At 39.3% G+C, this 72,089-nt stretch overlaps 5 protein-coding genes across 9 annotated transcripts in view; 3 read left to right on the forward strand and 2 right to left on the reverse strand.

Annotated features, from left to right (window-relative positions):
• Nucleotides 1-6,136: 6,136 nt before the first annotated feature.
• GSTo3 (glutathione S-transferase omega 3) lies at nt 6,137-24,845 on the reverse strand. The gene is given in 6 exon segments (NM_001046970.1): nt 6,137-6,835; nt 7,861-7,994; nt 9,372-9,474; nt 10,850-11,016; nt 11,679-11,849; nt 24,730-24,845. Coding segments are annotated over 6 exon segments (723 nt in total). The 5' UTR covers nt 24,758-24,845; the 3' UTR covers nt 6,137-6,715.
• On the forward strand, nt 24,311-34,516 carry LOC101735789 (gastrula zinc finger protein XlCGF49.1). Of its 2 annotated transcripts, none has more exons than XM_021348108.3 (3): nt 24,311-24,389; nt 28,712-28,799; nt 29,220-34,516. In XM_021348108.3, exons 1-3 carry the CDS (start codon nt 24,326-24,328, stop codon nt 29,704-29,706), a joined length of 639 nt encoding a protein of 212 aa, XP_021203783.2. In that variant the 5' UTR covers nt 24,311-24,325; the 3' UTR covers nt 29,707-34,516. The 2 variants fall into 2 exon arrangements, with proteins under 2 accessions (XP_021203783.2, XP_037875656.1); XM_038019728.2 differs by lacking the exon at nt 24,311-24,389 and adding an exon at nt 27,445-27,675.
• Nucleotides 34,517-41,272: 6,756 nt separating this feature from the next.
• LOC101745081 (uncharacterized) lies at nt 41,273-45,068 on the forward strand. 2 transcript variants are annotated; one of them, XM_012690489.4, is made up of 4 exons: nt 41,276-41,384; nt 42,711-42,779; nt 44,042-44,175; nt 44,585-45,068. In XM_012690489.4, exons 1-4 carry the CDS (start codon nt 41,345-41,347, stop codon nt 44,744-44,746), a joined length of 405 nt encoding a protein of 134 aa, XP_012545943.1. In that variant the 5' UTR covers nt 41,276-41,344; the 3' UTR covers nt 44,747-45,068. The 2 variants fall into 2 exon arrangements, with proteins under 2 accessions (XP_004926342.1, XP_012545943.1); XM_004926285.4 differs by lacking the exon at nt 42,711-42,779 and having other exon boundaries at nt 41,273-41,384.
• A 907-nt stretch (nt 45,069-45,975) lies between these two features.
• CCAP (crustacean cardioactive peptide) lies at nt 45,976-56,964 on the reverse strand (the record flags this gene model as incomplete). Its single annotated transcript, NM_001130897.1, is given in 5 exon segments — nt 45,976-46,317; nt 47,235-47,302; nt 47,966-48,047; nt 48,790-48,925; nt 56,940-56,964. Coding segments are annotated over 4 exon segments (381 nt in total). The 3' UTR covers nt 45,976-46,155.
• Nucleotides 56,965-65,736: 8,772 nt separating this feature from the next.
• LOC101744840 (uncharacterized) overlaps nt 65,737-72,089 on the forward strand; it is a 6,390-nt gene continuing 37 nt past the window's right edge. The window contains exons 1-5 of one of the 3 annotated variants that reach the window (XM_021348109.2): nt 65,737-65,874; nt 66,902-67,216; nt 70,402-70,578; nt 71,348-71,506; nt 71,931-72,089. The exon at nt 71,931-72,089 is cut by the window's right edge and continues 37 nt beyond it. In XM_021348109.2, coding sequence (XP_021203784.1) covers nt 67,159-67,216; nt 70,402-70,578; nt 71,348-71,506; nt 71,931-72,079 — 543 coding nt within the window. In that variant the 5' untranslated portion in view covers nt 65,737-65,874; nt 66,902-67,158 and the 3' untranslated portion in view covers nt 72,080-72,089. Of the gene's footprint in view, nt 66,015-66,638; nt 66,816-66,901; nt 67,217-70,401; nt 70,579-71,347; nt 71,507-71,930 lie in introns of those variants that run through there. The other 2 variants (XM_004926284.5, XM_021348110.3) reach the window with 2 other exon arrangements.

Here is a 72,089-nt window from a genome sequence, read left to right on the forward strand (position 1 = left end):
TCAGGACTCTACTCTCACTGGCGTGACGTGTTTGAACATGTTCGATGTACAGCAAAAAAAACATGATGCAGATCAGAATACTAGTAGTGGTACGCCACAAGAGCGTGAATGCAGCATACGTAAGTCGTGTAATAACGTCTCTGTTACCTCGATGGAAGATCTGAGCCACGAAGAAATCGTCACATCTTACGTTCTGGCTCATGTTTCCCAGTTTGACTGTCGACTTCATCACATGGCATTTACTAGCGGAAATACAACACGTAACAAGCTATTGCAAGAAATTAAGGCAAGTGCAAATCTCAAGTGAAACTTCGATCGCAATAATGGATCTGTCATGACGAGTGGGTAGTTCCGACAAGAATTATTTTAAGCGGCTGACTTCTGCTAGTTACATGGCACTAGTGCAGTAAAACCAGGACATGAGACTGTGAATTGTCGCTGAAATTTTAGAATCTACTAGATTCAATACCAATAACATTACACGTTCGATGACTTCGGGCTCCAGCAAGCAGGCAAACAAGAAAGCAAGTTTCCGTGGGGAAGAAAAATTGACACATCTGAAGTCGTCGTGACCTGTAAGATAAGACGTCCGGTGCGTTCGTGTCTGGCGATGCGGCGGTGTTCGGGTTCCGCTGGCGGATGCAGGTTTTTCCGGTGAAGTGCGTGCTTGTGCGTGCTTGACAAGTGTTCGCGGTTGGCTTCCTCAGTGTGGGAGTAACATCGTGTAGGAGAGGTGGAACCCGTAAAATTGTAGTTTGCGTGGTGGCTGGTAAGATTTGTTGCGGTAAGAAGTTTGCATGGTGGTAAAATGTCTTGTGAGTCTGCACAGGTAGCCGGAGGTGAGACATCCGCGGTCGCGGCCCACCCAGTCCGCGAGAACCGGGCAGATCGCCTCGACGGTACGGAGGCCGGCCGACGGGTCCGCCAAACGACGAGACCACGCCTCCAGCACGGACTGCCGAGATTGGAGCCCCCGCGCTCCGGCTGCACTTGCGCTAGGGCGCGCCGCCTCGTAAGAGACTGTGAGGTATCCTTGAATAACTCTGACTGCGATCGCGCACTGCCGGCGTCGCAGCGCGGCGACGTTCTCGTGGGTAAGGACGTGGCACCAGACGTGCTCCGTATAGTGCCATCGACCGCACGGGTACCATCACCCTGCCTATTTCTGCCGTGAAGCAGTGGTGTATTTCGGTTTGAAGGGTGGGGCAGCGGTTGTAACTATACTGAGACCTTAGAACTTCTATCTCAAGGTGTGTGGTGAGTTTGCGCTGTGGATGTCTATGGGTTCCAGTAACCACTTAACACAAGGTGGGCTGTGAGCTCGTCCACACATTAAATCGAAGAGCGTAATCAAACGAAATTAGATACGAAGTTTAAAGGGCCGTTTAAAGTAGTTGAAGTATTGGATGGTGACCGTTACACATTGAAAGCTTTAAATTCAAAACGTACTTTCAAATACCCACATAATAGGCTAAGAAAAATGCCAGCATGACACATACCAGTCGAGGTTGATGTAAATGATGATGATGAAGAGCAAGCTTAAATTGTGGTGAAAACTCGAGTAAGGATAGTCTATCGGCCGTATTGTGTTCGACCGTACCAGTAGCTATTACGTAGTCGTAGCCCGGTAGAAATCGGTGTCTCTTGAGGCAACTCAAGTAGTCCGTGGGTGCGCGGTGCGCGTTTGGCTCTGGCGGAGGTCGGGGTCTGTAAAGACCATCGTGTGTAGTCAGCGGGTGATGCACACGGGCGATCCACGCTGTGGATGCGCATCATGAGGGCAATTGCGATTGCTGGTCGGCTGGAGAGCCGTGGCGTTAGATATTTTTACTCGGAAGTTTTCTTTGATCTGAGTTCCTGTAAGCTATGCCTGATTTGTACAGAGTAAATTTTAAGTTTGATGAACGACTGTGGTACGTGCTCTGGCTGCTGAATAGTGAACTTTGTATACCCTATTGTTTGGTTTGGTTAAAATGGTATTAAAAAAAGTTTAAAGCTTTGATGACTTTAAATTTTCCGATAAGTCGTAAAGTGTAGTAAGGAGTGATCGAGCGGAACAAGTGTTCTCGTGGATGTTTTTGATTGTAGGTTAACCATCACACGAGGACATGTACAGCCAGGAAGGCCGTGTCGCAATCGACACGTGATTGCTGCAGCCAATACGAGATATGGAACGCAAGCGCCGTCTGTCGGCGCTCGATGGGTCAACTATTCACCGGCCGAGCGGAGCGACGTGCCGGTAGCTGCGTAATATCGGAAAATTTTGGTAAATAAGAACAATTTGGTGAGTCGTATTATTTTTATTTGGAATCTGGTGCCGAATGTTCTCTTGTCGAGAAATCTATTAGTAGTAGCTTCATAATTCAGGAATTTTATGCGAAGGTTCTCATAAAGAGTCTGTTGTTTTGACCAAAACTGTACGGAACAAATCCTATGCGATGGTTTATTACTTACTCATTTTTATGTCATGTACTACCCGATAGTTGTTTTAATCGGTTCAGTGAGATTGAGCATTCAACGAAATAAGCACTTAAATCTAGTGTGTCCTTATTCGAAGCCCACACTTGCGTTATTGATGACCAAACTCGCGATGAGCTCATGGAATTGTTCTTGACAAGAAGTGCTAGAAGCCGTACATCTTTTTAAAATTGTTCTACCATAAGAATAACAGAGGAGAGCCCCTTCGAATTCTTAATAGTTCGCGTGCCATATCCCTAAAGGTTTTTACTTAAAATGATACTGAAAGTAAGAGATTAACTTTGACGAGACCAGAACATTGGAAAGTTAGTAAAATTTGATGTTGAATTTTGTTGAAATGAAGATAGATGGCTTTAACTGGTAATAGAACCTATGATTACATAAGATTGCCTCTAAGTAGTGCTACTGACGAGACTAATCAGTGAGGTGAGAGTATCTCCATCGATTGGTACAGCGGAGACCTGGGTCTCAATGGAGACTATTGTTGTGTTGGTCTACTAATGACCTTGACTCTATATTGTGAAGTGATGTGTATTGGTTTTATCATTTGTTTTAATGATAATGTGGGTGGCAATGTCACTAGCTGCACCGGCAGCCAGGCCAGGAGCGTTCTATATGATTTTGTTGACACTAGTGATGTAGAAGATGTAGGATCAAATGACCACGATACAACTGACTGATTAAAGTAAAGATTTTGTTGTCCTATTTTGTGTGATTAGTAAAGAACAGTATTCAGTGTTATTTATGACTGGTAATTGAACACCTCGCTCGATTTAGGTGATGTGTTCGTTTTATTGCCGGATGGAGGCATTGCGATGTGTTTTATGGTTGAAGTGGGTACTGGATGGAAGTTCCACTTGCGTGCCGGATGGAGGCATTAGTGTTTTGTGTTGAAGTTGGGTACCGGATGGAGGTCCCACTTATTTGCCGGATGGAGGCAATAAGTAGTCAAGAGCTACTCGATGGAGGTGGCACTTGAATTGGGTTATCGTCACTCGATGTAGGTGGCATGAGTTACTCTCACTAGATGGAAGTAATTGTAACGATAGTTTGTGGTTGATACATAATACTGATGAAATACTGCTCAGATTGAGTTGTTTTGTAATAACTCGGGTTTCTAATGCTTATTGAGCATTAATGAAATTTTTCAGTTGTATAGTGTGTCACTAATAGTTGGGTAATTAAGTTATCTACTCACACAGGTTAACATAGTCTGTTAAAGATCTTGTTGAAAGCTAACGTTATGGTTTGTAATGAAACGAATCCCAATCCTCAATCGTGAATGTATCAGGAGTGGCCGAGACGAAACCTGTTAGATATTGCAGAAGGTTCTTTTCCTTGCAGGAGCGTCACACAGGGACGTGTGACATGTCAGAATGGCCGTGTCGTGGATAACGACTTTTAGCTGTCGTGATTTTGATTATTATTTTAAATGATGAAATGTTGTTTTGATAAATATCACAAAATGAAGGGTAGACTCCGTAACGCCACAGTATAAAATGGCGGTACGTGGACAGAGTCGTGGCATTCCGTGTCAGACAGTAATTCCGTCCGTCTCAGTCAGTGAGTCTCTGTCAGTCAGTCAGTCAGTCAGTCAGTCGGTCAGTCGGTCTGTCGGTATGTGCAACGAAACTGTCGGTTTACCCTGTCATTGTGAAAGTTGTGTGTGTTGAGTTTCAATAATTATTATTCAAAAGGTTTTATTGACTTTTTATAAACTGTGTTCAATCAAATACGAGTGATGACGGAACCTACCGCTCAGCCATCCCTGACGTGTGCCGACATATATATATATGGTACATACACCAAAATAACATTTTTTACAATTTTTTACTGTCTGTCTGTCTGTCTGTTTGTTCCGGCTAATCTCTGGAACGGCTGGACCGATTTTGACGAGACTCACTGATAGGTAGCTGATGATATAAGGAGTAACTTAGGCTACTTTTTTCTAGACTAGCTTCGCCCCGCGGCGTCACTCGCGGTACGACAATAACCGCGGGTAACATCGCGGGACTCAACTATCAATAATAAAATTTAATGTTTCCGAAGCGAAGCGAGGGCGGGTCACTAGTATTCTATAAGTATGTAGGGGCTATTCAAACTTCGCGCGGACTTCGCGAGGCGAACTCACGGGCTCAATCTGAGAATTTGCTAACACTAGCCCATAGCAAGAGCAGCGCTTCACAGAATCTATCACCGGATCGGAATCGCGACTCACTAAGAAGATCCGGCGAGAAACTCAGAGGGTCGGTTCCTCACCAATGTCTATTAACTTTATTTATCCACTAGCTGAGTCCCGCGATGCTACCTGCGGTTATTGTCATACCGCGAGTGACACCACGGGGCGAAGCTGGTCTAAAAAGTAGCCTACGTTACTCCTTATATCACCAGCTACCTATCAGTGAGTCTCGTCAAAATCGGTCTAGCCCTTCCAGAGATTAGCCGGAACAAACAGACAGACAGACAAAAATAAAAAAAATATATATTTTGGTATATGTACTGTGGTATACATACTAACGCATTTAGTAAAAAGTGATTATTTTATTATTACAAACAGACACTCCAATTTTATTTATTTGTATAGATCATATTTTATAACAAAGAAAAACAACAACAACAATATGTAGTAAATATCAAGATTTTTTATTTTACAAATAAATCTTAAGTACAACGGTAACGAATCGAAAAACAATACGTAAATGCATAAAAATGCTTTTCTAAAATTTACATTTTACAAAAATAAAAGAAAACGAAAATAAATGGAATTAAAAAAAAGGTATGATCGAAAAAATATAAATATGAAAAAACAACTCTTAGACTTCACAGTCTACATATAAAATAAGCAGCAAGTGGAATTAACCATTTAAAAAAAGTAGAATTTTTATTATGAGCGTAAAAAAAAAAACTTACTTAAAAAAAAAACTTACTTAAAAAAAATACTCACTATAAATTGTTTAATGTATATTAATATGAATAGATACATCTTAAATATCAGTTAGGTAACTAAATAGTTTAGATCATGCGTTATTTAAAAGATCATTTGAATATTATAAAAATTGAGTGTGCTTTGGACCACACGACTGAGATTAAAACTTCTTTAGCTCCGTCTATATATACGTATTTAAACTTAAGTATATAATATAATATGTAGTATGTATATATATGTACATATTATGTTAATTTTCTACAAATATTTAGTTTTAATTGTGGCTTTCCATTATAAAATTTATATTTTTGAATGAGAAATGAATTTGAATAAATTTGAAAAGGAAGAGAGATAGAACATGTGTGCTCACATCTCTCTCTCTCTCTCTCTCTTGCTCCCACAACAATATAAGAAAGGTAACTCTCTCTCTTCGTTATATCTCCCTCTTAACTTCCGTTCGTCTCACCCGATCACACTTTTCGTAACGGTCTTGTGACGCTCTCTCCAGCTTAATTACCCAAGTCTAACGTGCTTAAAGAAGTTTTACTTCAAAATAGACAATAAAAATTTTCTATGAAACATATTATCATTATGTATATTGGCGAGTCTTCATAGTAAAATGTAATTATGTATCAGACGGCGAACTAAAAGACGCTCACATCTCAATATTATCTTTTAATCCGTTCAACTCTGCGTTCATGGTCTTTTAATCTTTACAAATATAATTTAATATTGACTTTGACATTGACAACAGTCTCTAAATGTTCTGCTGCCTTTTCCACCATCAAGTGGGCCGTATGCTCGTCCGCTTACAATGGCAATAAAAAAAGAAACTTGAAGATGGCGCTACTGTAGCAAAATTGAAAAAAATATTAAAAGTTGGAATTTTAATGCAAATAGTTCGCGCCCTTATTAATTTTTTTTAATCAGAATTAAAACTTGAAGGTTTAAACTGAATTTTTGGAAAATCATATTTTTTTTTCAATTTCTCTTCATACAGATAATTTAAAATTTTACAATCATCGCAATAAGAACTATTATTTAATTCATTTAGGCTGACGTTTTTCTATAAGATATTACAGATTCCATTGCACCCTCCGTAATATAGATTATAATAGATTCAGATAACAACTCTCCGTAATCCCTTAAGGAAAACAAAATGGCGGCCAGATTTTTTTTTTAATAAGTCTCTTCTCAGGCTCAAGAGCCATACAGCCACACAATAACAAGTCCAGTTTCGACATTCATATTCTAAGTAAACGTTTCCGTGGCCAGGACGAGAGAGGACCCCACCGGATTAATGGTTCGAATCTACAAATAATAGCCCATAGAATGCGCTCTAGCGTTTTTGTAGTAATCGAAATACTCTTGAGGCGAATGCGCGTGCTTCTTAACGATATCATCTAGTTGCATTTGATCACCCCAGTCCGCCTGTAATTAAATAAATGGAAATTTAGTGTTAGTAAAAAAAAAGTATTGTGTGGCCAAAACACAATGCGGCAGGGCGCAGGGCGGTTAAGACTTTTGGCGGCAACGACATGATAAACTTATACAGATAATATATCGTCGTTGTCAAAGCAAAGTCTACTATGTGCACTTTTTGAGATTATTACTTTTTGACAGTTTCGTATAGTTCACAGCCCTATCTACCGTATAAAAAAAAACTGTTATGTGTCTATAGCTTTAATATTTATCTATAGCTTTCATTTGATATATTTCTCAAAAATTCACCTTCATATATAATAAAATTTTATACGAAAATGTTTTTACTCGTTAATTCAAAATACGAGTTTTTCACAACGTAAATGCGCCACACACCTTGAGATATAAGTTCTCAGGTCTCAAGTACAGTTACAACGGCTGCCCCACCCTTCAAACCGAAATGCGTTACTGCTTCACGGCAGAAATAGGCACGGCGGGGGTACCTACCCGCGCGGACTCACAAGACGTCCTACCACCAGTTTGTCGATTCTATTCGAAAGACGCCGCATCAAGTGTGGTCCCATTTTAATTGCATCAAATTTTAAAATAAATTTATTTTCTTTGTTCTTAGTTGGATCTTCTATAGAACCCTTTTCTTATATATTTTTTAAACAATATATCTATATATATAAAAATGATTGCTGTTCGTTAGTCTCGCTAAAACTCAAGAACGGCTGGACCGATTTGGCTAATTTTAGTCTTTAAGTATTTGTGGAAGTCCAGAGAAGATTTAAAAGACGTCCTACCACCAGTAATTACGCAAATTATAATTTTGCGGGTTTTGATTTTTATTACACGATGTTATTCCTTCACCGAGGAAGTCAATCGTGAGCATTTGTTGAGTCCGTATTTCATTAGATAAATTACAGAAATTCGCATCTGCCGTAGGATTCGAAGCTTATTCCACATCAATTAAGTCCACCAAGAGTCTTATACCCTGAACCCCTCAATTAATAAAACTGGATTTTACTTACGAAATTAGGGAAAAGCGATTTCTTCTCCACGAATTTTCTATCGTTGACACACCTCAGGAGGTACAGCCTCTCGACCCAAGGCCAGACCATGTAGTCCAGCATTCCAGGCCGGTTACCGCCGAAGTAATTTGTACCTATATAAAAGATCTGGTTGTAGACAATTGGCGAAGTCCAAGAATGACCCAGATCATGATATGAGGTCTAAGTGTCCTTATACAGCGGCTTTTCTTATTGCTTAGATAGGTGTTAAGTCGTTACTGGAGCCCATAGACATCTACAGCGTAAATGCGCCATCTATTTTGAGATATAAGTTCTAAGGTCTCAGTATAGTTACAACGGCTGCCCCACCCTTCAAACCGAAACACATTACTGCTTCACGGCAGAAATAGGTAGGGTGGTGGTACCTACCCGCGCACTCACAAGAGGTCCTACCACCAATAATAAATGCCACATCCTTCAAGAGGTATTACTGCTTCACAGCAGAGATAGGCAACATATGGGCTCTTAAGGCGCTCCAGCTCAGCACTAGTAACGTACAGAGCAGGTCTTTATCTCTACTCTAAGTAGGCGAAGGTATCTCTGTTAGACTTTTTGGCGGGAACGCGAGGAGTGAAGTTGTGTGATTTGTTTTATTTTGTCTATTAAGTGTTTCTTCAGGTTTAAATGTGTAATAATATTAGTGGTTTATTAACTGTTTAGTATCTGTGAAAGTGCACAAATTAAAATAAAGCCGCTGGACGTAATTTCTCGGGATCCTCCAAAAGGTTCACTGAAAGAGTATCAGTAAATGAGCAATCACCATCGATCACCATTTACTGAGATTATATTTCATCCCATATCATCTCATCTCATTTCATTTAATTTCATTTCACTCCATAATATCATTTTTCATAAAAATAACAATATAAATTAAAATAAGATTTGACCTGAAGGTCTTAGTTACCAGGTCATAAAATCCCTTAAAAGTAAATAATAGTTTAAAAAAACTAACAAAATACGCTTTTATAAAAAATCCAACTAAAACATAGAAAATATATATTAATTAAAAATAGTGTAAAAAAAAAAAAGATTTTATTGTAAAATAAAGCGTGGTGTGCTTTTCAGGACATTATCAAAATAACCCTTCTATTCATATCTGTTCATAAAATATTTATAACTACTGATATCATGCACCCCACGCTTCTTTTACAATTTTTTTTTTTTTTCTTACACTATTTTTAATTCAAATTTATTAAAATTTATTTTCTATTTTTTAGTTGGATTTTCTATAAAAGCGTATTTTGTTTAGTTTTTTTAGACTATTATTTATTTTTCATTTTTTAGATGAATTTAATTTTTTTCAAATTTTTTTTTAATATCGAATTGTTATCGGTCCTGAATAAGTATACTAAATTTCGAGTTAATCCGACGTTTTGAAGGGGGTCAAAATCATGTTCAAAGATTCCGTTACATACTAACATACATACGTCTGAAGCTAATAAAAGCGTATTCAAAAAAAAGAGGGTAGATACCTCTGTTAGTCAATTCCTTCTCGAAGATCTCCAGCGTCTGGATGATCTGCTCACTTCCGAAAGCGAAGTTCGTGTCGAAGCATTCTAGGCTGCCTTTTATGAGCTGTGAATGAAACAAGTTACTGGTGGTAGGACCTCTTGTGAGTCCGCGCGGGTAGGCACCACCGCCCTGCCTATTTCTGCCGTGAAGCAGTAATGCGTTTCGGTTTGAAGGGTGGGGCAGCCGTTGCAACTCTACTGAGACCTTAGAACTGATATCTCAAGGTGGGTGGCGCATTTACGTTGTAGATGTCTATGGGCTCCAGTAACCACTTAACACCAGGTGGGCTGTGAGCTCGTCCACCCATCTAACCAATAAAAAAAAGTGGACGGTTTTATTCGCTTTGTGAGCGGCTGTTTACCGTCGCCCGTGGACATCAGCAATGACAGTGGCGGAGCCAAGCCGCTGCCTACAATTGAGTACTCTCCGCATATCTCGTATGAATATCTGTATGGTTAACGTTCTGAGGATTTTTTCGTTGATAGACATAAGGACCTTTTGTGACCTCACACCATACGGGCTTGGATGACGTGTGCTTCTTTAGACGAGGTTTGAGGAGTCTCAATAGAAAGCAGTAGCTTAGTTGTGTCCCTGATATTACTGAAGTGGTTTGACTCGGGTGTAATGAAATCTGCGTAATTACTGGTGGTAGGGCGTTTTGTAAGCCCGCAAGGGTAGGTACCACCACCCTGCCTATTTCTGCCGTGAAGCAGTAATGCGTTTCGGTTTGAAGGGCGGGGCAGCCGTTGTACTGTTAAAACTGAGTCCTTACAACTCATGTATCGAGGTGGGTGGCGGCATTAACGTTGTTGTCTATGGGCTCCGGTAACTACTTAACACATGAGCTGGTCCCCCTATCTCAGGAAAAAGGGGGTCTAATGCTAGACTGTCCTGTTAAAGGCACTAATAAATTTGTTGTGATTTTTAAATTTCGTCTTTAAGTCCTTCGGGATAAGACCTACATTTATAACTTAATTTTACAGAAAACATCGCATCGATATTGAACCGTTAAACTATTGTTTTTACATGTTCATTTAAGCTAATGACGTCATTACGGGTCCTCCCGATCCACTAACTGTGCTTTTAGGTACTTCAAGCACCGGTCATCGTTCTCGTCGAACCCGTCGCTTGCGACGAAGGGCTCGGCGTGTGAATTAACCCATAGACACAGCCCAGTGAGTTTCTCGCCGGATCTTCTCAGTGGGTCGCGTTTCCGATCCGGTGGTAGATTCTGCGAAGCACTGCTCTTGCTAGGGCCAATGTTAGCAACACTCCGGTTTGAGCCCCGTGAGCTCACCTACTTGTTAGGTTACGCTGATATAGCCTCTCAACGTAACGTAACGTAACGCTGCGTAACTTTTTTTTCGTTACGTGACGTCTCCTATCAAGCAGCCATACGCGGCTTCGTTCTAAATTATCGCCAGATCTGTTTCCTGACCTCGTTGAATCTTTCGATCAGCAACCGGTCCTGGGCCTTGACGTAAGGGTCGTGGGAGTGGAGCGTGTGCCTCGTGTACTTCTCATCCAGGTAATCGCAGATCACGACGCTTTCGAAGAGGAACCTGTCCCCCTGGTCCGTAGGAATCTCCAGCACCGGAATCTTCACTGCAGAAAGAGAACCAATTTTGATGCCGTTTTTAGTGAGCTTTTGTATTGTAAGGTTAATGGTGACGTCATTTGGGGGCATGAGCTAAACGTGGATGTGGTAAATTGTAAAGATTTAACGTATAGCACGACGGCTTCGCGGTAGAAATATGGGGGATGGTAGTACATGTCAAAATGGGTTCAAAATACCACCAGTAATTAAGATTTTTTTCTTAATTAATGGTTTTTATTATTGTTTAGTTTTACGTTTTTTATTTTTTTTATTGCCCTTGTAGGCAGACGAGCATACGGCCCACCTGATGGTAAGCGGTTACCGTCGCCCATGAACTTCAGCAATGCCAGAAGCAGAGCCAAGCCGCTGCCTACCGTTAAGTACTCTTAAACACCGTGGAGAGGAGCTCATTCCAAAGCCAGATGGTACGTGGCAAAAAAGATCTCATTCGGTTTGAAGGGTGGGGCAACCGTCGTAACTTTACTGAGACCTTAGAACTTATATCTCAAGGTGGGTGGCGCATTTGCGTTGTAAATGTCTATGGGCTCCAGTAACCATTCAACACCAGGTGGGCTGTGAGCTCGTCCATCCATCTAAGTAATAAAAAAATTAAAAAAAAAAAACCAGTACACCGGGCGTCTTTGGAGCATAGACGCTATCACAGACTCACATCTGGGGTTCTTCGCACGGAACCACTCCGGCAGCCTCAGCGGGTCGAGCCTGTAGACCTCATACTTGATCCTCTTGGCTTCGAGGACGAGGAGCACCCTGTGACCGTACGGGTTCATGTCGACATGGTACAGACGAAGCTTGTCCGTCAGAGCCGGTGGCGGAATCACACCTGGAAATTGAATTTTTCTTCAGCTCAATAGCTTTATTTATTTTATTTATTTATTTATTTATGTACACACAGAAAACAAGACACAGTACAGAGTAATAGGAAAATTATGTACAAAGGCACTGCTTATTTCTTTGAGAAATCTCTTCCAGCAGACCTGCGAGAGGATAATGAGAATAATAATAAAAAGTGATAAGTGTGTGTAGAACACATAACTAAAATAACAAATACAACATGAGAATTATAGCACATACACATAGCAAATATTATAAGTAACACAGTAACACTCGTATATGCGAAGAGTATAGAACCATGATCATTCGGTTGATGATAGATAAAATTGTTTGACCTTGTATTTAAAAACGGAAACAGACTTGCAAACTCGGATGTCAGCCGGCAACGAATTCCACAGTCTGACCGCGTGCACAGTAAAGGAGTGAGAATAGAAATTGGTTTTGTGGGAAGGGAATAACAAAACAGAACGTTGGTTGGACCTGCAGGGAGCATCAGGAGAACGAATGAAAGAGAATCGCTCACGTAAATATAAGGGAGAAGTGGGCTTATGTAGGATATTGAATAGGAGACATAATATTCGAGTATTCCTACGAAGGCGTATAGGGAGCCATTTAAGTTCTTTGCGAAAATGAGAAACATGATCGAATTTTCTGAGATTGTATATAAAACGGATACATAGATTTTGCATCCTCTCAAGCTTGTTTGAGAGCTCCTCAGTGGCATCCAAGTAGCAGGCATCGGCGTAATCAATTATGGGTAGAATGAGAGCTTGGACGAGAGATATTTTTGTATGCTGAGGTAAGAAGCCCTGCAGACATCTCAACGAGTGCAAGGCAAAGTGCACCTTCCTACTAATCTCAGCAACGTGAGAACTCCACGAAAGATGTCGATCTACAATAACACCCAGGTTTTTAACTGAATCGGTTAGAGTTATTTGAGTCCCATCCAAATAAATTGGGGGGAGTATAGGATCGCTGAGTCTACTGCGCAATTGTTTACCCCCTATAATGATAGCCTGTGATTTTCTCGGATTAATGTGCAGACCGTAGGCTTTTGCCCATTCACTGATAGACTTCAGATCACTGTTCATCGCAGCAATAGCCGATTCAACTTCAGGCTCCGAGAAGTGGCGATATAGCTGGAGATCGTCTGCGTAGAGGTGGAATTTAGAAGATATAAGCCTAGTGACAGAGTTTATAAACACAGAAAACAGAAGAGGAGAAAGAACACCACCTTGGGGAACGCCCGCACTGACGTTCTGCCAATCCGAGAAAGTCTCGTCAAGACGGACACATTGCGAGCGCCCCCGAAGGTAACTATCAAACCAGTTAATAGCAGATGAGGAGATATTGTTTGATTTGAGTATTTCGAGCAGAACATCGAAGTCAACAGAGTTAAAAGCGCTGCTGAAATCTAACAACACTAATAAAGTTAGTTGTTTGTTTTCCATGGCCCAGCGAATGTCATCGGTCACTTTTAGAAGAGCTGTAACCGTGCTGTGGCCCTTGCGAAAACCAGATTGGAAGGAGCTAAGAAGATTGTGGGAGAGGAGAAAAGACGACAGCTGACGGTGGACAATGTGCTCAAGGACTTTGGAAAGAAAAGGAAGTATAGATATAGGCCGGAACTGAGATGGCAAAATAGGATTGGGGCTTTTTGGGATAGGAACAACGTAGGCTTGTTTCCAAGAATCAGGAAAGTTGCTAGAGGTAAAGGAAAAATTGAAAATATGGGTAAGTATAGGTGCTACCGTTGCTTTCCATTTTTAACCTTTAAAAGAGAGGAGAAGGTTCTCAATTCGACGGTTTTTTGTGTATTCATTGCTTAGATGGATGGTGAACTCACGGCCCACATGGTGTTAAGTGGTTACTGGAGCCCATAGACATGTACAATGTAAATGCGCCATCCACCTTGAGGTTATGAGTTCTAAGGTCTCAGTATAGTTACAACGGCTGCCATACCCTTTAAACTGAAACGCACTACTGCTTCACGGCAGATAACTCGAAATTTGGCTTACTCATCAAGGACCAATGACAATTCAATATTTTAAACAGTTAGACCCGTTATCCTTGCTAGAATAATCAGGATTAGCGATGTTTTGTTGGAACCATTTGACAATTTTAACAACTCTTCCACAATACAAACAAAGCCCAATTCAACCACTGTATAGATTAATAGCTTATTATTGACATGCTCATGTTTAATTGTAACACCATATTTAATGATTAACTAGCTGACCCGACAGATGTTCAAAGTTTCCGTTTCATACATACATACATACTTATGAAGCTAATAAAAGCGTGTTAATGAGATAGGTGTTTGTTTATTTTCTTTTAGGAACGATGACTGGATGACACGAAGGCGTTTCCAGTTTCACCAAGACTGGTGGGTGAGCAAAGGCTCAGCCAGGAGGGGTGAGATTTGCTAACAACTGCCCGAGCGCCTCCAAAAGACCTAACAACTCAAGAGCAGCTGCTTCGCCGAGTGAATCTACTACCGGATCGGTAGCGCCGATTCTATTGTGCAACAAACGGGAATTTCTAACCGGAAAATCTATCAGGACATTTACGATAGAAATTGTGGTTAAAACGTCGAGACGTTGCGAAACGCGACCATTAGCTGCAACCATTGTGTGGTAATGCATCGTGAACCTTGACACACATTACGAATGAGCATGAAGGCGAATAAGAGTGCTGTGTCAACGGCACGTACTTAACTACACGTGGAGAACGAACACGCCGAAATTCTCGATGTTATTAGTACCTATTAACGAAAAACCAACCCAATTTATATAAGGCAAGAAAGACGAGAACTGCATAAAATAATGGATATTTGTTTATTTGTGATCAAAGTTTAAAGTTTCGCGGACGATGAAATAAATAAAGGAAAAACCAATGATATATATTTAAAATATAGACTCCTTATTCGCGCTTCCCTCATTCGACTTTTTAACTGGTGGTAGGACTTCTTGTGAGTCTGCACGGGTAGGTACCACTGCTCTGCCTATTTCTGCCGTGAAGCAGTAATGCGTTTCGGTTTGAAAGATAAGAGCAGCCGTTGTAACTATACTGAGACCTTAGAAGTTATATCTCAAGATGAGTGGCGCATTTACGTTTTAGATGTCTACGGGCTCCAGTAACCACTTAACACCAGGTGGGCTGTGAGCTCGTCCACCCATCTAAGCAATAAAGAAAAACATTCGAGATTTCAATAATCGCGAATTAAAAAAAAAATGCGACCCAATACGCGGCTAAAGATTTCTTTATTCACCGATCTAATCAGTACATCGGTACATGCACATTGATAGAAAGGATTCTAATATTCACATATCCAACCGAATATCCTTTGTAAGCGCGTCGTCAAATGCACTAATAGAATAGTAAAATATACCTTATTACAACATAGCCTAATGCCGAGTTTACATTACGAAATTAGTGTCATGCATGTTGAGCTCAGTTTCACGAAAGTAGTTTCGATATATGCGAAAGTAATTTCGTTAAAAAATTAGTGTCGCGAAATCAACAGTATCGCAGTAACCATGGCGCCAACAGCATCAAAGCTATAATTTGCTATATTCAATGTAGCTAAAGAAATGCTTATATACCTATAAACTTAAAAAAAGACTATCAAGAAAAAAAAAGTTGGTAGATTCGAGGATGGTCAACAAGAAGGCATTTAGGTGCAATGAAGTTAGTCTCTGAATTAGCAGATGAAGATCCTGAGAGTTATAAAAACTATTTTCGAATGAGTGAAGATAATTTTGATTTTTTACTATATGTGTTTCGGGACCCTTGTCATTGATATTCATTAATAAGATCTATATTTTTATCTGTACTCCATCGTTGGTTTGCCATTTTCAACGTTTGTAGCGCGTCCGAACTAACAATACACACGTCCGCACAGCGCAGGCCCTTTCGCGACATTAGTTTCACGTCGCGTTTACACTATGAAATTAGTTGCATGACATTAATTTCACCAAAAAATCGCGCAGGGCATGAAACTAATTTCCATGCATGAAATTAATGCATGCATTACGAAAGTATTAAATTACACGTGAAACTGTTAGTAAAACTAATGTCACGAAATTAATTTCACGCCACTAATTTCGTAATGTAAATCCGCCTTAAAGTATGTTAAGCTATTGCATAGCTTTTATCGTGGGCTTTGAGCGCGACGACTGAATCAAGAAATGCCGTAACGAAAATAAAACCTAACACCCCCCACTCCACCTAACATGCTCGCGTCCAACACATTCACACGTTGCGCTTGTGTAGTGTTTGTAAATAAGCGCGCGGCGTGATGTCGCACTGCATACGCATCATGAAAAGTCTGCCCATCTTTCTCTCGAGCGGTCTAGCTTATGAGTGTGAAGGGGACAGTTATTATTTTGTTTTTCTTATTTTATTATTGTTTTAATATTAAATTATTATTGTCTAATTATAATTGCATAAGTTGATAAAAAAAAAACTATGCAATATATAGCTTTACCGCGGCAGTCCCCAAATGCCACGTGTGTTTTTTTTGTGACTTCGGAACGTCCTGTAATCCGATATATGTAAATAACTATTCCACATTCACTTGTTTCTGTATACGCGGCGTATTTACGAAACATATACAACGCGCGAATAAAGAGCTTTTATAGTTATACCCACGTGGTATTTTTGCGTTGTTATTTATTACGCTTGTACCCCAAGTATTGCTGTTGTCAATGAGCGACGGTGACTACTCACCATCCAGGCGCCGTATTGCTTTGCCTTGAACAGCAGTCATCAAAATTGTACGAATCATGAGACTTATAAAATAACTATTTATCTACACCCTGTAGATTAGCGTACCGTTTATACAGGATGTCCCAAAACTCAAAGAGGTCAAGTTATATCGGAAAATTTCAAAGAAGATTCCTTTTTTTTTTACTGTGATCAAAAATTTCACAATCTCGCAGTTCCGGTCCGGTGGTAGATTCTGCGAAGCACTGGTGACCCATTACACATGGAATCCTATTTTGGAGTCGGATGACCGTGCGTGATTTGTTCCCGATTATTATTTATAATACTACAAGCTAACCGAGCAGACTTCGTAGTGCCTCGATCGATAAATAAAAGACCTAAACTTTTGTATAAAATAAACATAAAACAAACAAAAGGAATCCGTCCGAAGGGAGACACATCAAAGGGAAAACAAAATTGTTATTTTTATTTAATTCCGAGCATTTTCATATTTATCTACCTTTTAAACCTTCTCTGGACTTCCACAAATAATTCAAGACCAAAATTGGCCAAAACGGTCCTGCCGTTCTCGAGTTTTAGCGAGACTAACGAACAGCAATTCGTTTTTATATGTAAAGATTATTAGTTACTAGTGGTCCCTCAATAGTTGAAATTCGAATATAATTAATTTGAATGATAAGTTTGAACATTATTCGGGGTATATGGTCAAAGACTATCGTAGCCCTCTATAATAACAAATTTCGCCATAGCTACACTATAGATAAGTAATATTGAAGACAAACAATATCAATCAATTCTGAATTTGACGACAGACTTCACTATCACTACATAGTACAGGGTGGCCCATAAGTCCTTTGATATGAAAAATTTTTTATTAAAATAAAACTAATTACATTATGAATTAAATTTTTATTTACATAAAAAGCTTAAAAAACGGGAATTATTTTTTGAAAATAACATCTCCTAAATGTAATCCGTTGCGATCACGGCACTCTTGCAAACGACGTCTAAAATTGTCGATGACTGCGCGGCACATCACTGCTGAAATGCTTGTCATTTCTCTGCGGATGTTTTCTTTTAGGGCCTCAATTGACCGCGGGTTTGTGTCCTATACTTTAGCCTTAAGGTAGCCCCACAAAAAAAAATCCATCGGGGTCAGATCTGGACTACGTGGAGGCCAGGAAATGTCTCCTCTCTTAGAGATAACTTTGCCAGGAAAAAGTTGACGGATAACGGGCATAGCAGTGTTAGAGGTGTGAGAAGTGGCCCCATCCTGTTGAAACCACGTCCTGGCATTAAAGCCTGAAAAGTTTTGCAATTCTGGTATGAAAAACTCTTCGATCATAGCCACATATCGCTCCGACGTAACAGTAACTGCGCGCCCTCTGCCATCCTCAAAGAAGTAAGGCCCTAGGATACCATGGGCTGACATAGCGGCCCAAACAGTCACTTTCGGACTATGTAAGGGCTTCTGATGCTTAAGTTTTGGATTGATGGGGCTCCAATAGCGGCAATTTTGTTTACTAACATGCCCGTTAAGATGGAAATGAGCCTCGTCAGAGAACATTATGTTATTGAAGGAAGTAAACCGATTCAACATTTCATTCGCATAATTTTGTCTTTGAATACCGTCAGTTTCCTTTAATTCTTGAACCAACTGAATTTTGTAAGGGTGCATATGTAAATCTTTCTTCAAAATCCGTTGTAACGATGTCCTGGATACGTTTAATGCTCTGGCGCGCTTACGAGTTGACTGTGTCGGATTTTCGCGAATAGACTGTGTTACTGTGTCTATGTTTTGTTCCGTACGTGACGTCCTTGGGCGACCCAACCGCGGTTTATCTAACGTCGAACCGGTCTCCTCGAACTTAGCAACCCAGTTCTTAATCGTTTGAAGAGTTGGAGTGTCGTCAAAGTTGTGTAAACCTTTGTGTTCTCGAAATTTACGCCGCGCAACGGTTGCCGAATTGTCGTTTTTATAAAACTCGCGCACACAAAACGCACGGTCCGCTCCGGTAAAACGCTCCATCGCAAATAAATTCCCAGAAACCGAAGTTACTCCCCCCGCTTCCCCTGCACCGCTCACGCGCGCCCTGTTCGTTTTATTCAAATTTTACTTTTCAAAGGACTTATGGGCCACCCTGTATAAAACAAAGTCGCTTTTTCTGTCCCTATATCTATATGTATGCTTAAATCTTTAAAACTACGCAACGGATTTTGATACGGTTTTTTTTAACAGATAAAGTGATTGAAGAGGAAGTTTTATATTTATAAAAACATCCATAGAGTAGTGGAGAAATCAATAATAAATCACAGTTTCCGAAGCGAAGCGAGGGCGGGTTGCTAGTTAACAATAAACAAAAGAGTATATATGCGTGTGTATGTCAAATACATGGTAGTGTGTGTAATGTTTTTTTTATTGATTTCATTTATTTTTATGTACAATTTTTAAAAAATATTAGCATTCTGCACTCCTTCCCTATATTCTCTAAAGTGAAGGTAATTGCAAAGTACCCCCCCCCCCCCCCCCCCGTCCGCCCAATTTTCGTAAGAACAGGGTACAATATTTTTTCTTCACGCATTAAGATTACTAGCGGCCCTTTAACAAAAATTTCAACGATATTTGACGTTGTTTTATTTTTTTAAATAAAAGAAAACTTATTGAGGCATAACTATAATAGTTAAGAAATATACTGTCGCGACACTTTTTATAAATAATAATGTGTTCTACAAAGTCGTAGTACATTATTAATCGATGCCTCCAATGAACACTAACTCTAACTCCAAATTCGTAAGTTTACAGGAGGAGAGTTTAAACGAAAAAAGTTGATAAATATATTTGCAATAATAAAGATTTTATGTTTTTTTCTTGTGTAACTAGCTGATTTACTCTTGCTTCGAACCCCATTAATAATTAATTTGTAATACTTTTAAAATAGTGAAGCGATTTGCGTGAAAAACGAAAATTTCAAAATTTTGAGTTAGAGTAGTGTTCATTGGAGGCATCGATTTTATTCTATCATCAATAGTTTTCGCAGGGCACGTGATGTAAAAAATATTTTACGTAATTTTTTAACACCGTGGGTTACATTATTGGAAATTTAGTAAGGATCCCTAGTTTTTTTCAACAAAGATTATATCCTATATCACTCGGGAATAGTGTAGCTCCCAAACAGTGAAATAATTTTTCAAATCAGTTTAGTAGTTTCGGAGCCTATTCAATACAAACAAACAAATCTTTCCTCTTTATAATATTTTATAGTATAGAAGTATAGATAGTATAGATAGTATTGATTAACCGTCTTATTTATATTAATCATTTTATTTTCCTTCACTTTCCTTCATAGTAAACGCTATCGGTTAAATTCTCGAATGCAAATAACATTATCGGTCAAAATAATTGGGTTGAACGCGCACAGATCTGCATGAATCTCTCGAAATAAAACTGGGTCACTGAACTCGACGTTGCGATGACCGACATTTTGTTTACACTCTACTTGTTAGATAGAATAACAAAAATATACGTAGGTTTTTTTTTTACCTCACTCACGGACTCAACCTCAAAGAGTTTGCTAACACTAGCCCTTTTCTTTTCTTCCTACCTATGCTGATAGCCTTGAGAGACTATTTCAGCTTTACCTTAGCGTGTAGGTGAGCTCACGGGGCTCAAACCGGAGGTGTTGCTAACACTGGCCGTAGCAAGAGTCGTGCTTCGCAGAATCTACCACCGGATCGGGAACGCGACCCACTGAGAAGATCCGGCGAGAAACCCATGGGCTGTGTCTGGGTTAATTCACTCGCCGAGCCCTTCGTCGCAAGCGACGGGTTCGACGAGGACGGTGACCAGTGCTTGTGGTGCCTAAAAGCACCGTTAATGGATCAGGAGGATCGGTAATGACGTGCTTTGGGCGACGTCGACGGTTTACTATTCGGTCTACATTATCCACAACGACCCTCCTCAGTAGTGAGAGATTTTTTGGCGACACCTAAATAGGTAGTGTATATTAGGAGCTGCTAAATCGACTGAAAAATTAAAAAAATGGCGAACTTACCTAATTGGCATACCCGTAATATACAGCCGTGTGGACACACTACTGTGCTTGGTGCGAGTTTTTTAACGTTCTCGATAGCGTAAAAGTTAGCTCATATTTGTATTGAATGCGATTGTTTGCGTACGTTTGCCGCTAGGGGCGCTGTTCCAACTGAACAGAACAGAATCTACCACCGGATCGGAAACGCGACCCGCGTAGAGAATCCGGCGAGAAACTCAGCGGGCTGTGTCTGTGGGTTAATTTACTGGTAGAGCCCTTCGTCGCAAGCGTTCGACGAGAACGGTGACCGGTGCTTGGGGTACCTAAAAGCACCGTTAGTGGATCGGGAGGATCCGTAATGTGTTTAGGGTAACGTTGACTGTTTAACATTCGATCCACAGGATCGGGTATGCATTAGCCCTAGCAAGAGCACTGCTTCGTTAAATCTACCATTGGATCATAATCGCGACCCACCGAGAAGATCGAGAAGGGAAAAAAGAAATTAGGCAGCGGTTTGGCTCTGCCCCCCGGCATTGCTGAAGTCCACGGGCGAAGGTAACCACTCACCATCAGGTGAGCCGTACGCTCGTCTGCCTATAAGGGCAATAAAAAAAATGCTAGTTTAAAACAATACAAAAATATCATATTCGGCAATTTCCCACATGCATCGTGTTCTGGTGTTTTTCATCAAATCAGCATCATCATCATCATCACAGTCGGCTACTCTTGGCAGAGCTGTCGTGGTCATGTGGACGCCTTGTTTATTAAAGCCTTGACATGTGGTCCTCCATAGTTCGCGAACTGAGGCTTGACGCACGCACTCGTTAAGTGGGGTTTTGGTAAGGATTTGATCAGTCCAACGCATAGGACTGGTATAGTTTTTAATCGATTTCAAATAAGGAGGAGATTCTAAATTGAGCCGTATTTTCCTGTGTGTGTTACGTCAGTAAAGAGATGAACCCATTTCTATGTTTCTTTAAAAGGTTTTGCTTTTCATTTACATTGTATCAAGACCTGACCTGTTTCTGAGTTATCCTTAACAATGCATGTTTCGCAGGCATCTTTAATGTATTTCGACTATATAAATACTAAATGAATAATAAATCATGCACGGGCATCCGGTCCCAAATTACGATTCCCTGTGTTATGGGTACCAGAGACTGAGATTAGTATTCCCTGTGTTATAGGTACCAGAGACTGATAAACATACTTATATACGTTTTTAAATATATAGATAATAAACACCCAGACGAAGAGCAAACCTGTTCATCACGCAATGCTTGCCCGATGTGGGAATCGAAACTACGACCCTCTGCGCAAAATTCAGGGCTACCGCACCTTCTTTCTTTTTCTTACCCTTTCGCTGGTAGCCTAAGGGGCTATTCTAGCTACGCCTAGACGGGTAGGAGAGCTCACGGACTCAACCTGAGAGAATTTGCTAACACTGGCCCTAGCAAGAGCCGTGCTTCGCTGAATCTACCACCGGATCGGAATCGCGACCCACTGAGAAGATCCGGCGAGAAACTCAGTTGGCTGTGTCTATGGGTTAGTTCCCTCGTCGAACTTTTCGTTGGAATCGACGAGTCGATCGACGACGATGGCAATAAAAAGAAATGCTTGAGATTTTAAATACTACATATTGATCTACTACACAAGTCACGAAAAATATTTAATTTTTGAACACAGCCCACTTGACTGTTAAAAACTGTTATATTCACATAATTTCCTACACTAGCGCTATGTCGGCGAGTCTTCCAACAACAACGCGCTGTTTACAGACGGACACTTTATCAACTTGTCCCCTATACAAGATGGCGCTCCTTACTTCTACCCTCCATATGTACAGGTTACGTCGAAATATCTAGTTCTCTTATCGTTGATTCTGGCTAGACGTTGACAGAATTAAAGATTTTTAGGTTTTAATCTCTTCTTAGCTGTATCTTTTCATTTTCTCATTGCATACTTAAAATGTAACATCCACTAACGCACTTCGGTCGTCGGTGACTAGGAAAAGCGTATTTGAAACGTCGCAAACATTATGTTACGCCGACAGGAGTAACGCCATCTATCGCCGAATAGTCGAACGAATGTCAAAGGATTTAGTAGCACCTAGAACGCTTGAGAGGTACAATGCCATATATTGTCAGATAGCGGAAACACAATACTAGAAATATGTGGAATATCTATACTAATATTATAAAGAGGAAAGATTTGTTTGTTTGTTTGTTTCGAATAGGCTCCGAAACTACTGGACCGATTTGAAAAATTATTTTTCCATTAGAAGCCGACATTGTCCCTGATGAACATAGGCCACTTTTTTAATTTTTTTTTGGTTTCATGTGTGTTTTAATGTTTCCGAAGCGAAGCGAGGGCGGGTCGCTAGTTCTCGATAAATCTAGGGATGTCGTATCGACTATAAAAGCGTTGCAGAGATGGCACGCATTCAGTTAGTAATCAGAACTACTCGAAACCAAACAGCGAACGGATCACCTGAAGCGAATTGAGAATTTTAAAGTGTTTTAAGCGTTCTAAGTGTTGAATACAATTTTTAGTTGTACTTTGTTGGAATTTTATTTATCCCGAACCCCAGCGCGTAACAATTATAATGACACTAAGCTATGTGAATGATTTGTCGCATTTATTTCCGCTGTCCGGTTTATATATGCTGAATTATCAAACCCATAACTTTCCTTTAGTACTGGGGATGTTTTTTTCTTTATAATGCCGTAAGAGGACAGGCGGCAGGACCGTCTTGTGCGGGCGCTACTGGTCCAAGACTCGTTTGCCTTGGATTCAAAGAATGTGAACGAAAGCGCTTAAAAGGAACACGTGAACTTTTAGCGGGAACGCAGGTAGTAAGCTCGTTTAAGCTCTTATATTATGTTAATTTAGTGTTTCTTCAATTTTAAAAGTGTTTGGTGTACGGATATCGAAATAGAGTCACGGACGTGGCCTCGCGGGCTCATCTAAGTCGTCGTGGCCTAAAGGATAAGGCGTCCGGTGCATTCGTATGGAGCGATGCACCGGTGTTCGAATCTCGCAAGCGGGTACCAAATTTTCTAATCAAACACGTATTCAACAAATGTTCGCGATTGACTTCCACGGTGAAGGAATAACATCGTGTAATAAAAATCAAACCCGCAAAATTTTAATTTGCGTAATTACTGGTGGTAGGACCTCTTGTGAGTCCGCGCGGGTAGGTACCACCACCCCGCATATTTCTGCCGTGAAGCAGTAATGCGTTTCGGTTTGAAGGGTGGGGCAGCCGTTGTAACTATACTGAGACCTTAGCACTTATATCTCAAGATGGGTGGCGAATTTACGTTGTAGATGTCTATGGGCGCCAGTAACCACTTAACACCAGGTGGGCTGTGAGCTCGTCCACCCATCTAAGCTTTACACTTCAAGGAGAAGCTGAAATAGCCTCTCAAGGCTATCAGCATAGGTAGGAAAAAAAAAGATGGACTTTTTTCAAAACAACATAACAAAAAGACTTGTTAACTTGACAACCGTCATAAAAATAAAAATAAAAATGAGCTATGTATGTACCTACTTTTTCGTGCGCCATTTAAGTACACACATACTAAGTAGGTATGTTATAATCCAAACAATTAAAATTCGTTAAATGACATTGGCGGAGTCCTGCCGGTAATTTCGCATTACAGTTTAAAATAAATGTCCTTGCTCATATTATTTATCGTCTAGAATGCATTCTCAATTGTCTTGTGTAGTTAAACAGTTGTTTAATGGTTCAAATGAGAATTCAAAAGGTAATTGTTTCCGAAATTTTGAGTCTACTTTACTTTTGTATTAAAACATTATTTTAGGACATTACATAATTTTATTGTTTGCTCATTTAGCTTTTTGAGTATGTGCATATAATTATAATTGTACAACTTAACATTTAATGAAATATTTATACCATAATGAAGAGAAATTTCATTTTCTTTAATAGGTTATCTTTGGTTAATATTTTATTTTTCTCAATGACAAATGTATAAAGAATCTTTTAATATTAAAAGAAGTAGGTACCCACACAATCGTTATTTATTTTCAACAAATTTGTACTTTAAATTGGTTTAAAACAAAAAAAAATGATAACACACTTACCGGCGTTTACGGAGTGAAAATAAGTCATGTTTTCACGTAGTTATTATTATATTGTACATATAATTTTTATCACTTCGATTACTTGGATTGTAGCCGTGTGCACATTGCCGCTATACTCGTCGGAATAGGTGAATACGTCACTTTTAAAATTAAGCCACCGTATGACATCACTCGCGACCCGATTATCAACTATGCGGCTGATTTAGCGACAACACAACATTTCGTATTTTTCTACGTCGACTGTCTGTTTTAAATTTAGCCGGGTTTTACCTAGAAGGCCGTGCGGACCTACCTATGTTTTTTTTTTATCGCTTATCCGTGTACCTACTTTGAATAAAAATTTTCTTTTAATTATTAATTATTTGGATACCTACGTAACGAAATGAATTTTGTCAGGTGTGACTCATCAATTAGCCTCAAATCTGGCGCGACAAGGACAATAACATTAGTGTGTTTGATATCAATATTATAATAAATTATTTATAGGTTTACGCACTTTACACATCATTTTGAATAAAAGACGTTTTTTATTTTATAATTAAACTTTTTACATTCACGGCTTAGGTAAGTGTTATTGTCAAAGATAATTTGTATCTCGATCGATTTTTTTAAAGCTTTGACAATATGTTTATGATTCTAAAAAAACAAACAACACTTTTAATTTTAAAACAGTGTATACAAATGTACAATATTTATTTAATTTACTAAATAGCTTAAGTTGATATTCACTGTATTGTTTTATCAATAAATATTAATTGTTGAAAAAACATATACATATTTGCATTAACAAAACGTTTGATATTATTACCTAAAAATTAAATTTCTAACTTCATGGTAGATTTTATCAAGGAGCAATTTGTAATATTTCATTTTTTTAAATCCAAATAAGGAAATCGTTTCTATGTTAATAACTCTAAATCTAAACATAATAAATCCGTAGATGTAATTATAGCATAAAAAATCCAAAGCTGGTATTTTTTGTTTCTAATGATATCAAATGGTATGTAAAACTTTAATTTTAAATATTTCCAAATACGTAAAACAAAAAAAAAAAAATCGTATTTTGTTTTGTCTGTACTCTCAACTTACTTTAATTCAAATTGTAGGCTGTTTTTTAAATTTCCTCTGATATTAACTAGCACGATTTTATAATATTATTCGTGGATCCCATAAATAAAATGTATATTTCATCGTCAACCAAGATCAATTTAGAGATCAGCAAGATCAATAATTCCTTAGTGTATTTGAATAAATATTTCGCATTCGGACATGACAAACGAAGCGAAAGCGTGCCACTTAGTGGATGTGAGCCGCAACTACTCGTCAAATATCGGCTCACTTCGGGTGGTGTGGTTCGCAGTGGTGTGGCAGAGCCGAAGTGTCATCGCTCGGGTGGAAACAAAACACATGCCTGACTTAGGAAGAGTGAAGATGTCTCAGAACTGTTTCCATGTCATGCTGTGCAATCTCTTTCTACGATTACCCACCTAATACCATACTCATTTAAAATAAGTATGGAGATAGCTATCACAGAACAACAGTTGTTCGTTAAATTTACAAGATATATTTGCATATATGTACATATTTCGAATGATAACGTTCGGACCGTCAGTCTACCAAACAATTTCACCCGCTCGGTAAAGATCTTTTCTTTGTCGTTTACCTTCAAATATATTTATATACCAGTATGTCTCTTATATATTATATTGCCTCTTTTTAAATTTAAAATGACTTAATAAAACTCCCTACTTAATATGACTTATTATACCTTATAGGTTTTTGCTCTCAATGATTATATTTTTGTTCTTTTTGGTCAAGTATTTGTTTAATTCAGTAAGATAGATGGTTGCTTTACTTCTATTTTAAAAACAATACCATTGCCGAACCTTCTCTTCTAAATATGATCAATGTAATTTTTTTCTTCCAAAAGTAGCGTTGATGTTTTTTTATTGCTTACGACGAGCGTTTTACCTGAAACCTGATTTTAAGTGGTTACCGAAGCCTAAATACATCTACAACGTATATGCTGCCACCTACCTTGAGATATGAGTTCTAAGGTCTCAGTTTTTACAGCACAACGGCTGCCTCACCCTTTAAACCGAAACGCATGCTTCACGGCAGAAATTTTTTTTTGTTTTTTGTTTTTTTTATCATTGAAAGATTACTGGTGGCCCGGAGGCCTTTCCAGTTTCACCAGGACAGGTGGGCGAGCAAAGGCTCAGCCAGGAGGGGTGGGATTTGCTAACAGCTACCCGAGCGCCTCCGAAGGAGACCTAACAGCCCAAGAGTAGCTGCTTCGCGAATGAATGTACTACCGGATCGGAATCGCGACCCGCTGAGAAGATCCAGCGAGAAACTCAGCGAGCTGATTCATGGGTTAGGTTGCACGGCGAACTCTTTGTCGAGCTCGACGAGTACGGTTACCGAGGTCCCTAAGCCTGCTCCTAGTGTTAGAGCTGAAGGCGTCTAATGCAAAGGTTATTGGATCTGATGGAGGCAGAAATAGGCATTGTGGTGGTACTTACACGCGCGGACTCACAAGACGTCATAGTACTAATGATGTAAAATTGTAATGTTAAACCAGTGATGTTAAAATAGTTGTTTTTAAATTTCCGAGCTGAAAACATTATATTTGACAGAAGTCAGAAATGTCAGAATCAACATAAGTCACAACTCTATCACTGTCACACTAACACAAATCTGTATAAAGGCATCCTTGTCATTTTTGTTTATCAACAATGCCAAATGACACGGCACATCATTTTTACTAATATTACATTTACAATAAAGCTACAATTTTCGATTTTTACATAATTTTATCATAAAATTGAAATGCAAAAATGTTATAATCGGCATATACTGCGTTGCTGCAAATTTAATAAATGTTATTTTAGTGTTTATGTCTAACGTGATCTTATTTACAAAGTTTTCGGAATTATTAACAAGGTAACTAGTGTAAACGTACGAACATAATAATATGAATTAATGTTTGATTTGTTAAATTAATAATAACCATGAAATTAATAGTATTTTTTTTATTAGTATTTTTTTTATAATCACTATTTAAGTCTGTTGCTTGATAAAAGCTCAAAATTATTATCCTAACTTTCTTGATGTTAATATTTTCTAAATTGAGCTCCGATACAGTTGTTACATGAAAAAAAACTTACTCATTAATAAACATGATTTTACTGCAAGGTTTAATTGTTTAATTTGAATACAACATGACGACACATTGACACAGGCATTATCTATATTTAGTGAATTTACGTATATATATTTGTAATGAATTGTATTTATTATATAAACAATATGAATGCCACATACACTTTGAGGTATGAGTTCAAAGTTTACAGTTGTATTCTGTATCTGTTTTATTTCTGGCTTCACACGGAAAATATAAGGGGATAGTATTATATCATTGACCTATCTCATATATGATTATGCCATATTTCTCAGAGCCCTACATTGTCTCAGACAGAGCAGTGGGAGGCAATGTATGAATCAATACGACAACAAAACACACTTTTATAACAAAATGCTAATCGTTAATGGACATCAACAAAGTCCCGCTTCTCGAGACATTAATTTTAGTCCCAATTTTACAGTATTATGTCTGCCCCACAATACAAATTGAAACTCATTACTGCTTCATGGCAGAAATAAGTAGGGTAGTGGTACCTACCCATGCTGGCTCACAAGACTCCCTACTACCAATAGAAGTATAATGTAGTATCTTGAAATCATTGTCAATGTCTTTATTGTCTTTGAACCTAAATTGACGACTAGTGCTGTTGAATCTGCTTGTTGATTTATGCTAAGTTGATTGTGTGTGACTTGGTAACCAGGGATCAGGAGAATGTTTGGGATGAAACATTCTAGAGCTAGTGGAACTATATCTGGAAATTCTTTATAGACAATTGGCCTAGATTTTTCTCTAGTGGAATGAAGTGCTGATCCGGATTGTTCGAACTTTTTCCAGGGATCATGTCCGATATCATGATAGATCCGCTGCTGATCAAAGAGGAGATCATAGAGATATCCGATGAGGAAGAGGCCCCAAAGAAACGGTGAGAGTGTATTTTTATCGATCATATTAGGAGTTTGATTGCTTATGTTGGTAGTCACTGAAAACTATACCATTGTTGAAATCCTTGAGGTATGAGATTTAATCGTATAATTTTTAATGCCGGACCTATTCTTCAAACCGAAACGCAGTGCTCCTTTGTGGCAGAAATGAGCGTTGTGGTGGTACATACTCGTGTGGGTTCATATGTCCTACCAGGAGTGTATAAGGCATATTATAAGGCACTTGTCAAAGAGATTCTTAGGACTTGCATTTCTTAATTATTGTCTCCATCCTCCATCGACGCAATCTGTTGACTTTCCAAGTGAAACAATATGTGCTAATAATAAATAAAAGCATAAACAAAAAATGGCGGTAATAACAAAAAAAAACATGGCGTCTTACGCACTTCCCTAATTCACAGGAGGGTACGTAAGAAAAGGGCCCCATCGGAGCGCTTGCCTTGCGATCAGTGCGAGAAGACATTTGTCACGAATTACGAGCTAAAGAAACACACGAGGACCCACACGGGTGAAAGACCCTACATGTGCACGACGTGCGGCAAAACCTATACCCAACTAGGTCACCTAAGCACTCATCAGCTCACTCACAGGGGCATAAAGAACTTCCACTGCGGCGAATGCTATATGGCGTTTTACAGGCGGGCCGATTTAGATAGGCACGAGAAAGTGCACACTGGCGAGAAGCCATACACTTGCGAAGTGTGCTCGAAGAGTTTCACCCAGAAGAACAATCTGGTGATGCACCTGAAGATGCACTTAGGGGACAGGGCCCACGAGTGTCCGGTCTGCAGAAAGAGGTTCATGACGAAAAGCAAACTGGCCTCGCATTCGAAGAGGCATGATAAAGAAAGAAAGAACAAAAGGTTTCACGATGTAGAGTTTGAGTGAAGCTTAGTGCTTTGGACGTCCGCGCCAGGATCGATACTGGAGTCTGCGAATCAGTACTGCGAACCAAGAGAATACCGGGTGTTTCTACAGCAAACCACCATAAAAATGGGTTATTAGTTAGAGTAGTATGGTGAATCGTTGTTTTTGTGAAGTTTTTAAGTAGTAGTAAGTAATAGTATTTGTGTTATATTGTAATGGCATTTGTAAATCTGGTTTAGCTTTTTCACGAAACTAAGTTTCAGTAGTATCTAGAGATGTGTAGCTCCGGAGTAAGTGATTTAAAAGATATATATCACTTACGCCGATAGAACGTATCACTAACTCACACTAGCTCCCGAATGTATCAGTAATTCAGTTCTAGTTCACTAGATCACTAGCTCTTTGTCTCATGACATGTATCGTGAACTAGCGGCCGCTCCGGCTCCGCTCGGGTCTTTAACAAAAATTTCAACGATATTTGACGTTGTTTTATTTTTTTAAATAAAAGAACACATATTGCGGCATAACTATAATAGTTAAACATATTATGCTGTCGCGACACTTTTTGTAAATATAATAATAATGTATTCTACAAAGTCAGTACACAGTACATAATTTTATTCTATCATTAATAGTTTTCGCAGGGCACGCGATGTAAAGAATATTTAATTTTTAGGTATTTTTTTTACACTTTGGATTACATTATTGGAGTTTTTGTAAGGATCTCTAATTTGTTTCAAAAAAGATTATAGCCTATGTCACTCGGGAATAGTGTAGCTTCCAAACAGTGAAAGAATTTTTCAAATCGGTTCAGTAGTTTCGGAGCCTATTCAATACAAACAAACAAACAAATCTTTCCTCTTTATAATATTAGTATATATATAGATTGATGAGCGAATGAAAGAAAAATGAATGAATGAGATAGATGCATTGTGTGGCCGGCTGACCATTACTTCACGCTAATTTAGTTTCGATGTATTGGGTTGTCAAGGAAAAATGTACATTATTTCGGAGCAAAGCTTATATTTTTAAAACTAAATTTATATTTGCTTTATTCTTACTTAAAAAGGTAGCCATTAATTTTCAAAGTTAATATTACGAATATTGCGATGCTATATATCAAAAAAATATATATTTAAAAAAGTTTCTTAATGTGTTTAGTTCTATTTTAGGCTGCATGTTGTAAATATTCAATGTTTAATCATAAAACAGTGTAAATGAGGCCTATAAAATCAAAGGCAGCTAAACGCCTTAATGTCGTAAAATGGATTAACAATGGCGCTATCTTGTTTAGTTAGTTGGACACGCTTTAGTGTTTTCATGTCATAACAAATGCAGCTAAATCTCTAACAAATTCAGATCAAAAATTTTATTTTTACTCCGTACTAAGAACTAATAAACGAAGTTTTATCATTTAAAATTCAGATTATTAGTAATATTCTCATTCTTTATAAATGTGCTTTAAAATAAAGAATATCGTAGCTATCCGAACAAAGTTATTTCAGCTTCTCAAACCGGGAGTGTTGCTAACACTGGCCCTAGCAAGAGCAGTGCTTCGATGGATCGGGAGGATCCGTAATGACGTGTTTAGGGCCGATTTTTGTAGTTTACCTGAATATTTGACAGACTTGGATTTAGCTGCCTTTGATTTTATAGGCCTCAAATGAACTATATTGTGTATTAGTAAGTATATATATATATATATATATATAGGCCCTGACAGTTACAAAATTAACTGACCATTGTAAATAATCCAATACAAAGTGAATAATATACACTATACATATGTATACTGAGCTAAATGTTCTAGACCAAGAAATGAATTAATTGGGAGATCAATCAATTGAATTGGATCACTGAGCTAGTGATCTAAATGAGCTAGTGAGCTAAATGAGTGATATATATCTTTAGAGTGAAATGATATGTATCTATCTTTTCTATGCTGTCTATAGTTAAACCTTGTATGATTTAATGTCTATGATCAGCCCATTGTTTAATATAGCCTCAAATGACGTAATGCTGGTACGTTCCAGTGAACTTTGGAAAGTTTTTCCTATAACTTTACACGTTTGGAAAGGCTTCGTAGTTTCTATTTGGAAGTTTGGAATGTTTAACGACAAAGGGAAGATCTTTCACCGCACGGATGATATTGCTCGGTAGACCGACGTTCCAAATGTTGTTGTTCGGAACTTGTATATATGCAAGCTTATCTTGAAAATGCCGTTTTTTTTTATTGCTTAGATGGGTGGACGAGCTCACAGCCCACCTGGTGTTAAGTGGTTACGGGAGCCCATAGACATCTACAACGTAAATGCGCCACCCACCTTGAGATATGAGTTCTAAGTTCTCAAGTATAGTTAGTTACAACGGCTGCCCCACCCTTCCAACCGAAACGCATTACTGTTTCACGGCAGAAGTAGGTAGGGCGGTGGTACCTACCCGCGCGGACTTACAAGAGGTCCTACCACCAGTAATTACGCAAATTATAATTTTGCGGGTTTGATTTTTATTACACGATTTTATTCCTTCACTGTGGAAGTCAATCGTGGACATTTGTTGAGTACGTATTTCATTAGAAAAATTTGTACCCGTCTGCGGGATTCGAACACCGGTGCATCGCTAGATACGAATGCACCGGACATCTTATCCTTTAGGCCACGACGACTGTCATGACAAATGACATGTTTTGGGCCGTGCAGAGCATTCCACGCAACGGCTTATAAAGAACTAATTCCCCAACCGACGATACCGAAACCGTGCTGCCACCTCTCGGGAATCGTGCTGCGTCTCATTTATATTTAAGATCACCAAATGTGCGTTACAAATAAATTATAAATTATTGTAGTTATGATTCACTATGGTTCACTATTTTGGCTACAAAGGCTTACGTATAAAAGATAGATATATGCTGTCGCAAGCTTTTTTGTAGGACTATTTAAGATAAACATTTCCACTTTACATTATACACGTGTAACTCCAACGGTTTTCGCGGCGCACGTCAAAATGGCTCGCAGATGGCATATTTTTTTCCTACTTACTTGACATTAATCGTTATATTTTGGGTAATTTACACTATATCTTTATAAGTCATAGCCTATGTGTTATTCTGATGTGTAAGCTATATTATTGTAAAGTTTCATCAAAATCCATTCAGTAGTTTTTAAGAGTAAGATTTAAAGAGTAATAAACATAATCCATACGTTCTCACAAACTTTCGCATTTATAATATTAGTATTTCGAGTGAGCTTGTACGATATCGTACACCTTAGGGCCCTACATTGACTGCTTCAGATCGACACGAGTAATCGCAACGAGACGGGCACCCGGCGTCTTATAGGATTTCAAGCCGCGCCAATAAAGAAACGAATCAAAAATGGCGTCTATGTACCTGCACTGACAGGTGGTAGGGTCAACAAATAAAAAGAAAGATAGAAAGAAAAAGTTGTTTATTGTAAAAAATATAAAAAAGCAAAGGAGAATATACTTTACTTTACTTTATGCCCTGGCAGAGGGGGGGGGGGTCTCATCTGGGATGCAACTTGCGTAAACACTTTTGCTGCCAGTCATCTTTTTTTTTTTTAAGAGATTTTATGACCTGGTAACTGAGACCTTTAAGTCATGTCTTATTTTAATGTATATTCATATTTTTATGAAAAATGATATTATGGAGTGAAATGAAATGAAGATGATTAATTTGAGACATTAATCAACTGGGATGAAATTAAATGAGATGATATGAGATGAAATATAATCTCAGTAAAATGGTGGTCATTTACTAAGATTTTTTCAGTGGACTTTTTGGAGGATCCCGAGAAGTTACATCCAGCGGCTTTGTTTCATTTTCCCACATTTGTGCACTTTCACAGATATTAAACGGTTAATAAACCACCATTATTACAAATTTAAACCCGAAGAAACACTAAATAGACAAAATAAAACAAATCACACAACTTCATTCGTCGCGTTCCCGCCAAAAAGTCCGCCAGTCATCTAAGTCGCACAACTCCATAGTGAATAAACTCGAACTCAACAACAAAGTCAGGACTGATAATTTTTTTTGCATGCAGTACGCGCCGTGTGCGGCTAAAGACAGCAATAGTTTAGAGTGAGAGCGCATGATCGCCGCCGCCATTTTAGATTCGTTTATTGGCGCGGCATATAGGATTTAAGTTTTCGCGGGTAGGAGATTTTGACGAAGGATGCTTGTGTGAATTGTGGTCACCAGTACCACTCCATAATATCCCGTCGATTTGGTAAGGTGACTTAGGGTATCACCGCAGAGTTGGCAGTGGCGTTCTCTAAGTATAATATGAGTGCTCACAGAGTGTTCACGAGTGCTCAAAGCGCGTAAGCAGTACAATCACGAGGACGCACGATGAAAACCTGTCAGCAATAAATTTGTATTGTTAAGTACGCATCCGACTGATCTTGTACCATGGGAAATGGAGATTCATACTCACATGTGGATCGCTACACGGTAACCACTGATCAACGTAGATTTTTTTAATTTTTTTTTATTGCTTAGATGGGTGGACGAGCTCACAGCATACCTGGTGTAAAGCGGTTACTGGAGCCCATAGACACCTACAACGTAAATGCGCCACCCACCTTGAGATATAAGTTCTAAGGGCTCAAGTATAGTTGGATCATTACCAGAATTGCCGGGTAAGCTAAGCGGAACGGGGTATCATTCCCCTACACAGGTTTTAACGTTCTAACATCTAGAGCCCTCTCTGTAATTTGTAGCATCAATAAGCATATCGTAGCTTTAAGTGTTGTAAAAAGCGTATTGTTATTTTAAAATAAACGTTTTTAAATTAAATACATAAAATAGTCTGCTTTTTTTGTATGATATCACTTTTTTTTTATTGCCCTTGTAGGCAGACGAGCATACGGCCCGCCTGATGGTGAGTGGTTACCGTCGCCCATGGACTTCAGCAATGCCAGGGGGCAGAGCCAAGCCGCTGCCTAAACTTCGAACATTCGTTTTAATTGCGATAACGTTGTGAATGTTTTGCGTTTAAATGTAGTATAAGGATAAACTTATTGACTCACTCCGAAGTTCCTTAATGCGTCTTCAAATTTATTTATTTATTTTTATTTATTTTATAACTTCATATACTAGAAAGTATAAAGGCGGACTTAATGCCATAGGCATTCTCTAACAGTCTACCTTAGGGGAGTGCAGAGATGAATGATAATCTTAGTAGGTGTAGTGTGATAGTGATATTACTTAAACATATGTTTATATCTAACATACATAATATTTATAGATACAAATACTCGTACTTAAATAAATACATATATATAAATATATAGATACACATAAATATATACATATCATAAATATATACATATATAAACAAATATTATCAATTAGATGACTCTGCTAACTCTTTGAGAAACAGTTCTCGAACCTTCGTCTTAAACGCTTCACGTGTAGTGGCCGACCTTATTTTGAGTGGGAGCGCATTCCATAGAAGAATAGACTGAATAGTGAATGAAGAATGTAAAAAGTCAGAACTAAATTTACTCGCTTGCGAGATCTTTATTGGTTGTTTTTCTAAATAATGGCTTAGATAAGTGGACGAGCTCACGGCCCACCTGGTGTTGAGTGGTTATCGGGGCCCATAGAGATCTACAATGCAAATACCGTCAACCGCCTGGAGATTCTAAGGTTCACTTTTAACAGTACAACGGCTGCCCCACCCTTCAAACCGAACCGCATTACTGCTTCACGGCAGAAATAGACAGGGTGGTGGTACCTACTCGTGCGGGCTCACAAGACGTCCTACCAGGAAGTAAGATTGATCAACTATAATCACAAATTTTAGCTCCGACGTCGTGCCTTAGTTATTTACCGCAGATTTTGTTTCTTCTTTTGCGCACGCATAGTTTTGCTAGGAGCGTCAACAAATGACGCGGATGGTGGATCGAGGAAAGAATAAGGAAATGAAGTCCCAACAGTGAAATACATTTATTTCTCAAAGTTCCGAATAGAAATATGGACAGACGGTGCCTGATGCTTTATAGCATCGTACAGCGTAGCTTATTGAAGGCGAGATGATAAGATATGTTGAAAGGTGAGGCAGCCGTTGTAACTATATTGAAACCTTAGAACTTATATCTCAAGGTGAGTAGCGCATTTACGTCGTAGATGTCTATGGGCTCCAGTAACCACTTAACACCAAGTGGGCTGTGAGCTCGTCCACCGATTTAAGCAATAAAAAAACGCCGAAACAGAGACTAGATTCTATAGTTTCGCAGGTAGACTGGTCACTGTTGCCCAAAGGCACAAGCAAAGTTTAGGCGATTACGTCAATGATGCACCAACACAACGTCCGCCAATAGAGCAGACCCCGCTACCAAAAACCACTGCGATTATACACAGTGATCCAGAGATCTTTTTTGCCTCGTACCATTCGGCTTTGTTGTGACATATGGCATTTCTTTCTTTTTGGATCCTCCCGATCCACTAACGGTGCTTTTAGGTGCCACAAGCACCGATCATCGTACTCGTCGAACCCGTCGCTTGCGACGAAGGGCTCGGCTAGCGAATTAACCCACAGACACAGCCCACTGAGTTTCTCGCCGGATCTTCTCAGTGGGTCGCGTTTTCGATCCGGTAGTACATTCTGCGAAGCCACTTGGGTTAGTGTTAGCAACGACCACAGGTTTGAACCCGTGAGGTTGTCGCTATAACGTGATGACTACGTAATGTTGAGGAGAATAGAAACTTATTTTTTTAATCTAACCTTAATGTAACAAAACTCAGTTTATCGAATTACTTGATATGATGAATATTTTTACTAGTTCCCTTCCGATTTTTGAACGAAGTTCCTTATCGCGCGTTGTGAAAGGGGGCTAGACGGAAAAAATTCTTACGAAACGTTGTCACGACACTTTTTAGATCCGTCATTCTGACCAATCAACGTGTAGGCGCTTATCGCGTGACATTGCTCGTATCCGATTGGTCCGCGTAATGAGTACAGTTTCTCGAGATAGCGTTCCAACAATAGTAATTTAGTTCATAGTATTGTTTTTTTCTTCTTCATAATGCCGTAATTTATTATTATAACTTAAAAAAAATTACAATTCCTTCACTAATTAATCGAAAGGAACTTCGTTCCATCCGGGTGTCCCTTGACACCTCTGAAGTTTTTTATATCGAGGTTGGACTGTAATTACTTTCCCACGGATGTTATAAGCGTGCTCGCTACACGCTTATAATACGCAGCATGCTGATATCGATAGTGTGAGATCTAAGCTATATCGCCGTGTGATGTAATCAAAAGCACTTGAACGAAAAAGCGAAGTTAGTACAGTATCGTATTACGTATAGTGTATCTGATGGCTCTCGAAACCAGACTAGTGACGGGAACAGGTCTATAGCGTTTTTATAACGCGTTATTTAAAAATAACGAACGCGCTTTATTTTGTAGTGATCCGACGTACGTTAAAAAAAGCATTGCCATAAGTAAATCTGTTTCTATTGCTTCTTAAAAGAGAAGTATTAGGGTTGTCGACACGCTCGATATTTATATATTTATATTTGTTATTTTTGAGATTGTAAAAGTGGAAATTCTTCGGAAGCGATTCTCTCTCTATCCCTTTCTCTTCCTATCTATTCATCTCACATGAAGGTGGGTCAGCTTAATTACCTTGAATTCTCTCTTGTCCTTCAATACTACATCTATCCATCTTATCTGGAGTCTTTCTCCAGGACTCTGACCGGAGCGGTAGTAAAAATAAAAAAATGCATTCTTGTGCAAAGGTGTTTCAGTTCAGTATTTAATAAATAATGGTTTAAAAAAACTAACAATATACGCTTTTATAGAAAATTCAATTCCAAATCTAAATTCTTACACTATTTTTAATTAAAATTTATTATTTATTTTTCATTTCTAATTGAATTTAAATTTATTCCATTTTTTTTTTAATATTGTATTGTCATCGGTCCTTAATAAGTATACCAAATTTCGAGTTAATCCGACGTTTTTAAGGGGATCAAAATCATGTTCAAAGATTCCGTTACATACTAACATACATACGTCTGAAGGTAATAAAAGCGTATTAAAAAGGTTAATACTCCTATTCTGCTGTCAAAATAGCAACTATTTTATTAGAACTTTAGAAGAAAAGGACTTTTTCCCTACCCATTCGGGTGGGTGAGTTCACGGGCTCAATCTGAGAAATTTTGCTAACACTAGCCCTAGCAAGAGCAGTGCTTCGCCGAACCTACCACCGGATCGGAATTACGACCCACTGAGAAGATCCAGCGAAAAACTCAGTGGGCTGTGTCTATGGGTTAGTTCGTTCGACGGACGGTGACCGGTTCTTGAGAGTCCTAAAAGCACCATTAGTTACCTACACAGAATAAGTTAATTTTGAAAGCTAAATTTACATTTACCTTACATTCATTGTCTTATCACTGGTGGTAGGACCTCTTGGGAGTCCGCACGGGTAGGTACCACCACCCCGCCTATTTCCGCCGTGAAGCAGCAATGCGTTTCGGTTCGAAGGGTGGGGTAGCCGTTGTAACTATACTGAGACCTTAGAACTTATATCTCGAGGTGGGTGGCGCATTTACGTTGTAGATGTCTATGGGCTCCAGTAACCACTTAACACCAGGTGGGCTGTGAGCTCGTCCATTCAACTAAGAAATAAAAAAGAAAAAAATCATTGTCTATGTGAGTTTCGGATTAAATCGCATTAAATTAGATACCGAAGAATTTTGTTTAAGCGCAGCTTAGTTTAATAACACTAGCTGCTTAATTAAGCGTTTGTCCTCAACGTGCTGCGAAAATACACTTGTTGACTACACTACCGCTCGAGACATTGGCTGACAAACCACTTCTTTTGTTTTCCCTGTCAAAAATAGGTCGGAATTTCGAAACAGGATTTTTCAATTAACTGGTGGTCCCGCGGTAGTCCAAATTCGACTATAATTAATTGAAATTACAAGTTTGAACATTATTATTGTTATAGGTATTGTCTTATATATAACTTCTATAATCACAGATTTCGCCAAGACTACAGACATATAATGTTAAAGATAAACAATATTAACCTATTTTCAATTTGACCACGGACTTTAAGCATTAACTAAAGTTTGACAATAAACAAAGAGTATATATACATATGTGTGTGTGTCAAATACATGGCAGTGTGTGTAATGCTTTCTTTATTGATTTATTGTATCTATAAAAGATTTTATTATTTAAAAAAATATTAGCATAGTGCACTCCATCTCTATATTCTCTATATGTGTAGGAAATTTCATACTCCTCCGTCCGCGCAATTTTCGTAAAAAGGGGTACAAAGTTTTTGCTTCACGTATAGATAAAATAACTACTAATTTAGATGAGCTTCAATTGGAATGTCTGCGACATCCACCGTACTCCCCGGACCTTGTTCCAACAGATTACCATTTTTTCCGGAATTTGCACAACTTCTTACAAGGAAAAAAAATCAACTTTCTTTTTTAGTCTTGAGAGGCTATTTCAGCTTCTTGAGGTAAAGGTGAGATCACGGGGCTCTGACCGGGAGTGTTGCTAACACTGCAGAATCTACCACCGGATCTGAAACGTGACCCACTGAGAAGATCCGGCGAGAAACTCAGTGGGATGTGTCTATGGGTTAATTCACTCGTCGAGCCCTTCCGGGATTCAACTCCGATGCGGCAGTCCAAACCGCTGTCAAGAGCTTATTGATTTTCGCCCCCATGGTTTTTTTAGTTAAGGGATCAATGAACTACCTATGAGATGACAAAAGTACATAGATAACAACGGTGCATACTTTGATTAATTAAATATATTTTACCAAACAAAATATGACTTTATATTCCTCCCGTACAAAACGCCAATTTCATAAGTAAGGAACTAATATGTGGATTACGATTATGCCAGTCCAACTTTCAATCTACCTGATGATGTCATCACCGATGCCCAAGACTTTCAACTCTCGCTTTTTTTTATTGCTTTAAGGGAGACGAACGTATGGCTCAGCTGATGGTGAGTGGTTACCGTCGCCCAGGGCCTTCAGCAATGCCAGGGGCAGAGCCAAGCTGCTGCGTACCGTTAAGTACTCTCCACAAGCCTCGTTTGAAGAAGGACATGTCATAGCGCTCGGGAAACACCGTGGAGGGGAGCTCATTCCAAAGCCGGATGGTACGTGGCAAAAAAGATCTCTGGAGCATTTTGGATGGTCGCAGTGGCTCCAGGTATGGATGAACTCTAGTCCGGTGGCAGGCGGTGCGATGGTAGAAACTAGATGATGGTATCATCTCAAACAATTCCTCAGAGCACTCGCTCAAAGAAGAGCACCACGTAGCTTCGCTATCCACATCCAGTTTTGTGTTATTATCGACCAGATACATTTTTACTGGTGGTAGGACCTCTTGAGAGTCCGCGCGGGTAGGTACCACCACCTTGCTTATTTCTACCGTGAAGCAGTAACGCGTTTCGGTTTGAAGGGTGGGGCAGCCGTTGTAACTATACCTGAGGCCTTTGAACTTATATCTCAAGGTGGGTGGTGCATTTACGTTGTAGATGTCTATGGGCTCCAGTAACCACTTAACACCAGGTGGGCTGTGAGCTCGACCAACCATCTAAGCAATAAAAAATAAAAAAGGTAGGGAATCACGATTGGGTTATCAAAATGTAAATTACGCTAAAAAAAATTGATATCACTCAAAATCAAAGACGCGATACGAGATTCTAAAAACGTTTCTTCATAAATAAATATTTCATGAGGGAACTTTTTAAATTGAATCTAAGTTTTTAATGGCATTCCAAAACTGCGTGACCGGCTTCGCTCGGGCTATTTATGGTTTTACCTCTCTACTGTTATTTTTTGCTTAGATGGGTCGACGAGCTCATAGATGTTAATGATAACCTGGTGTTAAGTGGTTACTGGAGCCCATAAACATCTACAACGTAAATGCGCCATCCACCTTGAGGTATGAGTTCTAAGGTCCCAGTATAGGTAGTCATAACGGCTGCCCACTCTTCAAGCCGAAACGCATTATAATAGGCAGGGTGGTGGTACCTACCGGTGCGGAGTCACAAGAGGTCCTACCACCAGTAATGTATTATTCTATTGTCAAAGACTATTTTATACTTCTTTAATCACAGATTTCGCCAAGACTAAACTATATACAAATAACATTAAAGACAAACAATATTAATCTATTCTGAATTTGACCACAGACTTTAAACAATAATTAAAGTTTGACAATTAACAATAAACAAAGAATTTCTTTATATGTATGTGTTGTGTCAAATACATGGTAGTGTGTGTTATGTTTTTTATTTATTTAATGATTTAATGTATTTTTTATGCATAATTAAAAAAAAATAACATTCTGCACTCCTTATCTATTTTCTCTATAAAAACCTCTTGCCTCACGTATTAATATACAGATATATATATTTATAAATTAAAAACCGAAAATAACCTAGTTCTATTTCGCTGCGCCAAGGAAAATGTCCGCTAATACAAAACACAAAAATTGTCTCAAGTTATCCACTTTCCGTCCTACGCATAGTCAACGAGCAAACTTGGCCCGTATATAAAAAGGGGCTCATCTAATTCTGTGTCATTCGAAGCACAGTTCTCAGGCTGTAAACAACGCAGTCAACAAACAAAACCTTTAAAAATGTTTAAAATTACCGCTATCCTTTCTTTAATGCTAATCGGTGAGTAACTCAGTTCTTTGTTTATAAAAAGCTTAATATAGTAAGGACTAATGATCCAGCGGGAAGTTGTTTCCGGAGGCAATAGATAACGCAATGAGATATCACCGCTGGTGGTAGGACCTCTTGTGAGTCCGCACGAATAGGTACCACCACCCTGCCTATTTCTGCCGTGAAGCAGTAATGCGTTTCGGTTTCTAGGGCGAAGCAGTCGTTGTAACTATACTTGAGACCTTAGAACTTATATCTCAAGGTGGGTGTCGCATTTACGTCGTAGATATCTATGGACTCCAGTAACCACTTGACACAAGGTGGGCTGTGAGCTAGTCCACCCATTCAAGCAATAAAAAAAAATCTGAATGAGCTCACAAAACCACCAGCTAGAAGATCAGAAAGGATTTTCACAATTCATTATCATCATCAGCCTGTATCTCTGTACCAGTGCTGGATCTTAGCCTGCCCCTTAGTCCACAACAATGAATGGTCCTCCGCCTTCCGAATCCAATCTAATGTCCCACTTAAACGGTCTTAATCTCAAAATACGAGATCCTGACTTGTTCCGGCCATTCGAAGCGCTTTCTTATGTGATTTTTAACAGAACTGTACTTAACTTCGACAACATATGTGTTTAGGGGCATCCGCTCCAAGATGTCGCTAGTTTCCGTACAACAACAAAAAATATTGGTCTTAAATTATCGCATTTTCAGGGACCTGATAATTATAACACGTCTTTGTGTGTCTACCGCGAGTTAGATGCAATAATCTATATATCGACGCTTGAAAGGCAAACATGACTAAGCGACAATAACTGCTTTGTACATATATGATAGGCAATAACCATATTCGATGCGTAAAAAAAAAGTATTTCTATGTCTATTAAAATAATTTCAATCCTACAGCTACTAGCTAGATTCTACTACAGCTAGATTCGTTAAAATAAATTTTGATTTCAACTTTAAATTACTCTACTGTAAAGTTCACGCATTGTCGCTTAGTCATGTTTGCCTTTCAAGCGATATATAAAAATGAATTGCTGTTCGTTAGTCTCGCTACAACTCGAGAGCGGCTGGACCGATTTGGCTAATTTATGTCTTGAATCCAGAAGTCCAGAGAAGGTTTAAAATGTAGATAAATATGAAAATGCTCGGAATTAAATAAAAATAACAATTTTGTTTTCCCTTTGATGTGTCCCCCGTTGGACGGATTCCTTTTGTTTTTTTTTTAAGTTTTTTTATACAAAAGCTTAGGTCTTTTATTTATCGATTGAGGCACTACGAAGTCCGCCGGGTCAGCTAGTTCTAGATAAATACAATCTAATTCTTTTACCAGCGACTTGGTCGCAGGCAGCGTCGCGGCGATTTAAGAAGGACGCGACAGCTTCTGATGATTTCGACGCAGGTCTGATCGTAGTTAGATTGCATGTTAACATAGATAGATAGATAGTATAGATTTCTACTAAGCGTATCGATTTATGAATGTTTGTGTTGTTTGTGTGAATTGTTAAATATTGTCTTACCCTTGTAAAACTACATTATTAGCGATTTTTGGTAGTGTTTAGTAGTGGTATGTTGTATATTCACTTGGTGCATGCATATTAGTTCCTTCTTTTTTTTAAAAGGGATTTTATGACTTGGTAGCTAAGACCTTTAAGTCATGTCTTATTTTAATTTATATTCATATTTTTATGAAAAATGATATTATGGAGTGCAATGAAATGAAGATGATTAATTTGAGATATTAATCGACTGGAATGAAATTAAATGAAATGAGATGAGACGATATGGGATGAAATTTAATCTCAGTAAAATGGTGGTCATTTACTAAGATTTTTTCAGTGGACTTTTTGGAGGATCCCGAAATTTTACGTCCAGCGGCTTTGTTTTATTTTCCCACATTTGTGCACTTTCACAGATATCAAACAGTTAATAAACCACCAGTTATTACACATTTTAACCTGAAGAAACACTAAATAGACAAAATAAAACAAATCACACAACTTCACTCCTCGCGTTCCCGCCAAAAAGTTCAATTAGTTCCTTCTTTTCTAAAGATTAACCTAAAAATCAACTCGACAGACGCGTTTCTTGATGTCAAAGGGCATCATTCACTTCAGACTTAGTGAGAGAAGTGAAACCTAAAATATTTTGAGGTTATTTTTATTAAACAACGCACTGAATTAATAATGAAGTTCATTTGAATTAACAACCCAGCGAAATAATGTTGCGTTTGTTGTTGTCTTAATTGGTTGTACATAGCCGTGTGGGCTCACAAGATGTTTTAGCACCAGTAAATTCAGTGGAAGTAGTTCTATTTTTCCAACTGTAAAGGCAAAGGTGACAATACCATACAGCCAAATTTTTTATAAATTTATTTAAATGAAAAATGATAATATGAAGTGAAACGAAATCAAGTTGATTAATTTGGAACATTAATCAATTAGCATGATATGAAATGAAATGAGATGAGATGATATGGGGAGAAATATAATATCAGTAAAATGGTGGTTATTTAGACTTTTTCAGTGGACTTTTTGGAGGATCCTGAGAAGCTACGTCCAGCGGCTTTGTTTCGTTTTCTCACATCCAGTAAATTCAACGTATATTCTACTTTGAGGACGACGAAATAGAACTAATATAAAACTCCGATTCACGCTCGTACAGGCACCACGCTCTGGGCGGCGAGTTTGTCGTGCGACTCGTGCGGTAATGAGTGCACCTCAGCATGCGGCACCAGACACTTCAGGTCGTGCTGCTTCAACTACTTGAGGAGGAAACGGGGACCCGAATCCGTCAAGGTGAGACTGATCCCCGTATTTAGTCGTTCACACGAGCTTAACTCGACTCGACTCAACCTCCAACGCGCGTTTTGGTATGCTTGGTCGTAAAAATAAACTCCACTCAAACGTCCTTGGAAATTTTCTCTCATCGGAGTGGAGTAAATGAACTGTCAAGTCAAGGTAATGTTATTGTTTTTGTCTTTAATGTTATTTGTCTATAGTGTAGTCTTGGCGAAATCTTTGATTAAAGAAGTATAAAATAGTCTTTGACAATAGAACTATAATAATGTTTATGATTCTAATGTTCTAATGCCTAAACTTCTAATGTCAAATTTTAATTAATTGTAGTCGAATTTCGACTACTGGGGGACCACTAGTTAAAATAATATCGTGTCATTTCTATATTTGCTTACTCAATCTTTTTCAGATCTGGACTCCGAGTGCCCGCGACAATAACTTGGACAGCATCACTAGGCCCAGATACCCTTTCTTCGTCGTCCAGAACCTCCCCGAGCAGTGGCTGGCAAACTTGCCCTCCGATTATAAGCCTTACGATGATCTCGACACCCGACAATCGTACGACGCCTAAACAATAACGGACTAAGGCTGCAATACCATAAGATGTTTATTTGAGACTTCTAAAGCTAAAGAAGGATGTAAATTTTTGGATTCCTTGTGTCATTTAGCTCAAGTTTATCACCCACACCCCTATGCTCTTCCTTTCCATGCCTCTCTGAGTCCTTAGCGTGTTTTTTTCACAAGAAGTTTCGAGTTTAAATCGATTAAGACCAACGAACTTCTATCGCGATTGTTCAATGAAATGTCATCATGATTTCTCGTCCGCGGCTGGTCGAATGAGGATACCTTTAATGTAATCTTTAAACGAATAATAAAAAATCAAATTTAGAACAGATAGATCGTTTTATTCGTCAGCTTAATTTTAAATAAATCTAATTTAAATTAAGATGGCGGGAGCGAAGCCACTTTCGCGGTCATTTTTGACAGCCAGATACTAAAATGGCGGTGTCACCTCCTAGAAATTCGATACAAAAAATTCATTTAGAAAGCAAATAGCAGTTTATTTGTGATGTATTTAGAGTAATTAAACTAAATTGAATTGTTTAATTCTCTAATGATACATTTTTAGTGTTTTGTGTTTTTTAATTTTTTAATTTAATTTCATAGTTTGAAAACAAAACTGTTGGTTATTACGAATAGATGGTTATTTAAGTTAGAATCTTATTAGCGTATCATTTTCCAGTATATAATTTGGATTTAAATCTTAAATCGAAAATCTAATTTAATATAAATATTATGTTAATATATACGACTAGTAAGTTATTCACGATTATAATAATAATTATGTCCGACTACACATTGAATCTTTAAACTTATTCTGTGCAATTCAATATTTCTAAATGTAAAGGCGATTTAGACATACAGCCATTCTTGAATTTGATATAAAACTTAATAATATAATGTCCAGGTGTAAAATCATAAGACATCACAGATTTAAATTGTAAGACGTACTAGTTTGAATTTAATTCAAATGTTCGTATATCTCGCGATAGCAAGATTTTTGCTTGAAAATTATTTAGAAAATTACATTATACACCATGAACATGCCATATAGGTATGGGAATAACCCAAATTTTACAGCCAACTTTTTTTATGTAATAGGTAAACACATGTTGGCATAGTTGAGATGTGTTATTCAGAAATATTAGTTTTTGTATTGACTTCTAGTCTCATATAACGCGGTTTTGCATAACGCGGGACTTGGAATGTATCGACCGTGTTATAGGTGGCTTAACTGTTTATCAAAACATACATAAATCATCTCTTCACATTTAGAAAAATCAAATGCAAAATCACTAACTAAACGCCATACGTCAAAACAAAATGGCTTCCTTTAAAGTATTGACAGATATTATTTTAGAAACGCTACGTTATCGCCATTTACGTGCACATTGGTCGCTGTGTTTTTTTTCTCGTTTTTTATTGTGAATTATAGAATTCTTTTTGTTTCCGTCTCGCTATTTCAGCGCTGGCCTCCTGTATGGCTTCCCACAGTTTCGCTTCGGATAGAATTTGGCGGGATAGTTCGTCTATGGCCGATTCCGAGTCGAGCATTGTGCCTAGAGTGTCTTCGTCGACGTACTGAAAAAATAATTAATCTTTAATCGGTAATATAATAGGTAAATATCTGATTAAATATTAAGTACAATTTAACGAAAACGGAGATAGGAAATCGGATAATCGGTAATTGCGAACACAGATTAATATGTGGCGATCATATTCAAAGAAATGGCTAAGGAATCTAGGACTATAATCGGTTATTTAGCATAAAATAAAATGGTAAACAGTCGACGACGCCCAAAACACGACATTTCGGATCCTGCCGATCCCCTAACGGTGCTTTTAGGTACCACAAGCATCGGTCACCGTTCTCGTCGAACCCGTCGCTTGCGACGAAGGGCTCGACGAGTAAACTAACCCACAGACACAGCCCGCTGAGTTTCTCGCCGGATCTTCTCGGTGAGTCGCGTTTCCGATCCGGTGGTAGATTCTGCGAAGCACGGCTCTTGCTAGGGCCAATGTTAGCAACACTCCGGTTTGAGCCCCGTAAGCTCACCTACTTGTTAGGGCGAAGCTGCAGTAGCCTCTCAAGGCTATCAGCATAGGTAGGAAAAAAAAGATGCTTATGTGAATTGTCAAGTTGATCAGACGTCTTAAAGTCGATGGAAATGACGTTCCAAGATTCCATTATGTTTTTTTTTATTGCTTAGATGGGTGGACGAGTTCACTGCCCACCTGGTGTTAAGTGGTTACTGGAGCCCATAGACATTTACAACGTAAATGCGCCATCCGTCTTGAAATGTAAGTTTATAAGGTCTCAGTATAGTTACAACGGCTGCCTCACCCTTCAAGCCGAAACGCATTACTGCTTCACGGCAGAAATAGGCGGGGTGGTGGTGCCTACCCGCGCAGACTCACAAGAGGTCCTACCACCAGTACGTGTTTGTACGTACTAAATACCCAGCTAATAAGATCCTGTTAAAAAAATGGATACACACCTGTCTTTGGCGCATCAGGTCCTGGTTTGGCATTCCGGGAGCAGTCTGGGAACGCTTCCTGCCGCATCCTTGGTAGAAAAGTACATGTTTAAAGCATTTAATTGGTTTGGTCAGAGCCCTAAGTCTCCTGATACTCAGGTAATTTTTGCTGAAGCTTTGGGAATAACGCGTGACTGTTACGGCTAGAAATAGGCAGAATGACGCTATATATCACGGGACTATCAAGTTAATTGGATCACACTTAATTGGGGTGTCTTTTTTATATTGCTTAGATGGGTGGTAGTTATTACAGCTCACACAAGGTCTTTCTGTCAGACAATGAGCTTACCACGTATAGCGTAGATGTAGCGTGGGTAGTTTCAAGAAATGTGGGCATTTTATATGTTTATTATTTTCAGACCGGGTCTTCTCCGGTCTTTTTATTGCCTGTGCAGGTTGACGAAGATACGGACCACCTGATGATGAATGGTTACCGTCGCCCATGGACGTCGCAATGCCAGGGGCAGAGCCAAGCCGCTGCTATCGCTTAATACTATCTACGAGCCTCGTTTGAAGAAGGACATGTCATAGCGCTCGGGAAACCCCGTGGAGGGGAGCTCATACCAAAGCAGGATGGTACGTGACAAAAAAGATCTCTAGAAGCGCATTTCGCATGAACGCAGTGGCTCTAGGTAGTATGGATGAACTCTACTCCGGTGGGACTCTACTCTTGTATGGAATTTAATAATTACCAGTGAAAGCGTTGCAGAAGGGTCTCTTCTTTGGCATCGTCACCATCTCCTCGTTCGATCTCGGATCAAAGTTCCTCGGGATCTAAAACAATTATACTGAATGTACTCCAATCCGGCGGTTCTTAAGTCGTGTTGTGACATAATATTACCAACTACCAAGCTTATAATTGGCCACGGACCCTAATAAAACCTGCCGGTTCAAGTCAAATCATCTTATATGTCAGTTTTTATTCATTTATTGCTTTGATGGGACGACGAGCTCATATCCCACTTGATGTTAAGTGGTTACCGGAGCCCATAGACATCTACAACGTAAATGCCGCCACTTACCTTGAGATATGAGTTCTAAGGTCTCAGTATAGTTACAACGGCTGCCCCACCCTTCGAACCGAAACGTTTTACTGTTTCACGGCAGAAATAGGCGGGGCGGCGGTACCTATCCGTGCGGACTCACAAGACGTCCTGCCACCAGTAATTACGCAAATTATAATTTTGCCGATTTGATTTTGGCGCCATATTAATTAGCTTCCTTTTAGTGGACATTTTTTTATAAACTGACTAGCCGCATTCGCCCGCTTCGCTGGCCATTTAAAATTAACATTATTATTTATTGTCATTATTATTAGGGACTCCAACACTCATATAAATATTAGCCTATTCATTAAGTACATGTATTTTCTACATGGATACCAAGTTTCAAGTCAATCGGATGCATGATTCAGTAGTTATAACGGAACATCCGTAAAAACCACTGTAGATTTATATATTAGTATAGATATGGTAATCTTAGTTCTGTCCTCCATGATTTGAAAGTAACAACATACCGTGGCCGTCACGCAACACTCGGCGCACAGTAGAGCGACCACAAGCACTAACAAAACGCGCGACGTCATGGCGGGAAACTTGACAGATGACAGATGACAGAAGACAGAAGACTGACAGTTCGCTGTAACGCCTGACCTGGAACAAGCGAAACAGAATAGTTTAAACATTTAGGTGCTTACTCTCCCTTAAACAGAATCTTTTGGACTACAATAATGTCCACGGTAGCGCGGTCTCCGTCAATGTTCCTTCGGAGCTGTCCGGTTGCGCTGAACTAATTTTAAGTGAAATAGATGTTTTTTCTAATTGTCTTACAACTTACAGGAAAAATCTGTCGCGGATCATTTCCCAATTAAATATAAATTAATCTTAAGCAATCAATCAAATGTAATCAAATCTTAGTTATACAATTTTTTTATTTTTGTTGTTAATGCACTGTCGATTGCACGTATAATTGAGGTGACATCTGCCATGAAATTTTGTCAATTTGTCAATGTTTTGTATTGATGATCACTTTGTTGGCGCAACTTAATAAATAAATAAATTGTTATCCGTGAAGCGCAGGATTGTAAATGTTTTTTTTTAGCCACATCAATTTTTAGACGGCAAACAGCCATGTGATCGTGATTGCTAGTCTTTATTTAACCTATCTAATCCTCAGTTCATAGGTCTTTAATCGCTTATAAAATTAATTGGTTATCTGTAAAGTTGGTTTATGGACGATAGTCTTACGTGATAACGTCAGTAGTGGAACTATTGGAACTGCTAGCCCTGACGTCACGCGAGAAGAGAGATCAATGTGTCACAAGCCAACGTTTGGGCCGATCGCGCCCTCGCTTGCACGTCGGCAGGCTCCGGCGGAACGTGACACTTTTTCGTGCCTGCATTCCCAAACCACTTTAAAGATTTCATATCGCGTATGTAATTTACGTAATTTTTTGGTGGTCGCGAACAATAGAAGTCGCGGCCCTTAGAAACAACATAATGACATTATGCGTCGTCATAGTCTTCCGTGGAAGCAGTTTCAATTGTGTCTACGGCTAGCGAATATCAAAGAAAAATAACAGACTGTATTTCAATTATTAAAAAAAATGGTGCGCGTGCAATAAAACTTCCTTTGCGGAGACTAGTATTGTGGTTTTCTTCATTTCTCATCCTTAAATCAAAATTCTCTCGTAATAAGGAACTCTGTGTATAAGAGAAACGGCCTAGCTTGCTTTCTCCCTCTCTCCGCGTTCGAGTGATTCGCGAGACGCTCTATCTATTTTCTCACTCGCGCTCGTCCTAAATTGTATCTTTTCTCTCTAGCCGTAACGAATCTGTCACGAGTTAAATTTTATTCTCAACGCACCTAAAGAAGTTTCACTTCAAAATCACGAATACCACTCTCTTTGCATTTAAACTTTAATGCGCACACGTACGTAATGTTTGGCATATTGCAAGTAGCTGGTTCCATGCGACATATTTAATCAAACCTAACCCGCAGACAGACACAGCCCACTGAATTTTCTAAGTGGGTCGCGATTCCGATCCGGTGGTAGATTCAGCGAAGCACTGCTCTTGCTAGGGTCAGTGTTAGCAAGTCCTAAGTAGCAACTGGAATGACACTAGCTGGCAACGATTAGATAACGAAAAAAAAAGTTTAAAAAAAACTAACATAATACGCTTTTATAGAAAATCCAACTAAAAAATTGAAAATAAAATTTAATAATTTGAATTAAAAATAGTATAAGAAAAATTATTTTATTGTAAAAAAAAAGCGTGGGGTGCTTTTCAGGATATTATAAAAATAACCCTTCTACTCATATCTGTTCATAAAATATTTATAACTACTGATATCATGCACCCCACGCTTTTTTACAATAAAATCATTTGTTCTTACACTATTTCTAATTCAAATTTATTAAAATTTATTTTCTATTTTTTAGTTGAATTTCAATGTTTTCAATATTTTTTTTCAATTTTTAAATATTGATTTGTCATCGGTCCTTAATAAGTATACCAAATTTCGAGTTAATCCGACGTTTTGAAGTGGGTCAAAATCATGTTCAATGAGTCCGTTACATACTAACATATATACGTCTGAAGCTGAGAAAAGCGTATTAAAAATCAAAATCCAAATAATTATACTGGCGAATATCATGTTCGATGTTAGCATTGGCTCGCGTAAACAAAGCCCAACTAATAACTATACACATAATACAAACAGTACATAGTATATACTGGCATCTATCTATATATTAATAAGTGAAGCAAAAACTTTGTATCCCTTTTTACGAAAATTGCGCGGACGAAGGAGTATGAAATGTCCCACACTTATAGAGAATATAGAAAAGGAGTACAGAATGTTAATATTGTTTTCTAATTATGCGTAACTAGCGACCCGCCCTCGCTTCGCTTCGGAAACATTAAAACACACATGAAATAAAAAAAAAAAATTAAAAAAAAATTCAAAAAAGTAGTCTATGTTCATCAGGGACAATGTCGGCTTCTAATGGCAAAAGAATTTTTCAAATCGGTCCAGTAGTTTAGGAGCCTATTCGAAACAAACAAACAAATAAATCTTTCCTCTTTATAATATTAGTATAGAAAAATACATTAAATCAATTAAAAAAACAATACACACACTACCATGTATATGACAAAACATTGTTTGACATTAATATTATTTGTCTATAGTGCACTTTTGGCGAAATCTGTTATTAGAGAAGTTTTTGATAATATAACTATAATAATGTTCAAACTTATGAATTCAATTAATTATTGTCGAATTTCGACTACTCGGGGACCGCTAGTTTAAATTAAAAGATGCTAAACTTCAAAGTGAATTGTCAAAAATTCTCCTTAAGCCAATAGGCTGAGTTAAAGTTCCGCAGTTTGAAAAATTAAGTTACTGGCTATCGAATTCCGGTAGTTAAGAGTTCTATGTAACCAACTAAACAGTTTAATCTTCTTAATTAATTCGATTCTGTTGTTTTAACTGTATCAACGCGACCGGCCCTAAACTTATTTGTCTAAGGAAGGTCACCTTAATTCTTATAATTACACAACGTTAATTATTTATTGTGTTTTATTGTATTATCAGTCTAACAACGCAGCTCGACAAGTCTTTCGGATCCTCCCGATCCACTAACGCTGCTTTTAGGTACCTCAATCATCAGTCATCGTTCTCGTCGAACCCGACGCTTGCGACGAAGGGATCGACGAGTAAATTAACCCACAGACACAGCCCACTGAGTTTCTCGCCGGATCTTCTCAGTGGGTCGCGTTTCCGATCCAGTGGTAGATTCTGCGAAGCACGGCTCTTGCTAGGGTTCGTGTTAGCAACGTCGTCAGGTTTGAGCCCCGTGAGCTCACCTACTTGTTAAGGTTACGCTGAAATAGCCGCTCAAAGCTCCCAGCTTATGTAGGGAAAAAAAAAACCGCTCGATTTTGTTCTTGTAATACCGCTTTGTAAGATTTCGTATTGAAATAAAACGTATTGGAGATTAGAAGCGAATCTCATTTGTATTAGTTATGCCTATTTTTATGACCCAATGAAAAGTCTTCGTGGTCTAAGACGTATTCAAGCGAATAACTTCCACGGTGAAGGAATAATAACATCAGTAGCGAAATCGGATAAACAAACTTTTGTTAGATGGGTGGACGAGCTCATAGCCCACCTGGTGTTAAGTGGCTACTGGAGCCCATAGACAACTACAACGTAAATGCGCTACCTACTTTGAGATATAATTTCTAAGGTCTCCGTATAGTTACAACGGCTGCCCCGCCCTTTCGTGCGGACTCACAAGAGGTCTGCCACCAGTAAACGTCTATATATAATTCTTCGTACTTTTGGGCCCAAATGACGTCACACGTGGTGAAGTCGCGCTCAGCTGTGCTTAACAAGGATGGGGCGACAATGGATGGAAAAGAAAGTAGAAATGACGCATATACATTAATCTATACTAATATATAAATTTACAGTGGTTTTTACGGATGTTCCGTTATAACCACTGAACCATGCATCCGATTGACTTGAAACTTGGTATCCATGTAGAAAATACATGTACTTAATGGATAGGATATTTATATGTATGTACCACCACCCTGCCTATTTCTGCCTCGAAGCAGTAATGCGTTTCGGTTTGAAGGGTTGAGCAGCCGTTGTAACTATACTGAGTTCTTAGAGCTCATATCTCAAGATGGGTGGCGGCGCATTTACCTTGTAGATGTTTTTGGGCTCCAGTAACCACTTAACACCAGGCGGGTTGTGAGTTCGTCCACCCATGTAAGAAAAAAATATACTTTTATTAATTGTTAACGATCAGACACATTTAAAGTAATGCTTCTGCTTTGTTTAGCTTAACGTAACAAAGAAAAATCGATTTAAATTGTTATTGACAAGTATCGCGATATTTTTATCTGAAGTATCCCGGGAAATTGTAATTGTTTTGTGGATACTTACAACGTACTTAACGCACGAAACACGTCAGAATTAATCGATTTTATTTGTAATTTTTAAAACAAAATATTCGTTAAAATATTTAACTGTTGCAAGATCAAATTTAAGTAATTTTCCATATTGTTTTGGTATGTGTTTAAACTTGTTTATATTTAGGTACCGCATTTATAAGTTATATATGATAGTAGATAATTATAATCAAGCATAATATATAAATTTGAAATATGAAAACTTTTGAATCATAAGCTTTTAAACTTTTAAATGATATTTTAAACTGGACAATAAAATGGCGTGAATCAACAAAATTTTCAGTGAACTGTATGGAGGACTCTGAAAAGCTATGTCCAGCGATTTTGTTCCGCATCCTCGGATTCCAAAAGGCATTTAAGTTTGACTAGTTACTAGATTAAATTGACAAAATATTATTTACGTTCCCGCCAAAAACTGTCTGAACTTGTGTATAATCTATGGCGGAAACTAATGCTGCCAATGGGAGAGATGCCATAATGCCTACAGCTACTATGACGCTCTTTGACAATACCACTATAATTATTATGAGTGCAATTAATTCTAATAATGTGTCCATTACGAAATTGAAGTAAGCCGCAATAATACTGAATATGTAAACATTGAATAGTACACCAGTGATTTAATAATAGGCCGTACCTAATATTTTATATATCACCTAGTAAAAATATTAGAATGCAAATTTAGATTTTTTCTCTAACGTGAACTGAATTAGTTCGATTCGTTGTACTTAATATTTTGATTGTGTTATTTTGATTACCTTTTTTAATACGCTTGTGGCGGGTAGCCATCATACAACGCAAGATAATTGACAGATGCCTGAATCTCGCTTACGACATTTTCAAGATAAAGCGCCTATATACAAGTTCGGAACAACAAGATTTGGACCGTCGGTCTACCGAGCAAATATCACCCGCTCGGTGGAAGATCTTCCCTTTGTCGTTTGAGCCCTCTCCAAACGCTTTTATATTAGCTTCAGACGTACCTATGTATGTTAGTATGTAACGGAATCTTTGAACATGATTTTGACCCCATTCAAAACGTCGGATTATCTCGAAATTTGGTATACTTATTAAGGACCGATGACAATACAATATATAAAAAAAAAATTGAAAAAAATAATTAAGAAATTGAATTTCAACTAAAAAATGATTTTTATTTTTCATTTTTTACAATAAAATATTTTTTTTTGACACTATTTTCAATTCAAATTTATTAAAATTTATTTTATATTTTCTATAAAAGCGTATTTTGTTAGTTTTTTTAAACTATTATTTATTTTAAGTTTGAAGCGATATTTTTCATAATACGCAACATTTATCTTTGCAATTATGTAAAGGTCCGTTTTATTTGGTATTAGCATCAACAGTACGATGTTTTTAATTGAACTTCAATTAAGTTTACTCCATTCGAATATCTGATGAAGTTTTTTTTTTCTTATGATAATTTTTTTTCCAAATGCTTAAGTTTTTAATATTATTGATCGAAGCTTAAGCCTAATCAACTTTCACCCCTCGATATTGTGTTGTGTCATCATGGAAACTCCTATAGTTTTCATTTACCTCTCTTTAATATGATTTATGTTTGGATTGTACTTTTAGATTATTTTTTTACTAACTCAATGGTGCAATAGTTAGCGGCCCTAACTATTCTAGTTTCTATAACACAGGGAATCCTAATTTGGCACCGGATGAGCGTGCGTGATTTGTTCCCAGTAATTTTATTAGTAGACTTCAAAAATAATATTATTGCGGCAGTAGAAAACATTTTTGTTTAATATGTTGCCATATATCTACCCTAGTTTCCAGTTCACAGCTTTGTCTTCCTACCGATCCACTAACGGTGCTTTTAGGTACCTCAAGCACCGGTCATCGTGCTCACCGAACCCGTCGCTTGCGACGAAGGGCTCGGCGAGTGAATTAACCCATAGACACAGCCCACTGAGTTTCTCGCCGGATCTTCTCAGTGGGTCGCGTTACCGATCTGGTGGTAGATTCTGCGAAGCACTGTTTTTGCTAGTGTTCGTGTTAGCAACATCGTCAGGTTTGAGCCCCGTGAGCTCACCTACTAGCCCGGTGACGCTGACATGGTCTCATTAGACAATCAGCTTAGGTAGGAAAAAAAGCTTTGTCTGTGTAGACTATATCTTGAGTTCCATGGGAAGAGACCTGTGGCTAGCGGTGGAATGCCCATATTCTTTCTTAGAATTTTGAAAGTCTTTCTTGTCTACAGGCTTCGGTAGACTTTGAGGGATGGGGACTCAAAGACGGCCGTTGTCTATACTAGGGCTTTTTCTGCTGTAAAATATTCTTGTTTCGTGAACCGAAGCATCTGAGGCTCTCCGAGCTCTCTGAGCCTCTCTGAGATCTTCATTCCTTCGTTAAAACTTCCAAAAAGGCTCTCTGACATCTGCCAAGAACGTGTTATGAGGTTCTTCGGACCCATCTTGCGGTCTCTCAGACGTGAATTAGAGAAGCTCGTAATTTTGGGTCGCGTAGAAGGCAAGCTGGTTTTACCGGTGGTAGGACCTTTTGTGAGTCCGCACGTGTATAATTCTGCCGTGAAGTGGTAATGAGTTTCAGTTTGAAGGGTGGGGGGCAGCTGTTGTAACTATACTTGATAACTATATATATAACTATACTGAGACCTTAGATCTTATATCTCAAGGTATGTGGCGGGCATTTACGTTGTAGATGTCTATGGGCTCCAGTGACCGCTTAACACCAAGTGGGCCGTGAGCTTGTCCACCCTCTTAGGCAATGAAAAAAAAAGCGTGTCGTGGGCATAACACCAGCCAGATGATCAAGAGAGTGATGGTTAAGAGAGTGGTTGGTGGTAGTCTATACCATGCGATCCATGCCACCCATGATCGAACACCATGGAGGAAAGTCACATGTGTTCACGATCCTCAGCAGTGAGGGATCGATGAAGAAGAAGAAATAGAACATGAGTCAGATACATCAATATCCAACCTTTTTTTTCTTTGAACGAGAATGTTTCTTTACCCAAATATTTGGCCTCACCCGAGATCTGCTCACGAAAATTTCCACGTTGTAACAACGTTATGCAATAAAGGAACCATGCAGAAATTGCCTAGCGCAATGGGATACCGTCACTAGCAGCGGGAGACCGCCAATTTATGCCGCGAAGCTATCATCTGTGACTCTGTAATGATGTGACAGTAGACATTATCTGACAAGACCTAATAAATGTCTTCGACGCTAACCTAACTTTGTTTTCTATGGTGGTCGCCTAACATAAATATGTCGTGAACGTACATACCATGCAAATGTTTTAGTTATACCTACGAATAAATAGTAAAAATACTGAAATAAATAAATAAACACATTTTCTTGTCAGATATTTTAAAAAAAATCTCCGATTAAAAAAAAAAAGCATTTTTACGTTTATTTCATTTAATATAAAATAAATATAAATACAAAATAAATAAACTTTACAATTAGCTATACTGTTAGATTGTAAAAATACTGAAATAAAGAAATAAACAATTTTCTTGTTTTATAATAAAAATAAAATAAAAACTTCGATTTAAAGAAACATTTTTACGTTTATTTTGTTTAAAATAAATAAACTTTACAATTATTTGGCTATGATAAAACTCAGAGAATTCTTTTTAACATTTTAGTATATGTATATTATATATATATAGTGGAAACTCACCCTGGCCGGTGGAAGGAGCGAATGCAGCCCTTAACAAAGCCTGTTCCTTATATACAAGACACGAAGCGAGGGCGGAACCCAGAACAGAAGGGGCAATGGAGACGCAAACTATTTTATTATTTTATTTCGCGACAAAATGAAGAACCATCGGTTTTCGTTGCTATTGATCGGAAAATTATAATCTAATTTGTTGTTCTTTTACAAAATAATGATAATAGAATAATATAAATTTGTTAGAGAAATAGTCGATTGAAAACTTGAACTAAAATATAGGTGATTTATAAATATTTTCAGTGATTCCTCTTCTAAAGTCAAAATGAAATTGCAGCACAAACCTTGTTTTTATTACCTCAGTGGGTAGACGAGCATACGGACCACGGTATCCATCGCTAATAAATGTTAGCGATGCCAGTGACATAGTCAAGATAGCTAAGCTCCTGCTAACCGCAAAGGCACGGAATATTGTCTATAGATTAGGTTGGGGATCACTTATAATCAAATAGGTGTTTTTTTATCACCCTTGTAGGCAGACGAGCAAACCACCTGGTGGTGAGTGATTACCGTCGCCCATGGACTTCAGCAATGCCAGGGGCAGAGCCAAGCCGCTGCCTACATCCGCCCACTTTGGATACAAATAAATGTTTTTTTTATTGCCCTTCTAGGCAGACGAGCATACGGCCCACCTGATGGTGAGTAGTTACCGTCGCCCATGGACTTCAGCGATCCCAGGGGCAGAGCCAAGCCGCTGCCTACATCCGCCCACTTTGGATACTAATAAATGTTTTTTTTTTATTGCCCTTGTAGGCAGACGAGCATACGAACCACCTGATGGTGAATGGTTACCGCCGCCCATGGACTTCAGCAATGCCAGGGGTAGAGCCAAGCCGCTGCCTACATCCGCCCACTTTGGATACAAATAAATGTTTTTTTTATTGCCCTTGTAGGCAGACGAGCATACGGCCCACCTGATGGTGAGTGGTTACCGTCGCCCATGGACTTCAGCGATGCCAGGGGCAGAGCCAAGCCGCTGCCTACATCCGCCCACTTTGGATACAAATAAATGTTTTTTTTTTATTGCCCTTGTAGGCAGACGAGCATACGACCCACCTGATGGTGAGTGGTTACCGTCGCCCATAGACTTCAGCAATGGCAGAGGCAGAGCCAAGCCGCTGCCTACAAAAACTATTTCTTCACGATTGGAAGCAATCAAGTATTATTACTTACTTCTGTTTATAGCAATCTCATTGAGACATTGACCTCATACCTCAAGGTGCCATTAACCTCAATGCACGCTCTGCCCAGGGAGTGACAAAAAAGGTAATTAAAAAAATTTAGTACCAATATCGACTCTTCGGTATTTCCTGTTCTATCCGGATATCCCGCTGTGTGCAACCAGCTCACTTGCCCGCCAAATGTTGATCCGTAATGAAGTAATAAGTACATAATATATAATTAAATGCATCGGCACACTTTGCCTAAGCGAATATATGCCATAAAAATATAATATTCTTATAAGGAGGACGGCTTTTGCGGGCGTAATGTACTTTGGGGTTTATCGATTCTCAACTGTTCAGTTTAGGTACAGACTAGTTTTGGGAATGCTCACTTTTCTCTCTGTTAATAGAAGAGACGGGCTCTGTTTGTTTTCTTTCTAATACGCTTTTATTAGCTTCAGACCTATGTATGTTTGTAACGGAATCTTTGAACATGATTTTGACCCCTTTCAAAACGTAGGATTAACTCGAAATTTGGTATACTTATTAAGGACCGATGACAATTCATAATTTAAAAAAAAGTTGAAAAATAATAATTGGAAAATTAGAAATACAATTAAAAAATTAAAAATAAATAATAGTTTAAAAAAATATCTTGAAAAGTACCCCACGCTTTTTTTACAATAAAATCATTTTTTCTTACACTAGTTTTAATTAAAATTTATTTTCTAATTTTTAGTTGGATTTTCTATAAAAGCGTATTTTGTTAGTTTTTTTAAACGATTATTTATTTGGTCTCTCTCTCTTCGATCGGTTCCTCACTGCTGAGGATCGTGACTCCGTCCGATTTCGTCAACCAACTGTCTCCATTGACCCCGCCCTGCAGCCCGGTGGAGTGCGTCGCTGATAGGCATCCCCAGTTCCTCCGCTATTTGGTCCGACCATCGTTTTTTTATTTGGTAAAGCCCATTGTTTTCTTTTTCCCTATCTATTCACAGCTAACTAGCTAGCTAGCTATTGCAGCTACGCCCGGGTAGGAGAACTCACGGGCTCAGCCTGAGAGAGTTTGCTAACACTGGCTCTAGCAAGAGCAGTGATTCACAGAATCTACCCCCGGATCGGAATCGCGACCCACTTAAAAGATCCGGCGAGAAACTCAGTGGGCTGTGTCTATGGGTTATTTCGCTCGAGGACGCTGACCGGTGCTTGAAGAGCCTTGACAGTGACAGACTTTTGCTTACTCTCAGCATGACACTCCTCCTCCTTGTGTCTTGTTCCTCAGTGCTGAAGGTCGTGACCTTTACGGAGCACTTTCGAATGGACTAGGTTCCTCCGTTCCTTTCTATCCTCTGCGCAATGATTAGCGACATCGATACTGGAGTCCAATGTGGCCTTAATTTGCATGACACTAAGCAAACCAGACTTCTTTCCTAAATTATAATTGTTACGACAATTTAGAACTATCTCGAATTATGAAATTTACCTATCGCTTACAGACAACCGGCAAACACTTAATTGCTGATGGTAGGACGTTTTGTGAGTCCGCACGGGTAGCTACTACCATCCTGCCTATTTCTGCCGTGAAGCAGTAATTCGTTTCGGTTAGAAGGGCAGGGCAGCCGTTGTACTGTACAAGCTGAGACTCAGAACTGATGTCTCAAGTTAGTTCGCGGCATCAACCTGGTGATGGCTATGAGCTCCGGTGATCACTTAACATCAGGTGGTTGTGAGCGCGTCCATTCATCTAATCCTCTAAGTTGCAAATAAAGCAATGCAGAATCAAGTGGACTATTGAAATCTGTGTATTTATTTCCTGGCTAATGGAAGCGAAGCTTACAATTAAGAGATAGGGGGCATTGTGAGGATTATACTACTCTGTCAAGAGACAAACGATTAAGGACGTATTCCCTTCCACAGTGTTTCCTGTGTGTCATGACATGTCTTCTTAAATCGAAGTTTGTCACAGCTTTAAGCTGTAGCCAATTCAGTGCCCTCAGTAGCTCAGCAGGTAGGTACCACCGCCTTACCTATTTCTGCCGTGAAGCAGTAATGCGTTTCGGTCTGAAGGGTAGGGCAGCCGTTGTAACTGTACTGAAATTTTAGAACTTATATCTCAAGGTGGGTGGGGCATTTGCGTTGTAGATGTCTATGGGCTCCAGTAACCACTTAACACCAGGTGGGCTGTGAGCTCGTCCACCCATCTAAGCAATAAAAAAAAAAAAAAAAAAAAAGCTGATGTTTATGAGCGGGGAGGATATGAGTTTGTTTGTTTGCCCATGTACGCATCAAAAAAGAAACTTAAATTAACCATATTCGTATCATACCACAGGAGCGTAATAATCTATACTTAATTTTAAAAAGCTGAAAAGTTTGTTTGTTTGAATGTGCTAATCTCAGGAACTACTAGATCGATTTGAAAAGTTCTTTCAGTGTCAGATAGCCCATTTATGGAGGAAGGCTATAGGTTTTATAACATCACGCTAAGTCCAATGCAAACGCACCAATAAAGTATGTTTCAAAATCGGGGTTTTAATCTCTTTCGAGATCTTCCGCTGCGTGCGCTGCGGAAACGGTTAAAGTTTCGCTAAAGTAATGTATGAGAGAATTGTTCCCCTTTAAAAGATCTAAAAAACTCCGCGACAGCATATGTCTATATGTTAAGGTTGGCTCACTATAATGTTTTTTATGTTAAACAAATTTCTTCCAAAATAAAGCGTTTTTTGTGAAGGTGTTTTTATTTTCTCTTATTTTTTCAAGATCCCTCATCAGATTTTGATGTAAACAGGACCATTCGGGAAGTCTACCCTATAACAATTTTTTTTTTATCAGAATCGGTTCAAGCATTCTCGAGAATTCGGTGAACATACATAGATAAAAAATTATGGTCGAATTGATAACTTCCTCTTTTGAAGTCGGTTAAAAAGCGTGATTTTGCTACCTTAAATAACTCCTTAACATTATATTATTATTCAAAAATATTTTCTCTATTATACGTAGAACGTAAATGAAGAGGCGGGTAAAATTTAGCGTTATGCCAAAGTAACTATACCACGCGGACGAAGTCGCGGGCAAAAGCTAGTCCACGTGAACAGACAGTGTCTATTGTATTGTGAAATTGAAAATTTACTTTATTATTCGAAGCATTTCATTCTCGTTCGTGAGAAATATTGATAGATTTTGACAAATCACGTCACATTGTTTATGTCTTCGCGATTTTTTTTCCTACCTAAGCTGATGGTCTAGAGAGACCATATCAGCGTAACCTTCACTAGTAAGTGAGCTCGCGGGGCTCAAGCCTGATGATGTTGCTAACATAAACCCTAGGAAGAGCCCTGCTTCGCAGAATCTACTACCGGATCGGAAACGCGACCCACTGAGAAGATCCGGCGAGAAACTCAGTGGGCTGTGTCTGTGGGTTAATTTACTCGTCGAGCTCTTCGTCGCAAGCGACGGGTTCGACGAGAACGATGACTGATGATTGAGGTACCTAAAAGCACCGTTAGTGGATCGGGAGGATCCGAAAGACGTGTCGAGCTGCGTTGTTAGACTGATAATAAAATAAAACACAATAAATAATTAACGTTGTGTAATTATAAGAATTAAGGTGACCTTCCTTAGACAAATAGGTTTAGGGCCGGTCGCGTTGATACAGTTAAAACAACAGAATCGAATTAATTAAGAAGATTAAACTGTTTAGTTGGTTACATAGAACTCTTAACTACCGGAATTCGATAGTCAGTAACTGTGGGTTAATTTACTCGCCGAGCCCTTCGTCGCAAGCGACGGGTTTGACGAGAACGATGTCCAGTGCTTGAGGTACCTAAAAATACCGTTAGTGGATCGGGAGGATTCGAAATGATTTGGTCTGAATGTTGTTGTTCAGAACTTGAACATATACGAGCTTATCTTGTAAATGTTGTATAATAGCTACTACCCCTGCCACTTATTCCACCGAATCTGTCTCGACATTGTTTGCCAAAAAGTAGCTATAATAAATAATCGTCTATCTCCCGTGTGCCTAACGAAAAGAATTTTGAAATATTATGTTCAACAAGATATTAAAGATTAAAAAAACCGTTATGTCGACGCCAGTGCTCTTAACTAGTGCTAGGAACTTTTAAATACTTGTAAGGCTTCAGCGATCTTAATATAGCGCGATGATCTTCGAAATAAACATCCAATACGATCTGGTGGTGTTCGATTTTGTTCTTGATGCCACTTTGTCGGGTTTCCGGATCGAATTTAGTTTGAAAACAATCTTCTGTGGACTAGCGGCGTTGTTCTTAGATAAATTCGACGAATTAGCCGCGAACTTCGGGTTGTTTGTAGGGAATTTCGAAGTCACAATGTCCTAAACCGTACCAAACGGCTCTGGAAATAAGTGGTGGTAGGACCTCTTATGAGTCCGCGCGGGTAGGTACCACCGCCCTGCCGATTTCTGCCTTGAAGCAGTAATGCGTTTCGGTTTGAAGGGTGGGGCGGCCGTTGTAACTATACTTGAGAGCTTAGAACTTGTATCTCAGGGTGGGTGGCGCATTTACGTTGTAGATGTCTATGGGCTTCTGTAACCACTTAACATAGGTGGGCTGTGAGCTCGCCCACACATCTAAGCTATAAAAAATAATTAAATAAATAACTACCCTTGACGGTGTTTGTCGAGCGTTAAGCATGTCTTCAAACGGCTGTTCAAAAGACTTCTGAGTGTCATTCAGCGAGCAAAGTGTGAGCTTTATTCTGTTTTTTGCGGGCCAAAGGCTAAACCTTCTAGTGCGTTTGGAGATGTACGGGATATGTGGGCCTAAGCCACACTTCTGAAGTCGTCGTGGCCTAAAGGATTTAAGACGTCCGGTGCATTCTTGTTGAGCGATGTACCGGTGTTCGAATCCCGCAGGCGAGTACCGATTTTTCTCTTGCAATACGTACTCAACAAATGTTCACGATTGACTTTTACGGTGAAGGAATAACATCGTGTAATAAAAATCAAACCCGCAAAATTATAATTTGCGTAATTACTGGTGGTAGGACCTCTTGTGAGTCCGGGTAGGTATTTTTTTTTTATTGCCCTTGTAGGCAGACGAGCATACGGCCCACCTGATGGTGAGTGGTTACCGTCGCCCATGGACTTCAGCAATGCCAGGGGCAGAGCCAAGCCGCTGCCTACCGCTTAATACTCTCCACAAGCCTCGTTTGAAGAAGGACATCTTGGCGATGGTAAAAACGAGATGCCGGTATCATCTCGAACAACTCCTCAGAGCACTCCCCATGTATCACCACCCTGCCTATTTCGGCCGTGAAGCAGTAATGCGTTTCGGTTTGAAGGGTGGGGCAGCCGTCGTAACTATACTTCAGAGCTTAGAACTTATATCTCAAGGTGGGTGGCGCATTTACGTTGTAGATGTCTATGGACTTCAGTAACCACTTAACACCAAGTGGGCTGTGAGCTCGTCCACACATGTAAGCAATAAAAAAAGCGGCCAAAGATGTCCTTTATTATTATTATTATTATTAAATTCTTTATTTCAGATAATGATCCATATAAATGTTAGTAACAAATATTTCTTAAAAATAAATTAGTAAGGACACAGTAATAAAAGAAAACAACAACATACATACTACATACGATTGCAATAGCGATTGCAATGGCCTTTAGCCAGGCCTCTAGTAGGTAGAGGTTTACCCACTAACCGACTATCGCCCCAGCCCAGAAATATATGTCTATCACCATGTAGACCGCGTTCTCAACTGCGTTTTATTTTCGTACCTGATAGCTGGTGGCTTAAATAGGTATTCCAGTTAAGCTCAACCTAGGAGAAGACTTGCTAACACTAGCCCTAGCAAGAACAGTGCTTCGCAGAATCTACCACCGGATCGGAAACGCGACCCACCGAGAGGATCCGGCGAGAAACTCAGCGGCCTGTTCTGGTCTGCGATTTAACAAAGTAAGCATCTACATAATCTATACTATAATATTATAAAGAGGAAAGATTTGTTTGTTTGTTTGATATGAATAGGCTCCGAAACTACTGAACCGATTTGAAATTTTTTTTTACTGTTTGGAAGCTACACTATTCCCGAGTGACATAGGTTATAACTTTTTTTGAAAAAAATTAGAGATCCTTACTAAAACTCTAATAATGTAACCCTAGGTGTAAAAAAACACCTAACATTCTTTACATCTCGTGCCCTGCGAAAACTATTGATGATAGAATAAAATAATGTACTACGACCTTGTAGAACACATAATTATTTAGAAAAAGTTTCGCGACAGCATATGTCTTACTTAAGCTAATTATTAATACCTTACAAATGTTTTGGTTTATACTGGTAATTTGGAAGTAGACTAAATAAATAAATAAATAAATGTCTAACTATTGTAGTTATGCCGCAATAAGTGTTCTTTTATTTAAAAATATAAAACAACGTCAAATATCATTGAAATTTTTGTTAAAGACCCGAGCGGAGCCGGAGCGGGCCGCTACTCTATATATATAAAAATGAATTGCTGTTCGTTAGTCTCGCTAAAACTCGAGAACGGCTGGACCGATTTGGCTAATTTCGGTCTTGAATTATTCGTGGAAGTCCAGAGAAGGTTCAACAGGTACCTACATAAATATGAAGATGCTCGGAATTAAACAAAAATAACAATTTTGTTTTCCCTTTGATGTGTCCCCCGTCGGACGGATTCCTTTTGTTTGTTTTAAGTTTATTTTATACAAAAGCTTAGGTCTTTTATTTATCGATTGAGGCACTACGAAGTCTGCCGGGTCTGGCAGTTGATAATATTAATTTTATTTTCTCGCGAAGAAATCTTATTAGCTTGTGTCACGAACAGAATCCGTCCGGAGTAGCAAATAAGAAGTCGATCGAAAATAAACCGCAATCTTACATTAAGGCTGCCTGCAACAATTATTAAATGGTATAATCGCCGGATCCAATAACAGAACAGTCACGAACAAAAGATTGAATTAAAACCACTTTCAAAGTTTAATCTAGCGTTTTTATATAGTATGCAATAGCTTTGCATACTATCGCGGGCCTTGAGCGCGGCGACCGAATCATGAAATTCCGTAACGAAAAAAACCTAACACCCCTCACTTCGCCTACCATGTAGCTCGCGTTCAACACATTCACACGTTGCGCTTGTGTAGTGTTTGTGAATAAGCGCGTGGCGTGACGTTACACTGCATGCGCATCATGAAAAGTCTGCCATCTCCCTCTCGCGCGGTCTAGCTTTTGAATGTGAAGGGGACAATTAAGGTTTTGCTTTTATAAATGTTTAATATAGCGTGGTCTTGTTTTATTATTGTTTTAATATTAAATTATCATTGTCTAATTATAATTGCATAAGTTGATAAAAAATGCTATGCAATAGCTTTACCGCGGCAATTCCCGAGAGCCACACGTTTTTTATTTATTTATTATGCACACAATTCACATCACAAGCTAAAAAGATACATAAAAAATAACTACAAGTAAAAAGTACCAAAATGGTTGATTTATTTTAAACGGTGAATTGCGAGAAAATAAATGCATATACTTTGACATTAATTTATTTCATAGAATATCAAAATACTTTCCATATTATTTTTTAAAAAAAAGATATCTCTGAACAAACGTCACATTTAGTTAACCTAAAAATATGACACAATTAATAAAATAAAATTTGTTTTCGTAAGCATCTTACAATTATCATTGATTTATCAACGAAATTAAATTTTAAGGTAAAAATTGTGTAATGTGTAATGCATACGCGTGTTTTTACGCATCATTAGTGGGGTGGTAGAATGTTATATTATGTTATATAATGTTATATTATAATGCCTTTGCAGCAGGCACATGGAGGGAAAAAAAGAGAAAAAATGTAATGATATAAAATGTATCTGTTGGTTTTTTTCTTTTTTTTTTAGGTTACTAACATAGATTATAAGTAATACTTACTAACAAAATGTTATGGTTTAAAAAAAACTGAAATAAAGTATAAAAAGAAAATAAAAAAAATATATATGAAAGCTACCTACACGGGTTCGTGATGATCCAATACTCTCTCACGAGGGTCTGCAAGCTGAATTGGCAGTTGGACGTGGAGTATACGGGTTCTTGAGTGGAGACTAATTCTGTCTAGAGCGAGGATCGGACTAGAAGGGTGTGAGATAGAGTGGGAGTTGTTTTAGTTTGGTGGGCCTTTAACATATTCGAAACCGGATCCCACATATTTCGCACGTCCCCTCGCGCGGGAAGCTTTTTTTTTTATTGCGTAGATGGACGACCTCACAGCCCACCTGGTGTTAAGTGGTTACTGGAGCCTATAGACATCTACAACGTAAATGCGCCACCCACCTTGTGATATAAGTTGTAAGGTCTCAAGTATAGTTACAACGGCTGCCCCGCCCTTCAAACCGAAACGCATTACTGCTTCACGGCAGAAATAGGCAGGGTGGTGGTACCTACGCGTGCGGACTCACATGAGGTCCTACCACCAGTAGGAAGTTCAGCCTTCATGGACGAGGAGACCCGAAGACCTAGCTCAGTGTCAATTGGGTCTGGCCTATACCCAACTCGAGCCGATGATCTGTCTGATAAGTGACCAAAGTCACGGCGTACCAGTTAAGTGCTTCTTGAAGCCCGTGGACATCACAACGTGAATGCAACCACTAAGCTTGCCGTAAGTGTGTAAAAATTCTTGCCAGGTAGAATTGCATTTCTTTAATTTGTAATCAAAACATCAAATCTCGATGGATGGTTTTTCAGTTTAGTGAAGAGAACCACCCGATATTCTTAAGCATCTGCCACGCGTCGATGAGCGGAGTCAACACTGAAGAAAGAGAGTACCAACCTTCCCTGGAAGGAACATTCCTCCTTATATAAGAATAGTCTTCACCCGAAGGCGTCAGTGCAAAAACAAACGTTAATGAAGTAGGAATCTCTTAGAGTTCGGAAATGTCTCTCATAAATGTCAAGAGCTTAACTCCCGGCAGTTATGAAATGAGCTAATAAAGACATGCATCATGGATTACAAGGAGATGAAGAAACTCGAAGAGGAATTGCTACAGCAATTGACGGAAGGTAAGTGATGACACAGTCCTCTGCAGCTCGGTACTGATCCCGAGCTCTTCTCGTGCACAAACAGACGTAGATCCGACCTACATCTAGCCTCTAGTCCTATACTACACTACTACAGACACAGTCCTCTGCAGCTCGGTACTGATCCCGAGCTCTTCTCGTGCACAAACAGACACAGATCCGACCTACATCTAGCCTCTAGTCCTATACTACACTACTACAGACACAGTCCTCTGCAGCTCTGTACTAATCCCGAGCTCTTCTCGTACACAAACAGACGTAGATCCGACCTACATCTAGCCTCTAGTCCTATACTACACTACTACAGACACAGTCCTCTGCAGCTCGGTACTGATCCCGAGCTCTTCTCGTGCACAAACAGACACAGATCCGACCTACATCTAGCCTCTAGTCCTATACTACACTACTACAGACACAGTCCTCTGCAGCTCTGTACTAATCCCGAGCTCTTCTCGTACACAAACAGACGTAGATCCGACCTACATCTAGCCTCTAGTCCTATACTACACTACTACAGACACAGTCCTCTGCAGCTCTGTACTAATCCCGAGCTCTTCTCGTGCACAAACAGACGTAGATCCGACCTACATCTAGCCTCTAGTCCTATACTACACTACTACAGACACAGTCCTCTGCAGCTCGGTACTGATCCCGAGCTCTTCTCGTGCACAAACAGACACAGATCCGACCTACATCTAGCCTCTAGTCCTATACTACACTACTACAGACACAGTCCTCTGCAGCTCTGTACTAATCCCGAGCTCTTCTCGTACACAAACAGACGTAGATCCGACCTACATCTAGCCTCTAGTCCTATACTACACTACTACAGACACAGTCCTCTGCAGCTCGGTACTGATCCCGAGCTCTTCTCGTGCACAAACAGACACAGATCCGACCTACATCTAGCCTCTAGTCCTATACTACACTACTACAGACACAGTACTCTGCAGCTCGGTACTGATCCCGAGCTCTTCTCGTGCACAAACAGACACAGATCCGACCTACATCTAGCCTCTAGTCCTATACTACACTACTACAGACACAGTACTCTGCAGCTCTGTACTGATCTCGAGCTCTTCTCGTACACAAACAGACACAGATCCGACCTACATCTAGCCTCTAGTCCTATACTACACTACTACAGACACAGTACTCTGCAGCTCGGTACTGATCCCGAGCTCTTCTCGTGCACAAACAGACACAGATCCGACCTACATCTAGCCTCTAGTCCTATACTACACTACTACAGACACAGTACTCTGCAGCTCTGTACTGATCTCGAGCTCTTCTCGTACACAAACAGACACAGATCCGACCTACATCTAGCCTCTAGTCCTATACTACACTACTACAGACACAGTCCTCTGCAGCTCGGTACTGATCCCGAGCTCTTCTCGTACACAAACAGACACAGATCCGACCTACATCTAGCCTCTAGTCCTATACTGCACTACTACAGATACAGTCCTCTGCAGCTCGGTACTGATCCCGAGCTCTTCTCGTGCACAAACAGACACAGATCCGACCTACATCTAGCCTCTAGTCATATACTACACTACTACAGACACAGTCCTCTGCAGCTCTGTACTGATCCCTAGCTCTTCTCGTACACAAACAGACGTAGATCCGACCTACATCTAGCCTCTAGTCCTATACTACACTACTACAGACATAGTCCTCTGCAGCTCGGTACTGATCCCGAGCTCTTCTCGTGCACAAACAGAGACAGATCCGACCTACATCTAGCCTCTAGTCCTATACTACACTACTACAGACACAGTCCTCTGCAGCTCTGTACTAATCCCGAGCTCTTCTCGTACACAAACAGACGTAGATCCGACCTACATCTAGCCTCTAGTCCTATACTACACTACTACAGACACAGTCCTCTGCAGCTCGGTACTGATCCCGAGCTCTTCTCGTGCACAAACAGACGCAGATCCGACCTACATCTAGCCTCTAGTCCTATACTACACTACTACAGACACAGTCCTCTGCAGCTCTGTACTGATCCCGAGCTCTTCTCGTACACAAACAGACGTAGATCCGACCTACATCTAGCCTCTAGTCCTATACTACACTACTACAGACACAGTCCTCTGCAGCTCTGTACTGATCCCGAGCTATTCTCGTGCACAAACAGACACAGATCCGACCTACATCTAGCCTCTAGTCCTATACTACACTACTACAGACACAGTCCTCTGCAGCTCTGTACTGATCCCGAGCTCTTCTCGTACACAAACAGACGTAGATCCGACCTACATCTAGCCTCTAGTCCTATACTACACTACTACAGACACAGTCCTCTGCAGCTCTGTACTGATCCCGAGCTCTTCTCGTACACAAACAGACGTAGATCCGACCTACATCTAGCCTCTAGTCCTATACTACACTACTACAGACACAGTCCTCTGCAGCTCGGTACTGATCCCGAGCTCTTCTCGTGCACAAACAGACACAGATCCGACCTACATCTAGCCTCTAGTCCTATACTACACTACTACAGACACAGTCCTCTGCATCTCTGTACTGATCCCGAGCTCTTCTCGTACACAAACAGACGTAGATCCGACCTACATCTAGCCTCTAGTCCTATACTACACTACTACAGACACAGTCCTCTGCAGCTCTGTACTGATCCCGAGCTCTTCTCGTGCACAAACAGACACAGATCCGACCTACATCTAGCCTCTAGTCCTATACTACACTACTACAGACACAGTCCTCTGCAGCTCTGTACTGATCCCGAGCTCTTCTCGTACACAAACAGACGTAGATCCGACCTACATCTAGCCTCTAGTCCTATACTACACTACTACAGACACAGTCCTCTGCAGCTCTGTACTGATCCCGAGCTCTTCTCGTACACAAACAGACGTAGATCCGACCTACATCTAGCCTCTAGTCCTATACTACACTACTACAGACACAGTCCTCTGCAGCTCGGTACTGATCCCGAGCTCTTCTCGTGCACAAACAGACACAGATCCGACCTACATCTAGCCTCTAGTCATATACTACACTACTACAGACACAGTCCTCTGCAGCTCTGTACTGATCCCGAGCTCTTCTCGTACACAAACAGACACAGATCCGACCTACATCTAGCCTCTACTACACTACACTATACTACACTACTACAGACACATCCTTTCTCTCAGGTTCAGGACCTACTGACCTATGTTTATGCTCCGTATTGGGGCCAAGAGATGATGAGAGAGCTAGTTTAAAGAGCAGCTTGAAGAAGGCATTCGGTTTCGGTTCTCGCGATAAAGCCAAAGGAAATACAGGAAAGGATATTGAATCATCTTTGTCTTCTTCCAGCGCACGTGGAAAAGGTAATCTATACGCATACTCGACAAAGCTCTTAAGCTTAGTACTTAGGTATACTCTATTAAGTTCAATGTGTACTCGTGCACCTACTCGTCCATTTCTCCCGCAAAATAGGCATCCTTCATGATTATAATTACATTACTGGTGGTAGGACCTCTTGTGAGTCCGCACGGGTACGTACCACCGCCCTGCCTATTTCTGCCGTGAAGCAGTAATGCGTTTCGGTTTGAAGGGTGGGGTAGCCGTTGTAACTATACTGAGGCCTTAGAACTTATATCTCAAGGTGGGTGGCGCATTTACGTTGTAGATGCCTATGGGCTCCAGTAACCACTTAACACCATGTGGGTTGTGAGCTCGTCCACCCAGCTAAGCAATAAAAAAAGTGAATGAAGTGATGTAGATGCACTACGACATTCATTTAGCATCAGAACCAACGTGTACCAAATTAGAAACCACATTCTAGTTGAGGGATTTTATTATTGCATTTGTAAGCAGCCGAGCATTTGGCCCACGTGATGGTAAGTAATCAGCGTCGCTCATGGACGACAGAAATAGCAGGGTCTCTCCGCAACCCTCTTATGAAGAAGGACATGTCATGGCTTTCATGTAACACCGCGGAGTTCATTCCAAAGGCGGATAGAGGATGGCCGAAAATATATCAGGAAACGCGCTCTCGGTGAAGTAGGTCATTCCAGCAATAGCTCTTGGATGATCCATCCTTACACAACAAACCTATATCACTGATGTCCCACGTCTAGAACGTTCTGATTGCAGGCTTCAAAGTTACAAGAGAGGCAGTTAAACGTTCAAAAGAATGTGGTAAATGCGGGTGTGACGAGAAAAACATAGTTTTGAGACACTCCGAAGCGAACATCAGGATCGTGACCCCGGACATCTCAACGCTATGCCCTTGTTCCTCGAACTGTTTACCCGGTAAGCTGAAGAGTTCTATATAAGTACGATGGCATATTTCAGAATAGGTACGTAGCGTCATTGGTCGTCAACGGTCATCGTTCTCTTCGACGAGTAAATTAACCCACAGACACAGCCCACTGAGTTTCTCGCCGGATCTTATCAGTGGGTCTGGTGGTAGATTCTGCGAAGCACTGCTCTTGCTAGGGCCAGTGTTAGCAACGTCATCAGGTTTGAGCCCCGTGAGCTCACCTACTCGTTAGGTTACGCTGGCATAGCCTCTCAAGTCTACCCTTAGTCAAGTCAGTCAAGTTAGTCAAGGCAGTCAAGCTTAGGTAGGAAAATTTTTTTTTTGACCAGCATTGTATAATGCTGTGGTATGATAATGATATTTAAAAGACAGATTGTTTCAGTGAAAATTAATGAGATTATGGTTTTTTTTTAGGAAAAGAAAAAATGAGAGACAACATCAGAGTCATAATCGAACCAGTCCAAATCGAATTGGATCAGAGCACGTATAGCCGTCATCCAAACGAAGATAATTCGATCATAAATCAATCAAGCTTAGAACGATTTAATATTTCCGATCACTAGTCACGAAGTT

This window comes from Bombyx mori, chromosome 24 (genome assembly GCF_030269925.1).
Source record: "Bombyx mori chromosome 24, ASM3026992v2".
Lineage (NCBI taxonomy): Eukaryota > Metazoa > Arthropoda > Insecta > Lepidoptera > Bombycidae > Bombyx > Bombyx mori.

Excerpts from the sequence above, each read along its gene's own strand:
- LOC101735789 (XM_021348108.3), top strand. The coding sequence starts at position 24,326 with ATGCATTCTCAATTGTCTTGTGTAGTTAAACAGTTGTTTAATGGTTCA. Across the intron at positions 24,390-28,711 it reads TTCAAATGAGAATTCAAAAG|GGATCATGTCCGATATCATG; the intron begins GTAATTGTTTCC and ends AACTTTTTCCAG. Across the intron at positions 28,800-29,219 it reads GAAGAGGCCCCAAAGAAACG|GAGGGTACGTAAGAAAAGGG; the intron begins GTGAGAGTGTAT and ends CCTAATTCACAG.
- LOC101745081 (XM_012690489.4), top strand. The coding sequence starts at position 41,345 with ATGTTTAAAATTACCGCTATCCTTTCTTTAATGCTAATCG. Across the intron at positions 42,780-44,041 it reads TTCTGATGATTTCGACGCAG|GCACCACGCTCTGGGCGGCG; the intron begins GTCTGATCGTAG and ends ACGCTCGTACAG. Across the intron at positions 44,176-44,584 it reads GGGGACCCGAATCCGTCAAG|ATCTGGACTCCGAGTGCCCG; the intron begins GTGAGACTGATC and ends AATCTTTTTCAG.